Source organism: Bradysia coprophila (assembly GCF_014529535.1).
Source record: "Bradysia coprophila strain Holo2 chromosome IV unlocalized genomic scaffold, BU_Bcop_v1 contig_81, whole genome shotgun sequence".
NCBI lineage: Eukaryota > Metazoa > Arthropoda > Insecta > Diptera > Sciaridae > Bradysia > Bradysia coprophila.
Genome location: NW_023503375.1, coordinates 5,455,376 through 5,527,464, shown reverse-complemented (window position 1 = coordinate 5,527,464; position 72,089 = coordinate 5,455,376). Strand labels below are relative to the sequence as shown.

General features: G+C 37.4%; 4 protein-coding genes across 8 annotated transcripts in view; 3 read left to right on the top strand and 1 right to left on the bottom strand.

Annotated features, from left to right (window-relative positions):
• The window catches only part of LOC119072320 (EH domain-binding protein 1), a 34,277-nt gene extending 18,650 nt beyond the window's left edge, over nt 1–15,627 (top strand). The window contains exons 3-13 of one of the 2 annotated variants that reach the window (XM_037177506.1): nt 3,716–3,923; nt 8,607–8,788; nt 8,853–9,049; nt 9,113–9,794; nt 9,860–10,511; nt 12,825–12,932; nt 13,118–13,498; nt 13,667–13,790; nt 13,858–13,954; nt 14,914–15,102; nt 15,171–15,627. In XM_037177506.1, coding sequence (XP_037033401.1) covers nt 3,716–3,923; nt 8,607–8,788; nt 8,853–9,049; nt 9,113–9,794; nt 9,860–10,511; nt 12,825–12,932; nt 13,118–13,498; nt 13,667–13,790; nt 13,858–13,954; nt 14,914–15,102; nt 15,171–15,249 — 2,899 coding nt within the window. In that variant the 3' untranslated portion in view covers nt 15,250–15,627. The remainder of the gene's footprint in view (nt 1–3,715; nt 3,924–8,606; nt 8,789–8,852; nt 9,050–9,112; nt 9,795–9,859; nt 10,512–12,824; nt 12,933–13,117; nt 13,499–13,666; nt 13,791–13,857; nt 13,955–14,913; nt 15,103–15,170) is intronic. The other variant, XM_037177507.1, reaches the window with a different exon arrangement.
• An 8,172-nt stretch (nt 15,628–23,799) lies between these two features.
• Nucleotides 23,800–30,733, top strand: LOC119072321 (EH domain-binding protein 1-like). Of its 3 annotated transcripts, XM_037177510.1 has the most exons (10): nt 23,800–23,979; nt 24,044–24,240; nt 24,304–24,985; nt 25,051–25,702; nt 28,018–28,125; nt 28,312–28,692; nt 28,860–28,983; nt 29,051–29,147; nt 30,129–30,317; nt 30,386–30,733. In XM_037177510.1, the coding sequence occupies exons 1-10, from the start codon at nt 23,807–23,809 to the stop codon at nt 30,462–30,464; spliced, it is 2,682 nt and encodes an 893-aa protein (XP_037033405.1). In that variant the 5' UTR covers nt 23,800–23,806; the 3' UTR covers nt 30,465–30,733. The 3 variants fall into 3 exon arrangements, with proteins under 3 accessions (XP_037033405.1, XP_037033404.1, XP_037033406.1); XM_037177509.1 differs by having other exon boundaries at nt 28,018–28,692; XM_037177511.1 differs by lacking the exons at nt 28,018–28,125; nt 28,312–28,692.
• A 16,863-nt stretch (nt 30,734–47,596) lies between these two features.
• On the bottom strand, nt 47,597–69,225 carry LOC119072324 (ATP-dependent translocase ABCB1-like). 2 transcript variants are annotated; one of them, XM_037177513.1, is made up of 20 exons: nt 59,027–59,235; nt 57,079–57,160; nt 56,901–57,014; nt 56,649–56,837; nt 56,488–56,588; nt 51,970–52,141; nt 51,580–51,900; nt 51,161–51,511; nt 50,799–51,096; nt 50,689–50,729; nt 50,416–50,451; nt 50,096–50,356; nt 49,756–50,019; nt 49,535–49,696; nt 49,416–49,470; nt 48,960–49,350; nt 48,326–48,893; nt 48,197–48,266; nt 48,048–48,124; nt 47,597–47,980 (listed from the first exon to the last, which is right to left on the bottom strand). In XM_037177513.1, the coding sequence occupies exons 1-20, from the start codon at nt 59,125–59,127 to the stop codon at nt 47,780–47,782; spliced, it is 3,855 nt and encodes a 1,284-aa protein (XP_037033408.1). In that variant the 5' UTR covers nt 59,128–59,235; the 3' UTR covers nt 47,597–47,779. The 2 variants fall into 2 exon arrangements, with proteins under 2 accessions (XP_037033408.1, XP_037033409.1); XM_037177514.1 differs by lacking the exon at nt 59,027–59,235 and adding an exon at nt 69,089–69,225 and having other exon boundaries at nt 47,602–47,980.
• On the top strand, nt 61,396–64,888 carry LOC119072325 (bestrophin-3-like). The gene is made up of 9 exons (XM_037177515.1): nt 61,396–61,555; nt 62,166–62,279; nt 62,593–62,767; nt 62,825–62,963; nt 63,493–63,731; nt 63,797–63,925; nt 64,161–64,268; nt 64,422–64,637; nt 64,698–64,888. The coding sequence occupies exons 1-9, from the start codon at nt 61,485–61,487 to the stop codon at nt 64,737–64,739; spliced, it is 1,233 nt and encodes a 410-aa protein (XP_037033410.1). The 5' UTR covers nt 61,396–61,484; the 3' UTR covers nt 64,740–64,888.
• Nucleotides 69,226–72,089: the final 2,864 nt, after the last annotated feature.

The following is a 72,089-nucleotide window of genomic DNA, read 5'->3' as shown; positions in this document are numbered from 1 at the left end:
AGCAGTTCCAAAGTTCACGTACCTCATCCGATCCAGTCCAAGCTGGAAATTCGATTCGTTCATCGCCTCGATTGATGACATGCTCAAAGATGCATTAGAAGGCATTCTGAATGTTTCGCTCGTAGACAATGTATGGACTCAGTCATCTCTGCCCACTGCGTATGGAGGTCTCGGCGTTCGCCGTGTGAAAGACATCGCATTACCGGCTTTCCTCAGCTCAGTTCATGGTTCATTTGATATCGTCTCTCTAATTACAAATTCATCAGACGATTCATCAATTGCAAACATGAGAGACGCTGTTGATTCTTGGTACATTTTAAACGACGCAATTCCATCCGCACCAAACCATCAGAAGAATTGGGATTCGATCAATATATCTCGAATAATCGATCAGAATCTAAATTTCACACACATCCGTGACATCGCCAGATTCAAGGCCCTCCAATGTAACGAAGCAAATGCTTGGCTGAACGTGTATCCTTCCAAGAACATTGGCACTTTGTTAGACAATAACACCATAAGAATCTGTATGGCTTTACGCATTGGTGCACCCATTTGTCGTCCGCATATATGCCCATGTGGTTCGTACGTTGATGAGTTCGGCACTCATGGTTTAAGCTGCCAAAAAAGCGCCGGTCGCCTCGCAAGACATGCCGAGCTGAATCGAATTCTGTGTCAAGCTCTAAATGCCATCAACATTCCATCAACATTGGAACCTCCCGGATTATTTCGCAATGATGGCAAGAGGCCAGACGGGCTCACACTCGTTCCATGGTACCGAGGTCAACATCTAATTTGGGACGCCACCTGCTGGGACACCCTTGCGGACAGTCATGTAAGAATGTCTTCTATGAAAGCCAGACGCACAGCCGAATTAGCATCACAGTATAAGCACGCAAAATACAGCGAGTTGAAATCGAACAATTACATTTTCAACGCATTTGCCGTTGAGACCCTGGGTTGTTGGTCCGCCGATGCCCTCCAATTGATCAATAAAATTGGACCACTTCTAAACGTCGCAAGCGGTGACTCGCGCTCTCATAGCTATCTCGTTCAGAAGATTTCTCTAGCCATTCAACGCTCGAATGCCTCTTCAATGTTGGGGACTCTCCCACCATCAACGAAACTTGATCAAATATTTTACTTGTGATCCGGCTAAGGATCGCCTTAATCTTTGTTAAACCGATATGTAACCTTACATTTGAATAAAGTTCAAAGTAATGATACTTAATATAATACTCTAAGAATACTATATCAATTTGCTCATGATTAAGTCTAGCGAATCATAGTTGAAATGAAATTTCAACTCATCATCAAAGTTTCTCACTCGTGGCCAGTCTATGGTAAAGCTACCGCATTGCATCAAGTACCACTGTAGTCGTGGCCTGATGATAAATGGTATTTTTTGATATTAATGCGAAACGTCGAAAGACAGTCTTTCAAACAAGGCTATAGACTGTTGGGTAGGTCACTTAGACCGCAATTTTATTAGATACGCGGGAACATCCAAAACAGAATTCCTCTACTATGAAATTGTCAAATTTGAGAATCCATCTTCTATGAAAATGTCAAATTTTGAGTGTGTCAACCGCGTATCTGTATCCCCAAAGTTTACCACGCTGCTTTCAAATTCCTATCTAATTTTCTCTCAGATCGAAACAGTGGTCTCGAATGTCTTGCATGAAATTTCTAAATTGTCACTTGAAAGAATTTTACATGCTTTTGTTTTCCCTGGGGTCGAAAGTGGCTTATTACACACCTAGGGAAAACAAGAAATTTGGTTTAGGTTTCAAAACCATTGCATAACTCGGGATAAAAGTTGAAAAGTCTCTGAAAAATAACAAATAATAAATGACGAAAAAACTAAAATGTTGCTTTTAAAGGTCCATTCCCGCAGCTCCCCCAGTCTGGCTTATAATACGGTCTAAGAAAATATAATAACAAAAATTGATAGTTTACACTAAAAGATTTTTTTACCGAGAAAAAACATTTATCAATCAGTATCGAGGAAGTTTCGTAACTGTTGTTTCATACATGCACACGGAAAATGTAGTTCATCATGCATATAAATATACCCCAGCGTCATATTAATTAGGAATGAAATTCGGCCTGTTGCCAGGTGTAATGATATGTCATTTTTCACGTATGTCTGCTAGAAATATTGATTTTTTCCGACTTTAATTATTTAAACATTATTAGGACGAACTGACCAACATTCCGTTGAAATTACTTTGCCTCCTAATATTGATCGTTGTAACAGCATGAAAACAACTTTTTGATCAATCAGCGTCGATGATAATGATGACCTTGCTAATTTATTATTAATTTTCTAATGAAGCTTCAACTAACTATACACCAGTCTACGTACTCTTTCACTGTATTGTTCACAGTCTTCGTTTAATTTCAATGTTTATGTCGTCGTCTCCAATACTTTTTTCTCTGTTTTCTCAACTTACATGTTGACGCGAAGCTATATAGTGGTGTTGTTGGTTATTGATCGTTTTATAGCACAAATTATTAATTTATGGTAAAATGACACCGCTATTTCAGTTGAACGCTAATCAATTGTTTTTAATTTTGCGGCGGCACGCATTGAACACTCCATTTAAGTTATTGAATTCTTGAGTTGTTAAACTTCGAGAATTGATGTTGTTGACGGTGGAAACAATAGTTTACATTTTGTGCGGGTGTTTTTGGAAATATTTGATTGGTCTTGCACACTATATGTGTGAATCGAGGGGGAAACTATGCGAGCAAACCTAGTCCCACCTACTTCCATTGATGAATATTGTCGTCTATTGGTAGCTATTTGTGGCCATTGGTAGCTTTTAGTGTCTGTTGAAAGCTATTGGCTGTAGCACCTGTCCCAGTATTTTCCGACGTAGTCCTCGCTTCGAAACAGTTACCAATAGACGCCAATTGTAAACGATAGACGCCAATAGTCACCAATAGTCGCCAATCGGTTTCTGTGGGTATCATTGCATTGGCGTCTATTGGCATCTATTTTTACCAATAGTAAATAGCACCTGTCCCAACATCTTCTCGCGTAGTTTTCCTTTCGTTCTGAATGGATTTGTTAGGCTTTGTGTTCACTTTTACTTACATTTAAGCCATACAGTCATCATAAACATCATAATTTGTGGACTTTCTACTGAATTTTGCTTTAGAGAAAGGGGCCAATGTCCAACCCTTACGACCCTTACCAGAAAAACGTAGGCCTGTCGACACTACATGTCGGGGTATCATTGTAAAGCTTATGTCAGGGCATCTGCTGATCCAAACAAAAACATTGACCAGGTGATTTTCTAACAACGGTTAAGGACATAAACGATATCTGTCCTTGACGCATATTACGTGGACAGTACCTTGCAAATGAGCCTCCACACGTGAGTGTCCATCGTCTTCTTTCGACCTTCGAACCTTCAACTCTAACCAATAAGCGAATATGAAAATTTGGCGACAGCGGTTTTGGACTATTGAGGCACATGGCTGTTTGGACATATAACGAACTGCTCTCTAAAAAATAGCTCCGTCAGAACAAAATCCACTTTCAAAACAAATCCTTCCTGTAACACCACAATCTTACCGTTGTTGATCGGTAAGACATAGAAACAGTACCAAAGACCCACTACTGACTGATTGAAGGAAACCAAATTACTAGTTAAAACCACAGCACCCAAATGATCTCAACAAATTTCTACTTTTTCCATTCCAGGCGACCAACAAATTTATCGATTGTATGGACACGACGATCGCGCCGTGTAGCATCAACACCACAAGCATGGGAACCAGATATGATGAATCCATTAGTTGGACGAATCTCGTGGCCTGTGCCAGACAATCACACCATATCAGTAACTTTATTCAAAGATCCTCGAACATTTGAGTTGGAAGACAAAGATTGGACATTTCTGATAGAAGATGTAAGTACACACGGAACATAAACGTTTACATTAAATTGTGTGTTTCCCATCTAAGGTTACTACCGAATGCTCAGAGGTAATAAAAACAATTGTTTCCGTTTTGTGTGTTACGATGTGTTAGAAACACACCTAACAAGCCGTATATTCATTACACGAATTTTAATAATGAAATAGAGGGCAACTAACGTTTCATGAGGTCATAATTTCTTCGGTTGACCCATTGTTTTATTATTAAATTCACTGGGTTCCTATTTGGGTGGCCGAATTACAAATAATACCGTAAATGGTTAGACGTAAATTATGAAACGAAACGGTGGTGGACTTGAATTTGAATTAAACAAATTTTGAAGACCACCATTAATTGTTCCATACATTTTACCGATATAGGAATAGTGGGGAGCAGTCGACCTCGCTCCTCGCTTTTGTACAAATAAATAGCTGAGAGAAAAATGCAAGTAGCGAGAGAACCATCAAGCTACAAAATTCTACGCTAAAATTTCCTTACATTTGTTCTACTCGCAATGAAACTTCTGTTTTCAATTTGATGTAATTCTTGGTTTCTTAAACTTTCACTATGACATTACATGATTAGCTAACAGTTGGCTTAAATATCGACATTCTAGGAAACCTTACAGTTTTGAATGGGTTCCACTGAGGCAAAGGAGACTTCTTTAACACTACGAGAAAATAGAGCATCGTATACAGAAAGTACTTAGTACCGTAATTTATGAAACGTTACAGAACTTATCAACACGCCAAAACCGGGGTTTTTAAGGCCTAAAATTTTCTTTCAAACCCTCCACGGTGGGTATTTTACATCGGCTTCGCCTCGGATCAACAAAGTTCACACTACAACGAGACCTTTCATTTTTTATCCCTAGTTATGTGATGGATTTTACATGCTGAGAGCGTTGAATGAAGTGCTTGAAACATGAAAAGCACGGTTTTCGACGCATGATGCATGTAAAAACCATTTACATTCTGTTGTTTTCCCTGGAGTCGAAAGTGGCTTATTACGCACAAAGGGAAAACAAGAGAATCGAGATTAATAAAATGAAAGAGTTTCGTATAATTGCTTATCCGAGGCGAAATTCGCCTTTTCAACTTTTTACTCTTGTTATGTATAACTCGGGATGAAAATGAAAAGTCACGTTTTCGTGTGGTTATTTACCTCGGTCTCGCCTCGGATTAACTTAACACGAAAACTGGGCTTTTCAACTTTCTAATCCTTTGTCATGAAAATAACTACCACATGCTGTGAGTTCCTAAACCAATTCTCTTGCTTTCCCTAGTGATGTAATAGGCCACTTTCGACCCTAAGGATGTCCGGCCCTCTGCATGAAAACTTACATGTGTACCTGTTTGGGACGGTTGATTTAAGGCACTTTCGCTTGTAAGCCTCAGTACGTTCGGCCTACAATCCGCGAAATTGCCTAAAATCAATCGTCCAAAACAGGTACACAAATAACTATTTCATGCCCTAGAACAAAATTAGAGCAAAATTTCTCGTAATTTGGTCCCTTTGCAACAATAGTTAGATACGTATCTGTTCGTTCGGGCTACAACTCTCGAAATTGCCTATTAAATGCATTGTCAAACGTAGTGAATAGATTACGGGATACATTCAACGAAAAAATCAATATTTACGTTTAAAATCATTTTCAAACTATCCCAAGATCAACAAGACCAAAACATTTTCCGCAGAAATGCACTTGTGTTACAAAATATTGACTTTGTAGATAACAGCCACAATGTAATAGAATTCCTATTACATGCCAAACATAAATGCTTTTGTATTTTCGGCACAAAGAAATTGGTTTGTTTATCTAACCCTTGGTCTCGGAATGAACTGATAAGGATAAATTCTTAACTCAAACGACCACAACAACGATAAACACAACATTATACACAGCCAAGCCAAACCAATTCGACGAAGGAAAAAACCGTACGAAATGTTTTATATTTTGTTGATTAGCCATATCGCCACCGCTTTTCTATTATGTATCGTGCACATTTATAGTATTCGATTATGTGGTATGGTATGTGTGTACGATACGGAATGGATCGGATTTTTTACATGAAACTTATTTCGAACCACAAACTAATTCATTAATGCAATCAGATTGGTATGACAAATAAATGGATTGAGTTCAAGTATAACAAATAAAGAAAAGTTGAGAAGATTGGATTGGTTTTATGAACAACGGTTCAAACTAAGTCTTCTTTCATTTTGTTTTATTGAAATGGTTTCTTTTATCATCCAAAATGTAATCGGAGGAATCGGAAATATATGAGAAATGACGTTCAACAACAATCGTTGTTACTATTGGCAGACAAACATAGGTAGCAATCTAGGGCAGGGCCTATTTTAGCGGAACTAAATTCTCGAAAATGACCTTATTGTTTCGTCATGTTTTATCCTGTTTATCTAAAATAGCATAGATTGAAGTGCCGATTACATTTGGACGGTATACAAGAGAAAGAGAAATTTTAAGGAATTTACTTTGTGGACAAGGTCTATCAGGATATTTTTCGTGAATTTCGAGAATTATCAAGAATTTATAGAATCAATTTCACGAAAATAGGCCATAGACCCCAGCGAGGAAAGTAGTTTATCAACAAAATATTTTGAAAAGTTCGTAGCTGACCTTTTTAAAAAGTGTTGTGGAGGTAGAGTCAGTGACAATATTAGCCACCAATACTCTCTCTAGCAAACAATCTTCATTTTGACGCTGTCAAAATACGACCTTATTTCTTTATCATGCACTGTTGAGTAACTTTGTAATTTTACATTTAAGACGAATCTAAGCATGGCTAAATTGTTGCCTACTTTTCGGGGTAAAATTATTATTATTTTGATGATAATTTTGGACTCGCATTCTTTTTGTAAAAAGTAAAACCATCGTTTGGTGTTAAAACGTGTTAGCTTTCAGTAAAAATTTAAATGTTTGTGGCGATGTAACCTCAGTCTGGGAAAACTCAATATTTCGAGAAAATTGACACATATTTTGAGTTTTATCGGAGTTAGGTTACATCGCCACAAGCATTTATTTAATTTTTCCTGAAAGCTAACACATTTTAACACCAAACGATGGTCGTACTTTTTCCAAAAAGAATGCGAGTCCAAAATTATCATCAAAATAATAATAATTTTTTCCCGAAAAGTAGGCAACAATTTAACCATGTGTAGATTCGTCTTAAAATACAAAGGCTGCGTTGAATTTTTACCACCTTAATAAGGGTAGTTACAAGCTAGTTAGGATGCTAAAGAGTGTATTGCAGCCACTCATGAGACATTGGTTTGAAACTTACCACTTATTACAATACCCCATACGAAAGATGTATGTTCTGACGGAAAATTCGATAAAATGAAGAAAATCAAGAAAACAATTTCTCAAAAATAGGCTCTCGCAGACCTTGAATAAAATCCAAATTGAATGCTTTGTGATTTTACCATTTATTTAACGTACTAACTCAACCCCATATATTCGCTCGCCCGTAGGCGTATATGAATTTAAAGACGACGAATTACATTTTGTTCGCGATTAAATAGACAAAAACTAGTGCAAAATCGAGCTAATAGAGGCCAACAAATACCCTTTACAATGACATTCATTTCAGTTTACAAAAATTAGATTTGAAATGCCTAACGCAAAGCGGATTTTATGCAAATGCCTAACGCAAGGCGGATTTTATACAGACCTGATGTATACATCATGTCAGCCCGTTTACACTTAGTCAGCTCTATCGATAGTAATAGGTCTCTAAAAAAAGATCAAGATTCTCAAGTTCTCATACATAAGGCCAGGTGAAGGTATTTACTATCGACAATGTTCTCATTGCGATGTAGGCACCCTCACCTGGTCATAAGTCAAAATCGTATAATTCTAAAATATCAACTACTATCGACACCTATGTTCTAATAGATCAATCATATGATTTACAATTCATAATTGTAAAATCTCTCTGTAATGTGGATACGCTGACAGGCCCATTGGCGGCGTAGGTCCTTTCCTACCTTCCAATTCCTTTTGCGGCACCAATACCTTCATTTTGACGGTAGTTTGATGCCTATACGATAGGGACGACTGAGATGGACACTAGGCTTACCCTTGTTTCTCACAAACGAAAGTGCCAGTAAAACAAATCTTTTTCGTCTGAGGTAGCATACAATATGGCCCCATACCAAGGCCTTTTAAGAGATTGATTTGTACATGAACTGTTAGACCAGTGCCCCACGGTACTTATAAGGCCACAGTTTGAAACCTGAGAGATCCAAATTGGAGTAAAAATGAAGATATTGGAGCATGATAAAGAATGGAAATGAAAAAAAAAATTCTTTCGGGGGATGGATATGCCTGACAAGTTGAAAATTCGAAAATTTGATTTGTCAGGCACGACCAACCCACCAAAAAAAAAATTACTTTTCAATTCGATTCTTCATTTGGTTCCAACACGTTCATTTTGACTTCAATTCAAAGTTTTTAAGATGTGTGGTTAACAAGACATAAACTAGGGCTACTCTCACTGTTTGATACATGACTAGAACAGCGATAAATGTATTGCACGAAACACAGCATCAGTCTCTGCATCAATTGTTTTTATTATCCTGAGCCGGTGTTCAGAAGGTACCCCACAGGACGTTTGATAGATATTACCTTTTTCTCTTCTTATTGTTCACAGATTTCGACAATGGGAAAGAAACGAGTGATCGCATCAGCAAGCATAAACATGCGGAAATATGCTAGTGAATTACCTACCCAACAATCATTTACGCTTAGCCTGAAACCAGTAACCCGAAAAATTACGTCCGCAGACTTAGAACTTACCTTAAGTTGTGTATTTTTAAGAGAAGGAAAAGCCACGTAAGATTATAGCATTTTTACTAAAATTTTCCGTTTTTTCATCATTTTTGCCTCTCCGTTTCAGTGACGAGGACATGCAAAGTGTTGTGTCACTGATGTCAGTCAATAATAATTCAGACATTGCACCACTAGACGATCTGGAAGAATTTACAGATTTAGAAAGCACCGGAGATATATCGGAGCATGTGTTAGACTTCACGGCTCAACTGGAACAACTTACGAACAGCTTGACTGGATCAGAATTAGCTACACCGATGAGTGGTCAGTATAATTCAAGATTGAAAGATTGGAACAGCTACCTTGAAATTGAAACTTTCTTTACAGTTCCATCACTGACCGAAGACCCAACGCCAATCTGTGAAAACCCTTACTATCCCGAACTGGACAACGATCGGTTCGCACAAACAGTTTCGCCGAAAAGTGAAATGAAGACCTCCGCCATTCAATCAGCCGTAACAACGAACGAACCGACGGCCACTCCATTTGCTACCGTTCCCATTCGAAGTCAATTCCAACCAATAAAAATTGAAACGAAACCTACAGCCACAGAGGTCGTCATTGAAAAGGTCGAGGAGAAACCCATTTCAATTGTCGACCAACGTGAGCAACAAAGTCTGAAAAAGGAACCTACACTGGAGACACAGAAAAATTTCAAAAATTTGGAGAAATCACAGCTGCTACTGAACGACAAGAAAGAAATTAAAGAAACGAATGGTCGAGATGCACCGGCTGCAGTACTGACAAATGAAAATCGCGATAGGATACGAATGGAACTGCAGCCACTGAATTTGAAGAAGAATTACGACAATCAACCGGAGAATTTGAATGCAAATAAAGTTGTGGGGAAGACTGCCACGAAAGACCGGACACCAGGGCAAGATTTACTGGAATGGTGCAAGGATGTGACACGGGACTATCCCGGCGTCAAAGTAACTAATTTAACGACAAGTTGGAGAAATGGAATGGCTTTCTGTGCTGTGATACATTCGTTTCGACCTGATTTAATGTAAGTCCCTGCCGCTGGTTCCGCTTGAGCTGAGGTAATGACAAAAAAAAATTGTTTATTTCTAGTGACATGGATTCTCTTTCACCGCACGATGTCGTTTCGAATTGTCGAACGGCTTTCGATGCGGCCGAAACGTTAGGAATTCCTCGCGTAATTGAACCTCGTGATATGAGCCTATTAGCAGTTCCCGACAAACTTGCCGTCATGACATATCTCTATCAGTTGAGAGCTCACTTCACCGGCCATCAACTGCAAATCGAACAGATCGGCAGCACGTCTGACGAGTCGTCATACATTATCGGAAACTACAAAACGGATAACCTGCCCTCGCATAACGTAATGAAACTGGACCATCTGAAACTTCAACTGAATCACCAAATTTCTATCGACGACGATGACGGTGGCCAGAAATCACCGACGGAAAAACGGGACGTCAAAAATCTCATACTTTCCGGTTCGAAGCATTTGCTGGGCAAGGTTCTGTCACCGAGCAAAGAACGAAATACCGTTGTACCTACACCAGTCGGCAATGATGCCGTTCCGAAGGAGAAACCAATGCTGATGACACGGCGTGAATTGACCGACCCGTTCGGTTCCGATGACGATGAGGACGATAAACCGAATTTCTCGTCGGCGGTGCAAGACGAATCGAAGAACAGTTCCAATAGGGATGTTGTGGAATCGTCAACACCGACCATTGATCCAATAACAGCCAATGTAAGTTTGATTTGACTTGTTCAGTGGAGATTTTCGTTCGATTTTCGTTCTTATTTTGATTATTTTTGATCCTCCCCGTAATTGTTGTGTCATTATCACAAATTGTAAGAGAAATTGTTGGTCATTCCTTCATCAGTAGAAAAAAAAACGAATTATGCGGAGCGTAACCAACGTAGCGTGTAGTATTCCCCATTCAATCTTGATTTGTACAATTTCATGTCTTCGAATCATGTTGCACACAATGTCCCCACCGTGCGAATACCAACGTTAGTTGAAATTGCCGCTTAGTATACGTAATTAGGCACTAGGGTTTGGATTGCTTGATCGGGACGAACCCTGCACCTTGCCCTCAAATGGGCCTGTTGTGCGTACTCATTTATTCTAATGAAATCCATTCAATTCGACTTGAAATCTAGTATGAATGAGCTTCCATTTGTTGATCATAGATGGAGCAGTAAGTCGTGGCTATGACGTAATGATGTGTGTTGCCAGTGTGGCTACCTATTAGAACTACCTTGGATATTGTGGTAGTCCATAGACACTATTGATGAATAATTGCGGATGCGTAATCACCTCGAACTCGGTATCCTTGGCACTAACTATACTATTGATGTCTCAAAGAAAGACAAGCCTTGTCACACACATTCCGAATTGACTGTTTGCACACAGGTGCAAATAGTCTAAAAAATTGTCATTTGCATTCGGGTGCAAATAGCCTAAAACACACTATTTGTGCCAGTCTATGAAAGACTATTTGTACCCACACGGCAACACACTTTTCATTGTACCAACTGAGAAAACAATTGAGTGTTCCATCACATGCAACTTGAATCTACCATTTACTACCTTGTGTAACTAGTGTACTGTATGCTGTTTGTACACGGGTGCAAATAGCACCTGCATTCTTGTTTTGGACCAGATACCTTATAGTCCGAACTTGAGGCAATATTTCTTGTAAAAGGGGTCTTAAGGTACAAAAAACGTTGACCAAAACATTGACTCATATTGTCCCGGAGAGATTACATTTGGCGTTCTCGTCACTCGCCACGTAATTTTGGAAAAATCGTAATTTTCATTAGCCCCTTGACCGGCTGCAATGAAAATGTTTCGAGACATGGCGTGTATGGTAGGACAACCTAGTCTCTGTAGTATCATACTTGGAAACGTTGCACTGCACATGACGGGAATTTGAACTTCTAAAAGTGTCTCCACCTTGACAAAGCAACTCACCAAAAACCATGTATCCTGGTATTATGATGCGGTTATGATGCTACAGAGGCTAAGCTTTCCTACCATGCATTGTATGGTCAAGGAACATTGTCACTGCTGACCGGCACTCAATTAAAATGACGATTTTGTTTTGCCGGAGATATTGGCAATGCAATATGGACCTCATAGTGTGTATACTCAAACGTATTTTAAGGAACAACAGACCTAAAGAAAAAGAAACTTTTAAAATTGTTCTTCATTTCTTCGAGTTATGAGGCGAAAATGATTTTGGCCCCCTTCTTACAGATACAGATGTTAACTTCACGGCCTCTAGCTCCGAAAACGAAATGATTTTTCCAAGCCTATTAAGGGATCCAAGCGATCTACACAGGACAATATAGCTGTAACTCAATCCGCATCTTGAACCCTTGTCCCTAAATGTCTAATTTTGTTCGAAGTTGTCGTGGTATCAGTCCTATTAATTCATCTTTAACGAGACGAGTCTTTCCTAACCACGAACATGAAAAAGGGAAACGATAGAAAAATTACATGATCTCGACCTGAACTCGAATTCAAGCCGTTTATCACTTCCTGTTTGATGTGCCTTTCGTTCTCTCTTCGACTCAATGCATTTGTCGTTCAGGCGATCACATTCAGTGTCATAGAGCTATTAGAGCATCCGCTAGATATTGTAGTAGTGTTTATACGTAGAAATGTCTTCAGATAGATAGTTTATGCTGACTAGCGGACTGTGTCGATAAAACATATTCGACTGTTCCTAATGTAGCAAAATTCGTTTTTCGGACTTCCAATTTGTGCTCTTGTGCATTAGTCTGAGATTAATTCTATATTTTCTACATAACTTTTATAGCTCTGCAGCAGGTACTATTTTTGGGAAAACATTTTCCGACATTTTCTTGAATTTTCCTTAATTTTTCCAGATTTTTTTTCCTTTTCAAATTTCGGAAAAATGTAGAAAATTTTTAGAAAATGGAAGAAAATGTTTTCCCAAAGAGTAGTTCCTGCTCTCTGTCTAATCATGACATCAAAATTTTAGAATCGTTTTTGAGTTTGCTGTGTTTTTCTTTAAATTTTTTGTTTTAGAAATTGCTTTCACGTCACAAAGAAATGAGCGCAAAAGCCAAGGCTATGATGGAACGTCTTAATAATAAGAGCAATGCAGCGCTTGATAACGGCAAAGCAGATTTAGATGTAAATAACACAAGATTTTCAGTTGATTTTGTTTGGTTTTGTAACAAAAAAAACTTTTTTTTTGCATTTTATTTCCGCCCTCCTTTGTTTCATCATTCGTGTCATCTCGTCCATCAATTTCAACACTGTTTCTGTATTCTGTACATACATCCGACGAATCACACGAACAACAAAAAAAAATGCAGGAAGAGCGTCAGGCTCGTCTCCGTGAACATGCCCGACGCCTAATCGCCGAAACCCGTGCCAAATCACACAACATCGAATCGCCCACATCTCCGATCAAACTGATCACTCACAGGATAACATTGTCTCCCGAACGTACAATATCGCCGATTAACACGACCGATGGATTCTTCACCCGACCGACCAACAAAGACGGTTCGCCGGTGAAACAATCGAATTCGCCGCGAATAACACCGCCACGGGATATGATCAAAAATGGCCTGAACGAATCGGACAACAATAAACGAACCAGTCCGAGCAAACGGAATGAAAGGAACGGCAATTCGCCGTTGCAAAGTTTCAATTCGGTTTTAGACAGAATCTCACCGCAACGGGAAAAGAAGGTAGGAGATTTCATCTCATTCAATTCTGTACATAGATCAATATATATGTTGTTAGCATGCATAGCATTTAGAGTTATAAATGATCAGCCGCCTCGGAAAATGGGCTGACGCATCGGCGCGGATTTAAAACGAATTTTGAAAATTTTACGTTTCGATTTTCCCCTTTAGTTGGATCAAATGTCCTACATCGAAAGTGAATTGGAAGCGCTCGAGCGTGAACAAGAATCCATTGATTTGAAGGCCAGCGCACTGGAGAAGAAACTGCGCAGTGTTATGGGAGGCATAATCGATAGTAAATTTGGCAACCCGAACACGGATTGTTGATGGGACGATAATAATCGATTGTTTATTGTTTCCAGATCCAGATGAGACAGAAGAGCAACTACTGTCGCAATGGTTCACTCTAGTCAACAAGAAAAATGCATTGCTGCGGCGACAGATGCAGTTAAATATATTGTGAGTATTGAAAAGCCGAATCAAAAACTGAAACCCGCCCGAACCGAACCCAATCTGTATTTAACTTTTTAACCCCGATAGCCCGAAAGCCCGTTGATACCCCTATAACGTTCTTGAACGTCTAATTAGTGTTAGAAGTCAGCGAGTCGTATTCTTCAAAACCCCCAAGCTAATCGAACCGATATTACTTTACCTAATCCCGACGTGCACAGCCTTCCAATTCGGAAGTTCCAAAGGACACAGCATTGAACTACATTCTCGCCGTGAGGGCAGTCAATAATTGCGTACTCGATACAACTGATTTACCTATAAAACTAGACGTGAGTCCTGGTACGACTGATTCTTTCCATTTTTCTTGTGATCCCGACACCTTGCACTCTAAGCTGTCCGGAAAATGGACTTCCGGAGTTTCTTAAACCAGCAACCGGCAATCCGTATGCATCCGTTGGTCTCAATGACGTCTGTGGTTCCACTGCACCCGTTTTACAAAAAAAAAGTTGAGAAAACGCAACAGTTTTGAAAGTTATTGGTGTTGTAGTAGTAACGAGACCGATTCAACGTACTATGCGGTTATTTGTGTACAAAGACTGTGTTGCCTAGTGTCGAGTTAAGAATAAAACCAAAATTGGCGATTGAAGTGATGGCACCCCGTCAAATATGGCCCACCCTCTGTGTCGTTTCCAGTGAAGTCTGTGAAGTATACGTGGTTTGACTAGGGTTTTTTTCGACCATTTTCGGACAGCCTTCTCACTTCTATTTAGCACAGTTCATCCAAAAATCTATCCAAAAACGAGGCAATTTTGTCGTATCCAGACATTCCACAAAAATTACAGACAGTGGGTTGGAAGGGATTGTGAAAAATGTGCTCTAATCAAAGAAGCTCGCCATGGAACGCCACCAAATTTCGCTTCCTCTTTTTCACTAATGACTCATTCAAATCTTTTTAATAATTTCCGCAGGGAACAAGAAAACGATCTTGAACGCAAATACGCTCTTCTTAATCGCGAATTAAGAGCAGCTCTATCCGTTGAAGATTGGCGTAAGTCGGAAGCACAAAGAGAACGTGAAACGTTACTGCTGGCTGAACTAGTGGCTATCGTTGACAAGCGTAATGAATTGGTACAACATTTGCACAGTCAGGAACAAGCGTAAGTCTTTCGTTTTCAGTCACTTGTCTCTTTAGAAATACATTTTTGGTTTTATGCTTGCCGAATAGTATTGAAGATGACGACGAAATTGAACGTGAATTGGAGCACGTCGACATAACAGCCAAGGATAAATGTGTGATTCAGTAGAAACGAAGCTGTTCGGTCCGTCTATATCCACAGTAAGGACGATCAACAATTAGTTTTTCTGCACCATAGCCGACGAGACTATGAACCAATAAATGAAATTGTCTCGTCGGGATTAAGAGCAAGAAAAACTCCAAAACAGAAGGATGAACCGAAAATCAATTCCACAACCAAAAAAAATGAAAATCCAGAAAAGGAAACAAAACAAAAAAAATTATTTATCGCGTCCGTAGAGTAAGACTAAGAAACAAAACCCAACTGACTAAAGAAGTTACAAAAAAAATGTTTGTCCATCAACACTCTATAATGTCCTCGTTGTGTTACATCGACACACTTGTTTGCAATCAATTCTAAATTAATTAATTTTGATGTTGAATTTCACTTTTTGTTATCATTCTAAATTCACAGCAAGGAATTTTGGATCAGTTAAAACGGGATCAGTCCATTGGGGACGGGAAGGTTTTTTTTTTCGTCTTCGTTTGAATTGCATTGGAATCATTGGAATGAAATACATTTTTCACGCGACTTTGGCAGAAAGTTTTGGGATTTGAGAGGAGATTTGAAAAATCATTTTGAGGTTATGTTGGACGAATGGCGGTCACTAGGCTCGGACTGGGAAATCCAAATATTTTTAGGGAACACGTCACCCAACAAGCCTAACAACCACAATGTATTTTCAAGTAGTAATTCACTCGTTTGATACCAGTTTTCATTGTCAGTCTTCTTAAGATTTGGGACCGGTCAACCATAGACCTGAATCTGAAAATGACTTGCATCTGATTCATGTCAATCTCAAGTTCCTTGAAAAGCAAAAACCTGAACATGATTCTTGGAAGGTCTGCCCGGAGTGGTTTCATGTACATAACTGACTTTTTTCATAGACTTCATTACTGAACTGCTAACCGGTTTGGGTGTAAAAACGTTTGAGTAGCCCGGTAATAGACCAATGCCCAACGACAGTTGGAATCCCACATAATACCACGATAGCGTGTCCGATACGAATAACATTTGTTTTAGGACCTTTGTTTTTTAGCACCAGATGGGCTTAGACTATGGTAGGCCTAGCGGAAATATTTGGCAACTTCACATCTTAGAAATTGGTGCAAAAGTGAAGGTATTGGGAGCCAAATGAACAATGGAATTGACAATAAAAATGTTAACGGGTTGGGCGTGCATGGCAAGTTGAGAGACTCAAAATGACGTTGGGCACTTGACTATAAGTATGACTTAAAGTCGTAGCTGTTCACTTGTTCAACTTTAAATTCTTTTTCGGTCCGCACACCTATACTGTCGCCAAAGTCAGACGTTCTTTGAAATGAAAATATTTTCACATGCTGCTGCTTCGAAAACCGTAACTGTCATTCAATCAATCGTTAGTCGTATTTTTCGTCATTCATACACTCCTTTCGACACCCTCAGCATGTAATACGACTTTCACGTGACTAGGATATACGACGATGAAAACTTTCTTTACTTTCTTGTATATTTTGTGTCGATCTGAGGCGTAGCCGACAGACGAAATCGTGAGTTTTCATTTCGAGTTTGGATGCTACGAAAGGCTGCATAGGGCAGACAATAATAGTAGATTACTGTATCAGGGAAGTCGGCCTGAAACCTTCGGATACTTTTACTCATCTGGATACAAGATATGCAAGTGAGGTAAAGGATTTTCCCTAGGGATGGAATGGCCACATTACCTCCCTAGTACAGTAAAAGTCTGTTTCATTGTGCGTGAAAATCAATATTTTGCCAATTCGAGTCTATTTTTGTCCAGATATGTTTTAAATACAATTGTTCCCAATGTATTGATTCCTATACATTTCGTTACATTTTTTCCATTTATTTACGAGTCATTCGACGACATTTAGTTAAAGGAAATTTTGGTTGTTTGAAAATTTAAAGATTTTTTTTTAAAGTTTTTTCGTTTATGAAATGGAAATGTTTATTCAAGCAAATTATGTAAAACAACAACAAAATATTTGTCCAAGAAGAAAATTTGAATTTAGATTTTATAAAAATCACAAAAAAAAATTTAAGGAACAGAAAAGAGAATTTTTTTGTTTGTTTAAATTCCAAGAATTTAATGGAATCAGATTGTGTTTTAGAAGTTTTTCATAGTTTCTCGATTATTTTTGATAAAATAAGACAAAAAAAGAAAATTAATTTTTTCTTCTTTCAGAGCTATGGACCCTTTGCAAATTTGTAGCCTACATTTAGGCGAACAATTTTCGTTTTTTGAACCGTTAAACCACGCAAAAACATTTTACTTTTAACGGAAAAATTAGTTTGTTGTGATAACTTATCCCACTAGGAGAAACGTGAGGACAAATTTAAACAACCTGAAAAGGTTTCTCCAAGTGGGATAAAATATCACCCACAAACCAATTTTTCCTTCAAAAGTAACGCATTTTTGCTTTTCCTTTATCAAAAAATATTTTTGTTCAGAGAAATCATTAAAAAACGAATATTTTTCCGCCTAAATGTAGGCTAAAAATTTGCAAAGGGTCCATTACTCTTAAAGAAGAAGAAGATTAAAAGAAAAACAGGAAGAAAGAAAAACGAAATATGTTCATAGCAAAGCTTTTTTCAAAAATACAAAAAATTTTGGCTTTTGTTGTCCGCTGACCGTGTGATTTTATGTGGAATAAACGGAACGTTCAACGTATAAATGCATATACCATGCAAATTGGAAACAACTGCCAAAGAAAACTAATAAAATGAATTAAAGAAAAATAAAATAAAAACAAAACAAAGTGCGCGAACGTAAATGGTCGCTTTTCCAATCAGTTACAAACATACGTAAATGGCCTACATTTTCTGCAAATATTTTTTTTTTTGGAGATATGAAAACCAGTAAAACGAAGAATTTCATTTGCTCAGTTGAAGTGTATTTGATTTTGACGTAAAATAGTGAGAAATAGAAAACAAATATTTTAATTTCAGTTCCGTTGTTTGTGTTCATAATCAACTAAATTGTGCCATTTCACAAAAATATCAGAAAATCTCTAAATGCAACAGTGAGACTACTTTATTGCACATACTTGCCTTCAATTACTTACTATAGCACAAAGCCTAAAAATCTCGTCAGAGCTAGATTCGAGGGCAGATATTTTTTTGCCAGTCAAAAGAAAATCCTTTGAAACTTAAAAAATCCTCAAAATCGAAAAAAAAATCCTCAGAAAACTACAGAAAATCCTCAAAGCCTTGTAGGAAAATTCTAGGGGCAAATATAGATAGATTGTCAGTCAAATTAAAATTCTTCAAAATTTTACGATAGAAAATTCTCAAATTCATAAAGAAAGTACACAAATAAATCCACAAAATCAAAGAAAATCCCTTATAAAAGACTTCAGAAAATCAAATCAAACGTAGAAAATCCTTGAAAACTGAGAAGAAATCCTTTGGAAATCTGTTACTTCGTTTGTTAAAACTATTGTCTAATGTTGGAAGCAACATCCGTTTCACTTAATTGCTTCGTTTACATTGTTTTAGCATGAGCGTTTATCATCCGTTTCGTTTCGTCATATGTCAGATGATTAGCACCTCGTTCTCCACAAAATTATTGTAACTCCCCGTGTAGTCGACGTCCTACTTTGACCTATTTTAGGCTATTGCAATTTTTTTGGATTGAAATTCCAAAAATTCCAGGAAATTCCCAAGATTCTTTAAGAACATTCACTAAAATAGGCTATGCAATTGAGTCATAGTACATTGAGTTCCATTGCGTCTATAGAAATTCCAATAAGGGTGTCGCGAGTATAGTTTTAGATTTTAGATTTCGTCTGGACCGAAGCGCTTTCTTATGAAAACCAATTATTGCCAATAAGATTATTTGCAATCCTTTGGTCCATACAACAAGTTTTGAGGTTTCGGTGTTGCAACTCGTAATCTATTATATTGGGTGCAACAGGAACTACAAAATGAATATTTAGAGCGGGTGGACCCAATAAAAGTTTTACTGGACCTGACCTTATCGTCAGAATTTTTTGAGGGTGAGAGAGGGAAAGCCTAATTCTCATCTAAATGCTAGCCGTGCAGGCTGTGTGCAATTAAGTTTTTCGAATATGTTGTCGAAATTATTTTGTCGATGTGTCGTTACGTATTTGTCCGAGAATTTTTGTTATAATTTGCAAATTCAGAATCAGCACATAATCATTTCGCAGAGTTCAGAGTCTACACTGTAGTCGAATCGAAAAACTTAACGAAAAATGAAAAACAAATTTTTGTCCACAAAAAATTAAGGAAAATGAAAAATTCTGCTGAAGATTATTGTCCTTTGTTCCGACTTTGTTTTAGGAGAGGAAAACGTTTTTTTAGTCGGGGGAAGAGCGGAGGAAAAAAATATTTTTTAACTAGCGCGCATCTTATTCGTCTAGTTTGGATATTAGTGATATTTACAAGTGTAATTTTTGTCTTTAATTTTGTTTTTAAGAATATTGTTAGTGTGTAAGGATGTAATTTATGCTGTGTAGGAGTTTCTGTTCAGGTTGATGATTTTTCTTTTTTAAATTTTTTATTTATTTATTGCATGAACAACACACAGCATCGTTGAACAGATTATTGCTATAAAAATGGATGTTCCTTTAATTTGACACCCAAAAAAATATTTTTTCCTATTTTACATTCACCTGACAACTTGTCTCACGGCAAAATGGGATTTCAAAATTTGTATGCAAAGTGAACGAACGATAAAATCCTAAAAACCTAACTGGTTACATACCACATTATTACCGAAATCATCGCCCAAATAATGGTCTAGACTGTGTACTTTGGAGTGGTGAATATAGATTTTAAAACTCAACTCAGAGTTTTGTGTAGTAAAGCAACGCACTCCGAGAACAGGCATAGGAACATCCTTATTTTATATGGAACATCCGTAACGCAGTTGGTTTTATACCAAGATAAAAAACTGAATTTATATGAGAATGTTGGACGACTGCTTCGAGGAGGTTCCTTATTTAAATTCTCTTCGTTTGCCTGTTTTTGGAGTTCCTTGAATAAACTCATCTTTCTTCGCTTGGCTTTTGAGGCTTAAAGGTACAATATCAGAGCCAATGAACCATTCGATTTTTCTTTTAACGCCTTCATTATTCATGTCAAAATAATATGAAAATGAGTGCGTTTGAATCCGCTGTTATAGTCATTATGTCTTCCGCTGTGGCATAAGACCATACCTGGGAGTTTATCTTCATTGCTATTTAGGACATGTGGAATCAATTTCCTTTAAAGAATTGGATTAACAGTTCATTGGTTGCGTAGGATTTATTTCAGAGGCATCAGATGCGCAATAATAACCGATAGACGCAATGGAAGATATATCTATTGGCACAAATTTCATATTCTGAAGGCATTTCTCTTGCCATTTTGTAAGAGAAACATTCAATCCTTGCTGTTGGCGCATCTCGTTTATTAAAATTTATAGATCACTTAGTCTTTAACTATTTGACCATTAAACCCATTTGAAATTGTTAGTAGCTTCGTCCCGACTGAAGTTAGAATGCTGGTTAGTAGATTCTACTAATCTTTTTCGACAAATATTTATGATCGTGACGGAATGACTTATTTAGCACCAAAATGATCAGAGGTTCGCTATTTAGATTTTTGAAATTGCTACGTTTTGTCAACGAAATTGAAATTTTAATCTCCATACTCAGATACTATGTTTTATTGTGGTCGTTCAAGTTATGTAAAACAGTCAAATATGGTTTAGTCACCTCTTTTCTTGTGTAAAATTATTAAAAAATCACTCTCAGCAAACTTTGCCGCATTGGCACAGCCCCCAAAAATGTTCTTTTTTCAGAAATTTTCGTTATTCAGTATTAAAGCCTTACTTTAAGCCACTGACCGAATTTTTTGATTGACTATTTTGAGACTATTTTTGGGAATTTATTTAACTTTTCGCACATTTTCCCGAAAGTTTATAGATTTTTCCAAAAAAAAGTGTTTCTAGGAAAATTGAGAAAAATTTTCTATAATTTATGAAAATTAGGGAAATTGCTTCCCCAAAAATAGTCCCTGCTTCAGCCAACTTTTAAAATCGACATTTATAACTGAATAGTAATATAATATAATATATAAAATTTGGAAAAAATGCTCTTGCTACAGTGCTATAGTCTCACTAAAAAAAAAGTTTATACCATAAAGTGCTCAGACGGACTGCCCAAAATGGATCTGAGGTCACGTTTCACAATGTTAATGTGGCTGCGTCCTTTCTTGGTATAGCTTCGATTTAATTTTGTCGGTAACCAAAACATTTTACCCTGCTACTAGGTCGGTTTTTATAGGAAGATGTAATTTGAAAAGTGAGGCTCGTTGTGGGCATCAAAAGTTTGTTGAAAAAGGAAAAATCAAATTTTATGCAATTTCAACCAAGCTTGTGTGTATGTTCGTAACACTGTTGATGATACCTTGATACCATATTGTAATTTTTATAATTTTCTTTTCAACTAACCCGAGACTCAATCCAAAATATTGACAGTAAATATAAGTAAGGAAAATATTTATTTATTGCAAAATGAACGAAGAAAAATTCATTGAAAAAAAAATAGTAAAAAAAAACTGAAAACTTGATATTATTATATAAAAACCATCATCATCTTCATATTGTACGCTAAAAAATGTTTTAAGTTTATTTAATGCTTTGTACTTGCATCATATGCAGAAAACCATGATATGATTGATGATAACAAGGGGAAAACAAAATTATTTTTAAAGTAAACAAAAAATCTGTGTACGAAGCTTTGATTAAAAATGTCTTAACAAAAAACCATTTCCGGTGTATTTTGATGCAAGTGCGCTATCATGAAGAGAATCTCCTCCATGCCATATTTCTTCCCCGTATCAACGCCAGTTTTCTAAATATATTTCTCACATATTTTGAGTTTTATCGGAGTTAGGTTACATCGCCACAAGCATTTATTTAATTTTTCCTGAAAGCTAACACATTTTAACACCAAACGATGGTCGTACTTTTTCCAAAAAGAATGCGAGTCCAAAATTATCATCAAAATAATAATAATTTTTTCCCGAAAAGTAGGCAACAATTTAACCATGTGTAGATTCGTCTTAAAATACAAAGGCTGCGTTGAATTTTTACCACCTTAATAAGGGTAGTTACAAGCTAGTTAGGATGCTAAAGAGTGTATTGCAGCCACTCATGAGACATTGGTTTGAAACTTACCACTTATTACAATACCCCATACGAAAGATGTATGTTCTGACGGAAAATTCGATAAAATGAAGAAAATCAAGAAAACAATTTCTCAAAAATAGGCTCTCGCAGACCTTGAATAAAATCCAAATTGAATGCTTTGTGATTTTACCATTTATTTAACGTACTAACTCAACCCCATATATTCGCTCGCCCGTAGGCGTATATGAATTTAAAGACGACGAATTACATTTTGTTCGCGATTAAATAGACAAAAACTAGTGCAAAATCGAGCTAATAGAGGCCAACAAATACCCTTTACAATGACATTCATTTCAGTTTACAAAAATTAGATTTGAAATGCCTAACGCAAAGCGGATTTTATGCAAATGCCTAACGCAAGGCGGATTTTATACAGACCTGATGTATACATCATGTCAGCCCGTTTACACTTAGTCAGCTCTATCGATAGTAATAGGTCTCTAAAAAAAGATCAAGATTCTCAAGTTCTCATACATAAGGCCAGGTGAAGGTATTTACTATCGACAATGTTCTCATTGCGATGTAGGCACCCTCACCTGGTCATAAGTCAAAATCGTATAATTCTAAAATATCAACTACTATCGACACCTATGTTCTAATAGATCAATCATATGATTTACAATTCATAATTGTAAAATCTCTCTGTAATGTGGATACGCTGACAGGCCCATTGGCGGCGTAGGTCCTTTCCTACCTTCCAATTCCTTTTGCGGCACCAATACCTTCATTTTGACGGTAGTTTGATGCCTATACGATAGGGACGACTGAGATGGACACTAGGCTTACCCTTGTTTCTCACAAACGAAAGTGCCAGTAAAACAAATCTTTTTCGTCTGAGGTAGCATACAATATGGCCCCATACCAAGGCCTTTTAAGAGATTGATTTGTACATGAACTGTTAGACCAGTGCCCCACGGTACTTATAAGGCCACAGTTTGAAACCTGAGAGATCCAAATTGGAGTAAAAATGAAGATATTGGAGCATGATAAAGAATGGAAATGAAAAAAAAAATTCTTTCGGGGGATGGATATGCCTGACAAGTTGAAAATTCGAAAATTTGATTTGTCAGGCACGACCAACCCACCAAAAAAAAAATTACTTTTCAATTCGATTCTTCATTTGGTTCCAACACGTTCATTTTGACTTCAATTCAAAGTTTTTAAGATGTGTGGTTAACAAGACATAAACTAGGGCTACTCTCACTGTTTGATACATGACTAGAACAGCGATAAATGTATTGCACGAAACACAGCATCAGTCTCTGCATCAATTGTTTTTATTATCCTGAGCCGGTGTTCAGAAGGTACCCCACAGGACGTTTGATAGATATTACCTTTTTCTCTTCTTATTGTTCACAGATTTCGACAATGGGAAAGAAACGAGTGATCGCATCAGCAAGCATAAACATGCGGAAATATGCTAGTGAATTACCTACCCAACAATCATTTACGCTTAGCCTGAAACCAGTAACCCGAAAAATTACGTCCGCAGACTTAGAACTTACCTTAAGTTGTGTATTTTTAAGAGAAGGAAAAGCCACGTAAGATTATAGCATTTTTACTAAAATTTTCCGTTTTTTCATCATTTTTGCCTCTCCGTTTCAGTGACGAGGACATGCAAAGTGTTGTGTCACTGATGTCAGTCAATAATAATTCAGACATTGCACCACTAGACGATCTGGAAGAATTTACAGATTTAGAAAGCACCGGAGATATATCGGAGCATGTGTTAGACTTCACGGCTCAACTGGAACAACTTACGAACAGCTTGACTGGATCAGAATTAGCTACACCGATGAGTGGTCAGTATAATTCAAGATTGAAAGATTGGAACAGCTACCTTGAAATTGAAACTTTCTTTACAGTTCCATCACTGACCGAAGACCCAACGCCAATCTGTGAAAACCCTTACTATCCCGAACTGGACAACGATCGGTTCGCACAAACAGTTTCGCCGAAAAGTGAAATGAAGACCTCCGCCATTCAATCAGCCGTAACAACGAACGAACCGACGGCCACTCCATTTGCTACCGTTCCCATTCGAAGTCAATTCCAACCAATAAAAATTGAAACGAAACCTACAGCCACAGAGGTCGTCATTGAAAAGGTCGAGGAGAAACCCATTTCAATTGTCGACCAACGTGAGCAACAAAGTCTGAAAAAGGAACCTACACTGGAGACACAGAAAAATTTCAAAAATTTGGAGAAATCACAGCTGCTACTGAACGACAAGAAAGAAATTAAAGAAACGAATGGTCGAGATGCACCGGCTGCAGTACTGACAAATGAAAATCGCGATAGGATACGAATGGAACTGCAGCCACTGAATTTGAAGAAGAATTACGACAATCAACCGGAGAATTTGAATGCAAATAAAGTTGTGGGGAAGACTGCCACGAAAGACCGGACACCAGGGCAAGATTTACTGGAATGGTGCAAGGATGTGACACGGGACTATCCCGGCGTCAAAGTAACTAATTTAACGACAAGTTGGAGAAATGGAATGGCTTTCTGTGCTGTGATACATTCGTTTCGACCTGATTTAATGTAAGTCCCTGCCGCTGGTTCCGCTTGAGCTGAGGTAATGACAAAAAAAAATTGTTTATTTCTAGTGACATGGATTCTCTTTCACCGCACGATGTCGTTTCGAATTGTCGAACGGCTTTCGATGCGGCCGAAACGTTAGGAATTCCTCGCGTAATTGAACCTCGTGATATGAGCCTATTAGCAGTTCCCGACAAACTTGCCGTCATGACATATCTCTATCAGTTGAGAGCTCACTTCACCGGCCATCAACTGCAAATCGAACAGATCGGCAGCACGTCTGACGAGTCGTCATACATTATCGGAAACTACAAAACGGATAACCTGCCCTCGCATAACGTAATGAAACTGGACCATCTGAAACTTCAACTGAATCACCAAATTTCTATCGACGACGATGACGGTGGCCAGAAATCACCGACGGAAAAACGGGACGTCAAAAATCTCATACTTTCCGGTTCGAAGCATTTGCTGGGCAAGGTTCTGTCACCGAGCAAAGAACGAAATACCGTTGTACCTACACCAGTCGGCAATGATGCCGTTCCGAAGGAGAAACCAATGCTGATGACACGGCGTGAATTGACCGACCCGTTCGGTTCCGATGACGATGAGGACGATAAACCGAATTTCTCGTCGGCGGTGCAAGACGAATCGAAGAACAGTTCCAATAGGGATGTTGTGGAATCGTCAACACCGACCATTGATCCAATAACAGCCAATGTAAGTTTGATTTGACTTGTTCAGTGGAGATTTTCGTTCGATTTTCGTTCTTATTTTGATTATTTTTGATCCTCCCCGTAATTGTTGTGTCATTATCACAAATTGTAAGAGAAATTGTTGGTCATTCCTTCATCAGTAGAAAAAAAAACGAATTATGCGGAGCGTAACCAACGTAGCGTGTAGTATTCCCCATTCAATCTTGATTTGTACAATTTCATGTCTTCGAATCATGTTGCACACAATGTCCCCACCGTGCGAATACCAACGTTAGTTGAAATTGCCGCTTAGTATACGTAATTAGGCACTAGGGTTTGGATTGCTTGATCGGGACGAACCCTGCACCTTGCCCTCAAATGGGCCTGTTGTGCGTACTCATTTATTCTAATGAAATCCATTCAATTCGACTTGAAATCTAGTATGAATGAGCTTCCATTTGTTGATCATAGATGGAGCAGTAAGTCGTGGCTATGACGTAATGATGTGTGTTGCCAGTGTGGCTACCTATTAGAACTACCTTGGATATTGTGGTAGTCCATAGACACTATTGATGAATAATTGCGGATGCGTAATCACCTCGAACTCGGTATCCTTGGCACTAACTATACTATTGATGTCTCAAAGAAAGACAAGCCTTGTATCACACATTCCGAATTGACTATTTACACACAGGTGCAAATAGTCTAAAAAATTATCATTTGCACTCGGGTGCAAATAGCCTAAAACACACTATTTGTGCCAGTCTATGAAAGACTATTTGTACCCACACGGCAACACACTTTTCATTGTACCAACTGAGAAAACAATTGAGTGTTCCATCACATGCAACTTGAATCTACCATTTACTACCTTGTGTAACTAGTGTACTGTATGCTGTTTGTACACGGGTGCAAATAGCACCTGCATTCTTGTTTTGGACCAGATACCTTATAGTCCGAACTTGAGGCAATATTTCTTGTAAAAGGGGTCTTAAGGTACAAAAAACGTTGACCAAAACATTGACTCATATTGTCCCGGAGAGATTACATTTGGCGTTCTCGTCACTCGCCACGTAATTTTGGAAAAATCGTAATTTTCATGAGCCCCTTGACCGGCTGCAATGAAAATGTTTCGAGACATGGCGTGTATGGTAGGACAACCTAGTCTCTGTAGTATCATACTTGGAAACGTTGCACTGCACATGACGGGAATTTGAACTTCTAAAACTGTCTCCACCTTGACAAAGCAACTCACCAAAAACCATGTATCCTGGTATTATGATGCGGTTATGATGCTACAGAGGCTAAGCTTTCCTACCATGCATTGTATGGTCAAGGAACATTGTCACTGCTGACCGGCACTCAATTAAAATGACGATTTTGTTTTGCCGGAGATATTGGCAATGCAATATGGACCTCATAGTGTGTATACTCAAACGTATTTTAAGGAACAACAGACCTAAAGAAAAAGAAACTTTTAAAATTGTTCTTCATTTCTTCGAGTTATGAGGCGAAAATGATTTTGGCCCCCTTCTTACAGATACAGATGTTAACTTCACGGCCTCTAGCTCCGAAAACGAAATGATTTTTCCAAGCCTAATAAGGGATCCAAGCGATCTACACAGGACAATATAGCTGTAACTCAATCCGCATCTTGAACCCTTGTCCCTAAATGTCTAATTTTGTTCTAAGTTGTCGTGGTATCAGTCCTATTAATTCATCTTTAACGAGACGAGTCTTTCCTAACCACGAACATGAAAAAGGGAAACGATAGAAAAATTACATGATCTCGACCTGAACTCGAATTCAAGCCGTTTATCACTTCCTGTTTGATGTGCCTTTCGTTCTCTCTTCGATTCAATGCATTTGTCGTTCAGGCGATCACATTCAGTGTCATAGAGCTATTAGAGCATCCGCTAGATATTGTAGTAGTGTTTATACGTAGAAATGTCTTCAGATAGATAGTTTATGCTGACTAGCGGACTGTGTCGATAAAACATATTCGACTGTTCCTAATGTAGCAAAATTCGTTTTTCGGACTTCCAATTTGTGCTCTTGTGCATTAGTCTGAGATTAATTCTATATTTTCTTCATAACTTTTATAGCTCTGCAGCAGGGACTATTTTTGGGAAAACATTTTCCGACATTTTCTTGAATTTTCCTTAATTTTTCCAGATTTTTTTTCCTTTCCTCAAATTTCGGAAAAATGTAGAAAATTTTTAGAAAATGGAAGAAAATGTTTTCCCAAAGAGTAGTTCCTGCTCTCTGTCTAATCATGACATCAAAATTTTAGAATCGTTTTTGAGTTTGCTGTGTTTTTCTTTAAATTTTTTGTTTTAGAAATTGCTTTCACGTCACAAAGAAATGAGCGCAAAAGCCAAGGCTATGATGGAACGTCTTAATAATAAGAGCAATGCAGCGCTTGATAACGGCAAAGCAGATTTAGATGTAAATAACACAAGATTTTCAGTTGATTTTGTTTGGTTTTGTAACAAAAAAAAAATTTTTTTTTGCATTTTATTTCCGCCCTCCTTTGTTTCATCATTCGTGTCATCTCGTCCATCAATTTCAACACTGTTTCTGTATTCTGTACATACATCCGACGAATCACACGAACAACAAAAAAAAATACAGGAAGAGCGTCAGGCTCGTCTCCGTGAACATGCCCGACGCCTAATCGCCGAAACCCGTGCCAAATCACACAACATCGAATCGCCCACATCTCCGATCAAACTGATCACTCACAGGATAACATTGTCTCCCGAACGTACAATATCGCCGATTAACACGACCGATGGATTCTTCCCCCGGCCGACCAACAAAGACGGTTCGCCGGTGAAACAATCGAATTCGCCGCGAATAACACCGCCACGGGATATGATCAAAAATGGCCTGAACGAATCGGACAACAATAAACGAACCAGTCCGAGCAAACGGAATGAAAGGAACGGCAATTCGCCGTTGCAAAGTTTCAATTCGGTTTTAGACAGAATCTCACCGCAACGGGAAAAGAAGGTAGGAGATTTCATCTCATTCAATTCTGTACATAGATCAATACATATGTTGTTAGCATGCATAGCATTTAGAGTTATAAATATCAGCCGCCTCGGAAAATGGGCTGATGCATCGGCGCGGATTTAAAACGATTTTTGAAAATTGTACGTTTCGATTTTCCCTTTTAGTTGGATCAAATGTCCTACATCGAAAGTGAATTGGAAGCGCTCGAGCGTGAACAAGAATCCATTGATTTGAAGGCCAGCGCACTGGAGAAGAAGCTGCGCAGTGTTATGGGAGGCATAATCGATAGTAAATTTGGCAACCCGAACACGGATTGTTGATGGGACGATAATAATCGATTGTTTATTGTTTCCAGATCCAGATGAGACAGAAGAGCAACTACTGTCGCAATGGTTCACTCTAGTCAACAAGAAAAATGCATTGCTGCGGCGACAGATGCAGTTAAATATATTGTGAGTATTGAAAAGCCGAATCAAAAACTGAAACCCGCCCGAACCGAACCCAATCTGTATTTAACTACTTTTTAACCCCGATAGCCCGAAAGCCCGTTGATACCCCTATAACGTTCTTGAACGTCTAATTAGTGTTAGAAGTCAGCGAGTCGTATTCTTCAAAACCCCCAAGCTAATCGAACCGATATTACTTTACCTAATCCCGACGTGTACAGCCTTCCAATTCGGAAGTTCCAAAGGACACAGCATTGAACTACATTCTCGCCGTGAAAGCAGTCAATAATTGCGTACTCGATACAACTGATTTACCTATAAAACTAGACGTGAGTCCTGGTACGACTGATTCTTTCCATTTTTCTTGTGATCCCGACACCTTGCACTCTAAGCTGTCCGGAAAATGGACTTCCGGAGTTTCTTAAACCAGCAACCGGCAATCCGTATGCATCCGTTGGTCTCAATGACGTCTGTGGTTCCACTGCACCCGTTTTACAAAAAAAAAAGTTGAGAAAACGCAACAGTTTTGAAAGTTATTGGTGTTGTAGTAGTAACGAGACCGATTCAACGTACTATGCGGTTATTTGTGTACAAAGACTGTGTTGCCTAGTGTCGAGTTAAGAATAAAACCAAAATTGGCGATTGAAGTGAACTAGTGGCACCCCGTCAAATATGGCCCACCATACTGACTTTCCCTCTGTGTCGTTTCCAGTGAAGTCTGTGAAGTATACGTGGTTTGACTAGGGTTTTTTTCGACTATTTTCGGACAGCCTTCTCACTTCTATTTAGCACAGTTCATCCAAAAATCTATCCAAAAACGAGGCAATTTTGTCGTATCCAGACATTCCACAAAAATTACAGACAGTGGGTTGGAAGGGATTGTGAAAAATGTGCTCTAATCAAAGAAGATCGCCATGGAACGCCACCAAATTTCGCTTCCTCTTTTTCACTAATGACTCATTCAAATCTTTTTAATAATTTCCGCAGGGAACAAGAAAACGATCTTGAACGCAAATACGCTCTTCTTAATCGCGAATTAAGAGCAGCTCTATCCGTTGAAGATTGGCGTAAGTCGGAAGCACAAAGAGAACGTGAAACGTTACTGCTGGCTGAACTAGTGGCTATCGTTGACAAGCGTAATGAATTGGTACAACATTTGCACAGTCAGGAACAAGCGTAAGTCTTTCGTTTTCAGTCACTTGTCTCTTTAGAAATACATTTTTGGTTTTATGCTTGCCGAATAGTATTGAAGATGACGACGAAATTGAACGTGACTTGGAGCACGTCGACATAACAGCCAAGGATAAATGTGTGATTCAGTAGAAACGAAGCTGTTCGGTCCGTCTATATCCACAGCAAGGACGATCAACAATTAGTTTTTCTGCACCATAGCCGACGAGACTATGAACCAATAAATGAAATTGTCTCGTCGGGATTAAGAGCAAGAAAAACTCCAAAACAGAAGGATGAACCGAAAATCAATTCCACAACCAAAAAAAATGAAAATCCAGAAAAGGAAACAAAACAAAAAAAATTATTTATCGCGTCCGTAGAGTAAGACTAAGAAACAAAACCCAACTGACTAAAGAAGTTACAAAAAAATGTTTGTCCATCAACACTCTATAATGTCCTCGTTGTGTTACATCGACACACTTGTTTGCAATCAATTCTAAATTAATTAATTTTGATGTTGAATTTCACTTTTTGTTATCATTCTAAATTCACAGCAAGGAATTTTGGATCAGTTAAAACGGGATCAGTCCATTGGGGACGGGAAGGTTTTTTTTTCGTCTTCGTTTGAAATGCATTGGAATCATTGGAATGAAATACATTTTTCACGCGACTTTGGCAGAAAGTTTTGGGATTTGAGAGGAGATTTGAAAAATCATTTTGAGGTTATGTTGGACGAATGGTCACTAGGCTCGGACTGGGAAATCCAAATATTTTTAGGGAACACGTCACCCAACAAGCCTAACAACCACAATGTATTTTCAAGTAGTAATTCACTCGTTTGATACCAGTTTTCATTGTCAGTCTTCTTAAGTTTTGGGACCGGTCAACCATAGACCTGAATCTGAAAATGACTTGCATCTGATTCATGTCAATCTCAAGTTCCTTGAAAAGCAAAAACCTGAACATGATTCTTGGAAAGTCTGCCCGGAGTGGTTTCATGTACACAACTGACTTTTTTCATAGACTTCATTACTGAACTGCTAACCGGTTTGGGTGTAAAAACGTTTGAGTAGCCCGGTAATAGACAAATGCCCAACGACAGTTTGAATCCCACATAATACCACGATTGGAAACCTATGCCAAATTGTTCTAGTGTCCGATACGAAAAACATTTGTTTTAGGACCTTTGTTTTTTAGCACCAGATGGGCTTAGACGATGGTAGGCCTAGCGGAAATATTTGGCAACTTCACATCTTAGAAATTGGAATTGACAATAAAAATGTTAACGGGTTGGGCGTGCCTGGCAAGTTGAGAGACTCAAAATGACGTTGGGCACTTGACTATAAGTATGACTTAAAGTCGTAGCTGTTCACTTGTTCAACTTTAAATTCTTTTTCGGTCTGCACACCTCTACTGTCACCAAAGTCAGACGTTCTTTGAAATGAAAATATTTTCACATGCTGCTGCTTCGAAAACCGTAACTGTCATTCAATCAATCGTTAGTCGTATTTTTCGTCATTCATACACTCCTTTCGACACCCTCAGCATGTAATACGACTTTCACGTGACTAGGATATACGACGATGAAAAGTAGTACTTTCTTGTGTATTTTGTGTCGATCTGAGGCGTAGCCGACAGACGAAATCGTGAGTTTTCATTTCGAGTTTGGATGCTACGAAAGGCTGCATAGGGCAGACAATAATAGTAGATTACTGTATCAGGGAAGTCGGACTGAAACCTTCGGATACTTTTACTCATCTGGATACAAGATATGCAAGTGAGGTAAAGGATTTTCCCTAGGGATGGAACGGCCACATTACCTCCCTAGTACAGTAAAAGTCTGTTTCATTGTGCCACAATGTGTCATTCGCGTGAAAATCAATATTTTGCCAATTCGAGTCTATTTTTGTCCAGATATGTTTTAAATACAATTGTTCCCAATGTATTGATTCCTATACATTTCGTTACATTTTTTCCATTTATTTACGAGTCATTCGACGACATTTAGTTAAATTTAAATTTAAAGATTTTTTTTTTAAAGTTTTTTCGTTTATGAAATGGAAATGTTTATTCAAGCAAATTAGGTAAAACAACAACAAAATATTTGTCCAAGAAGAAAATTTGAATTTAGATTTTATAAAAATCACAAAAAAATGAATTGTATGTTTAAGGAACAGAAAAGAGAATTTTTTTGTTTGTTTAAATTCCAAGAATTTAATGGAATCAGATTGTGTTTTAGAAGTTTTTCATAGTTTCTCGATTATTTTTGATAAAATAAGACAAAAAAAAAGAAAATTAATTTTTTCTTCTTTCAGAGCTATGGACCCTTTGCAAATTTGTAGCCTACATTTAGGCGAAAAATTTTCGTTTTTTGAACCGTTAAACCACGCAAAAACATTTTACTTTTAACGGAAAAATTAGTTTGTTGTGATAACTTATCCCACTAGGAGAAACGTGAGGACAAATTTAAACAACCTGAAAAGGTTTCTCCAAGTGGGATAAAATATCACCCACAAACCAATTTTTCCTTCAAAAGTAACGCATTTTTGCTTTTCCTTTATCAAAAAATATTTTTGTTCAGAGAAATCATTAAAAAACGAATATTTTTCCGCCTAAATGTAGGCTAAAAATTTGCAAAGGGTCCATTGCTCTTAAAGAAGAAGAAGATTAAAAGAAAAACAGGAAGAAAGAAAAACGAAATATGTTCATAGCAAAGCTTTTTTCAAAAATACAAAAATTTTTGGCTTTTGTTGTGCGCTGACCGTGTGATTTTATGTGGAATAAACGGAACGTTCAACGTATAAATGCATATACCATGCAAATTGGAAACAACTGCCAAAGAAAACTAATAAAATGAATTAAAGAAAAATAAAATAAAAACAAAACAAAGTGCGCGAACGTAAATGGTCGCTTTTCCAATCAGTTACAAACATACGTAAATGGCCTACATTTTCTGCAAATATTTTTTTTTTGGAGATATGAAAACCAGTAAAACGAAGAATTTCATTTGCTCAGTTGAAGTGTATTTGATTTTGACGTAAAATAGTGAGAAATAGAAAACAAATATTTTAATTTCAGTTCCGTTGTTTGTGTTCATAATCAACTAAATTGTGCCATTTCACAAAAATATCAGAAAATCTCTAAATGCAACAGTGAGACTACTTTATTGCACATACTTGCCTGAGTTTCAATTCAAAATGATTTTTCTGCTAAACAGATTTCGCCTAAGATTATGCAAAATTCAATTACTTACTATAGCACAAAGCCTAAAAATCTCGTCAGAGCTAGATTCGAGGGCAGATATTTTTTTGCCAGTCAAAAGAAAATCCTTTGAAAATTAAAAAATCCTCAAAATCGAAAAAAAAAATCCTCAGAAAACTACAGAAAATCCTCAAAGCCTTGTAGGAAAATCCTAGGGGCAAATATAGATAGATTGTCAGTCAAATTAAAATTCTTCAAAATTTTACGATAGAAAATTCTCAAATTCATAGAAAATCTAAAGAAAGTACACAAATAAATCCACAAAATCAAAGAAAATCCCTTATAAAAGACTTCAGAAAATCAAATCAAACGTAGAAAATCCTTGAAAACTGAGAAGAAATCCTTTGGAAATCTGTTACTTCGTTTGTTAAAACTATTGTCTAATGTTGGAAGCAACATCCGTTTCGTTTCGTTATATGTCAGATGATTAGCACCTCGTCTCCACAAAATTATTGTAACTCCCCGTGTAGTCGACGTCCTACTTTGACCTATTTTAGGCTATTGCAATTTTTTTGGATTGAAATTCCAAAAATTCCAGGAAATTCCCAAGATTCTTTAAGAACATTCACTAAAATAGGCTATGCAATTGAGTCATAGTACATTGAGTTCGATTGCGTCTATAGAAATTCCAATAAGGGTGTCGCGAGTATAGTTTTAGATTTTGGTAAGAATCGTCTGGACCGAAGCGCTTTCTTATGAAAACCAATTATTGCCAATAAGATTATTTGCAATCCTTTGGTCCATACAACTTTATAAGAAGTTTTGAGGTTTCGGTATTGCAACTCGTAATCTATTATATTGGGTGCAACAGGAACTACAAAATGAATATTTAGAGCGGGTGGACCCAATAAAAGTTTTACTGGACCTGACCTTATCGTCAGAATTTTTTGAGGGTGAGAGAGGGAAAGCCTAATTCTCATCTAAATGCTAGCCGTGCAGGCTGTGTGCAATTAAGTTTTTCGAATATGTTGTCGAAATTATTTTGTCGATGTGTCGTTACGTATTTGTCCGAGAATTTTTGTTATAATTTGCAAATTCAGAATCAGCACATAATCATTTCGCAGAGTTCAGAGTCTACACTGTAGTCGAATCGAAAAACTTAACGAAAAATGAAAAACAAATTTTTGTCCACAAAAAATTAAGGAAAATGAAAAATTCTGCTGAAGATTATTGTCCTTTGTTCCGACTTTGTTTTAGGAGAGGAAAACGTTTTTTTAGTCGGGGGAAGAGCGGAGGAAAAAAATATTTTTTAACTAGCGCGCATCTTATTCGTCTAGTTTGGATATTAGTGATATTTACAAGTGTAATTTTTGTCTTTAATTTTGTTTTTAAGAATATTGTTAGTGTGTAAGGATGTAATTTATGCTGTGTAGGAGTTTCTGTTCAGGTTGATGATTTTTCTTTTTTAAATTTTTTATTTATTTATTGCATGAACAACACACAGCATCGTTGAACAGATTATTGCTATAAAAATGGATGTTCCTTTAATTTGACACCCAAAAAAATATTTTTTCCTATTTTACATTCACCTGACAACTTGTCTCACGGCAAAATGGGATTTCAAAATTTGTATGCAAAGTGAACGAACGATAAAATCCTAAAAACCTAACTGGTTACATACCACATTATTACCGAAATCATCGCCCAAATAATGGTCTAGACTGTGTACTTTGGAGTGGTGAATATAGATTTTAAAACTCAACTCAGAGTTTTGTGTAGTAAAGCAACGCACTCCGAGAACAGGCATAGGAACATCCTTATTTTATATGGAACATCCGTAACGCAGTTGGTTTTATACCAAGATAAAAAACTGAATTTATATGAGAATGTTGGACGACTGCTTCGAGGAGGTTCCTTATTTAAATTCTCTTCGTTTGCCTGTTTTTGGAGTTCCTTGAATAAACTCATCTTTCTTCGCTTGGCTTTTGAGGCTTAAAGGTACAATATCAGAGCCAATGAACCATTCGATTTTTCTTTTAACGCCTTCATTATTCATGTCAAAATAATATGAAAATGAGTGCGTTTGAATCCGCTGTTATAGTCATTATGTCTTCCGCTGTGGCATAAGACCATACCTGGGAGTTTATCTTCATTGCTATTTAGAACATGTGGAATCAATTTCCTTTAAAGAATTGGATTAACAGTTCATTGGTTGCGTAGGATTTATTTCAGAGGCATCAGATGCTCAATAATAACCGATAGACGCAATGGAAGATATATCTATTGGCACAAATTGCATATTCTGAAGGCATTTCTCTTGCCATTTTGTAAGAGAAACATTCAATCCTTGCTGTTGGCGCATCTCGTTTATTAAAATTTATAGATCACTTAGTCTTTAACTATTTGACCATTAAACCCATTTGAAATTGTTAGTAGCTTCGTCCCGACTGAAGTTAGAATGCTGGTTAGTAGATTCTACTAATCTTTTTCGACAAATATTTATGATCGTGACGGAATGACTTATTTAGCACCAAAATGATCAGAGGTTCGCTATTTAGATTTTTGAAATTGCTACGTTTTGTCAACGAAATTGAAATTTTAATCTCCATACTCAGATACTATGTTTTATTGTGGTCGTTCAAGTAATGTAAAACAGTCAAATATGGTTTAGTCACCTCTTTTCTTGAGTAAAATTATTAAAAAATCACTCTCAGCAAACTTTGCCGCATTGGCACAGCCCCCAAAAATGTTTTTTTTCAGAAATTTTCGTTATTCAGTATTAAAGCCTTACTTTAAGCCACTGACCGAATTTTTTGATTGACTATTTTGAGACTATTTTTGGGAATTTATTTAACTTTTCGCACATTTTCCCGAAAGTTTATAGATTTTTCCAAAAAAAAGTGTTTCTAGGAAAATTGAGAAAAATTTTCTATAATTTATGAAAATTAGGGAAATTGCTTCCCCAAAAATAGTCCCTGCTTCAGCCAACTTTTAAAATCGACATTTATAACTGAATAGTAATATAATATAATATATAATATTTGGAAAAAATGCTCTTGCTACAGTGCTATAGTCTCACTAAAAAAAAAGTTTCTACCATAAAGTGCTCAGCCGGACTGCCCGAAATGGATCTGAGGTCACGTTTCACAATGTTAATGTGGCTGCGTCCTTTCTTGGTATAGCTTCGATTTAATTTTGTCGGTAACCAGAACATTTTACCCTGCTACTAGGTCGGTTTTTATAGGAAGATGTAATTTGAAAAGTGAGGCTCGTTGTGGGCATCAAAAGTTTGTTGAAAAAGGAAAAATCAAATTTTATGCAATTTCAACCAAGCTTGTGTGTATGTTCGTAACACTGTTGATGATACCTTGATACCATATTGTAATTTTTATAATTTTCTTTTCAACTAACCCGAGACTCAATCCAAAATATTGACAGTAAATATAAGTAAGGAAAATATTTATTTATTGCAAAATGAACGAAGAAAAATTCATTGAAAAAAAAATAGTAAAAAAAAACTGAAAACTTGATATTATTATATAAAAACCATCATCATCTTCATATTGTACGCTAAAAAATGTTTTAAGTTTATTTAATGCTTTGTACTTGCATCATATGCAGAAAACCATGATATGATTGATGATAACAAGGGGAAAACAAAATTATTTTTAAAGTAAACAAAAAATCTGTGTACGAAGCTTTGATTAAAAATGTCTTAACAAAAAACCATTTCCGGTGTATTTTGATGCAAGTGCGCTATCATGAAGAGAATCTCCTCCATGCCATATTTCTTCCCCGTATCAACGCCAGTTTTCTAAACTAACTAACTGTAAGTTAGCAATACATATAGCGATTCAAATTTTTCTTTTGTTGTACTATCAATCTGACAGAAGAGCAAAGAGAAATTTGGATTAGGTCTCCTTCGCGTCGCTATAAATCGCTACAGTATGGGATCATTACGTAACGCTTTCTCAGTGCTGTCGTCACAATTGAATCGTAAATAGCTCGAGAAATACGCGCTCTGTGTAGTTATAACTCGAGTGACCTCGGTGCAAAATTCCTTACACGGAAAAAAAAAATTAATATTCATTACCAATTTAGTGTAAAAAATTGGTATCGAATATATTTATATTTGTGGCGAATATATTAGAATATACATTTATAGCGAATAATTAAATATATTCGCTACAAATATATAAATATTTCTCAAAATTATGTTTAATTATTTGCCACAAATATATTTAGCAAAAATTCGCCACAAATAATTAAATATATTTGTTACAAATATTTATATATTTGTCACTAATATATTTCGAAATAATTTGTCATAAATAATTATAAATAATTGTGACAATTAAATTACCTGAAAAATTTGTGGCAAATATAAATTTATTTGTCACAAATATAAATATATTTGCAGCAAACAATTCTTTCCAAAACTTTTTTTTCCGTGTAGATAAAAAGATGAAAGATGACACTTGCTACTGATGACTGGCATGTTTAATATCATTGTAATGCTTACGCTTCAAACGTACCTGCAAATATAGTTCCCTTGCCAGTGGAGTCAAGGGTCTTACGTATAAAAATAGGTCTTGAAGTTCACTATGATTGGTTTTATAAAATGTATGAAATGTTGGCAAAACGGAAAATACAAAACTGTGTGTAACGCTCGATGGCACTCAATAACCTATGTAACTCTGGACAGATCTTCAAAAAGTTGGCTTCAACCCACAAGAAATAAAATTTCTGAGATCAGAACAATATCGACTTAATGAAACATTTCGATTAATCCTGTTTCCTGACTAATGTTGGTAGAGTTTTTGGGAGGCTTGTTCAAATGTGAAGCAGTAACCCAGATCAAAGATCCTTTGTTCCCTACTTCCTGACCTTACTACTTCTATCAGGAAAATTTCCCTGTTTTCGATAAGAAGTCGTCAGGTCAGGTCACTTGACTGAAGCAGTCAAACAGCAGAGACAAAAATGTTAAATTTTTTTTTGGATGTCTGTCTATCCACGTCCTGTGGTATTATCTCCTCACCTTTACACTTGATTGTTTTGTTTCTTCTTGCAGTCGTTTCTAAAACATTCTGTGATAACTTCAACAGTCGAGGGACCTGTCACATTTTTTTTTATTTTGTAAAATTGTATGCGTTCGAAATGGCTTGTCGAATCTGTTAAGCATAGCTTCTTAAGATCACTTCATCTTGGTGGAAATTTGAAAATGTTTTTTTTTTACTGTCGAAAGCCACATAACTGCAACTAGTTAGGCTAGAGTAATAAGCTTTATACGATCGATCTTGCAAGACATTAGGCATGGGCGATAATGAAAATGATTATTGATAATTATCGATTATCGATAACCAATAATTATCGACTTTTTTATCGAAAATTATCAAAAAAATATCGATAATCGATAATTATTGATAATTATCAAGATATCGATATATCGATATTTCGGTCCGAAAATCCAATATTTATCGATATATTCCGATATATCGGTATATTATCATGAATTTTCAGATAAATATCGATATTTTGATAATTATCGAATTTCGATATTTTGATAATTATTATTAAATTATCGATAACGATATGATTAATCGATTATCGATAATTTCTTTCAATTGATATTATCGATAATTTTGAACGTGTCCCATCCCTACAAGACATTGACGCTTTTTCAATTTTTATCTTGGTTACCGCGCTATCAATTTTTGGTTAAATGGAGCATAATTGTTGATCCCATCAACGAACGCAAAATCGCTCGTGTTTCGGCCTGGTGAAGTGTGACTTCTCCAAATTTAAGAATTTTGACGAAAATGGAAAAATAGGTCCTGATTGATACAACACTAATCAAATGACAGATAGTACAGAAGGCGGTGATGATCGTCCCTACCTGGCTCCAGGTGCGACGCTCTAGACGTTAGCAAAACATACACTCTTGAAGGGCAATGTGCTACTTAAACTCCTACAAATCATCTTTACAAATCTACGTGGAATTGCCTTACAAGTCAGACCGCGAGTCTAGTTACTTGAAGTTTTAAGTTTCGGCCCAGCCACACCCGACAGCAGAAAGGTTTCCTACATGTTAAATTGGTAATTCCAGCAGCGGCGACATCGGGGAGAGGAATTTATTTAGTGTTCAGTCTGAAAAGATCTGTAGAGTAGAAAATTCTTCGGGCGGTCGTCAAAGCGTCTTCGGACATTTTTTAGCAAACTAATTTCATGCCGCCCGCACAAATCTAGTGTTAACCGACAACGAGTCTTTGGTCTTCGAGTTCTCCACATCATTCAGTTCCGAAGCTTAACATTGAACGATTTCATTTCGAGGAAACTGTAGAAAAAGTTCAATAATTCTGCGAAAGTCTGGCCCTAAATAGATCTCTCAGATCACTGACCATCGTTCTCCAATTAATTTTTTGTTTTTTAATTTATTCTGCCGAGCGGAAAAATTCAATTTTTTTGCTGAGATTAGTTCAAAACACTTTTAATGTAAAACGCAAGAATTCTTGAAACTTTATTAAAGTAGAAAATTTTTGTAAAATAATCATGTCAAATCATCAATTCCAAGGAATGATCAACACAGTGGACAAATTACGTTTCTCTAGTCAATTATGCATCGTCCAACTTATTCATACAATTTATCACCTCAAAAATTTAACAATTCTCATCGAATTCTCATCCTTATATCTATTCACTGTTCAATAATTCACTTGTAATGGTTCGGCCAATTTTTTCTCTGAAGCTGCAAATTCTCGTTTGTCCTGTTGATCGTATAATGTTTCCAGCGAAATATTCAATTTAGTGCGCTTCTTTTGACAACCACATCCATCATGCGGTAATGATGATGCTGGTACTGAGCGCTTGACTGGTTTTCTCTCATGTCGATGGGGAATACGGGGAGTACTGACAGCCAGATACGGTAGACTTGAACATATTTCGGCCAATAAACTTAACGCATCGTTGTTGTTGGGATCCATTGTGGCAAGTGATAATAGAAGAGATCCGACCAACTCTGCTTATGAAACGATACTGAAGCGGTCACTTACAATCATTCGAACCACTTGTTGCAATAAAGGTTACTGTGTAGGTAATGATCTCCGGGGTTGCATTGTTTTACCAATAGAAAGAAAAGGATTTACTTCATTGTATACGATACAGTGTGGTGGTGGTATGGTGTTGATGTTTGTGTATATTAGGGATCATTCATAAAGTATGTCACGCGTGTCGAATTTTGCATCTCTTTCTATAACATTTTATCTTGCGTCTTTTTCGAACGCGCGATATACTTTATGAATTTAACCTTTTAGAAACGGCAAATGTATCGCGCATATTGATCCATTAATATACTTGCGCTTGTTCTTTCTTCAATTAATTTCTCCAAATCGTCAATGAAACAAAGAGCTTACGAACACCAACAAGTACCCAACGTTTCTATTGCGAATGGAATAATTTCGTTCAATTAGGTCTTTGTACCCGTTAACTTTGATATTGGCTGCCTGTTCTGCGATTTGAACAGATGCGAGGAATATACATAAGATGGAGACAGAGTATCGGAACACGATGCGTCCCATACCATTGACTGGCCATTTTTCCATGGGATCAATGTGACACCATCATCGTACTCTTTTCTTGTCATAATGAAATTAAACAGTGTGAACCAATTCGCTTACGTTATCGCTACTCGCTCATTATTACGATGTTCGCATATCTTGGTTGCAATGCGTAACGCGATCGCAATTCAAATGTGTTATTGTCTAACAATGTTCCGACGAATTTCTATAGAGGTTACGTACTAGCTTTCCACCAAAATGATCAAAATTTGGGTAACTTAACCCACTTGGAGAGAACCTGTCAGGTTACATAAATTTACACAATCTCCAAAGGCTTTGCCAAGCGTTTTAATTAAAAAAAAAGATTTTGGTTCAGAACATCAAAAAACGAATATTTTTCCGCTTCAAATTTGCAAAGGGTCATTTGCTCTTAAGCCTGTTTGTAACACTACAATAGTTATTGGCCGTAGAAGGCTGTTACTGAGGTCTCTAAGCAAATCAAATCAAAATGGCTTCCAGTCAAGAACTGGATTCATGGCTGCTTGATGCTAAATTACTAGCTTTTACTGTACGTGACTCGAAAGCCAATAGTTCAATTGTCGCAACTTTTCTGACTTGACTTATCAACAGCACCTCGGGCAAATCGTAACCGATTTTGGACGTATCATAAATCGTAGAACTCGTACAGATGCCCAGATTACGAATAAAGAGTACGAAAAAAAATTGAGGGTAGTAGGAGGCAAAGAGAGAAAATTTGTGTATGTCGTCATGGACCCTCCAGATATTCGGTGTAGAGTGTCGGACTTCTTTTTTTGTTGGACCCATGGAAAACCTTAGAAAACCTTGGAAAACTCGATTTTTTTAAAGCACTGTGTTTCAGGTGATATATATACCAGTATACGGTTCGTGTTGCATCACAGTGTTTTATGCATGGAAGAAAATCGAATAAATTCAGAAGATGATCGTCGTGTGACGTCAATAACTTGTCACTTTTATCGCACTAGTGACCTAGCTAATCCTTTATCGCACTCGTGCCATAAAATACGTTCATACGACATTGCACACAGGCAGCGTAAGTATCGAATTCGCTCCCTGAATTGCATAAATAGCCATTGAGTCTCTATTTCATGGTCTGAGGATTGTTGGCTTACATTCAAGACCACAAAATTTTAATTTTTTTGACACAAATATGTGCTGAAAAAAAAAACAAAACTAGGGGCTCGTAGCTAAAATAAAGGTACGTAACCGACTTGTTTACACTTAATGACTCAACTAAAAATTTGGAGTCTTGAATTCAGTGCTAATTATTGGGAATAGATTGTTATATTGTGTGCCTCACCTCGAAATTTTGCACTTGTTCGAACAAAAATATCTTTGAGCAGCTGTGATCGGACGCATACCTTAAAGGCAATAAATAATCAATTATGCTGTTGGTCAGCATGGTCTATTCAACCCTTAAATGCTTTTATTGTATTGTCGCCACATTGTAAGAATTCGAATTTGGTTTGTGATTTGCATAAAATTTAAGGTAATATATCCTAAATCTACATTTTACCATTTTACCCATGGAGTTTCGGATTTATACCTACAGCACGCTAAACGAATATTTCTTTGTGAGTTAATGAATATTTAGAAAATTTTTGCAATTGAATTGTCAAGGAAATATTGGATAACAAAACAGAAATTGTACCTGCAAAAATGTAGAAGAAAATTAAAAGGTTGACTGTCAAAGTTCTGCTAATTAGATGAAGACAAAGACTGAAAACTGCACTGTTAATATATTCGGTGATCAGATCAATGCGGTTAGTTTCTCATGATATTTCATAAACATTTTTTCCCCTTTACTCGCGATCTCAATGCGTGTAGTTAACGGGATGCGGATACGTTAATACCAGTAGTACTAAGTACTCTTTAGCGAATCTATTACTTCTTCTTTCGAGCTAATCATTTTCAATGTATTAGTAGATAGTAGGTTACGTCCTTGTTTGGAACTTTTTATTCTTCCTCCGGCTCGTGCTTGAAGCCTCTCGTTCGCTAAAAAGCGTTAGCAAAAATAATATTGAATACTCATACATCAATGAAGTAATGACGCATTTCCTTCAATTGCTGTATAGGCATGGGCGATAATGATAATGATTATCGAAAATTATCAAAAAAATATCGATAATCGATAATTATTGATATTCTGATAATTATCATGATATCGATAATTTGATATATCGATATTTCGGTCCGAAAATCCGATATTTATCGATATATTCCGATATATCGGTATATTATCATGAATTTTCAGATAAATATCAAAAAAATCGATATTTTGTTAATTATCGAATTTCGATATTTTGTTAATTATCGAATTTCGATATTTTGATAATTATCGATAATTATTAAATTATCGATAACGATATGATTAATCGATTATTGATAATTTCTTTCGATTGATATTATCGATAATTTTGAACGTCTTCCATCCTTATTGCTGTAACATACGTTTACATGCTTATGCACGGTAAAGTGCACTTTACATCACTGTTTGTGACGGGGAAAATGCACTTACCGTCCACAAACATGTAATAAATATTATGCACGTATGACAAGGCGGTCGAGGCTTGCCGAGACGGCTTGTCATACGTGCATATTCTTTTTTATCGCATAAGCGAAAACGAGACAACAAGATATGCGAATGACACTTTGACAATTTACAGAAGTATAATGTTTGTTTATATATCCTAGGTGAATAATTTTTTCGGGAAATCACACCGCGTATGCGATAAAATGTGTTACGTCACTGCTTGTAAATGCTTGTTTAGGCACGTGTGAATACACCACTCGCCTTCGGCTCGTTCCGCAAACCTCACACTTGCCTGAACAAATATTTACAAACAGTGAAGTATAGAGGTGTGCGCCGACCGGTAAGGGATCGACGGCGGCGCGCCGGGAGAAATTTATAGTCGGCGGCGGTGCGCCGATAAATTTACAAAAAATCTAAACTTTCGAAAATAATGCAAAAACATTTGAAAAAGCGTGCGCAATCCTTTTTCCGAAAACTTAATTCTTACTATCTTGCGATCTGAAGTATCAACCACTTAGAGATCGTACAGTAACTCTTCGTTAACTTTCACTGGTGACGATTTTGACACTTTTTTCATATAAAATATGTCAAAATCTTCACTTTGGGTAACGAATTTTTAGTTCCTGAACGAGCTCTTATACACCTTTTATATTTTGAATGTACAATCACTGACCTATTATTTTAAAAACATCTAATTTAATGAATCCAAGAATGATTAGTGAGTTTGCGTAAATGACATATAAGCTATAAGTCAACTTATAAATTGGAAATTTTAAGTCTCATCTTCATACTAGATGTTCTGCAGGTTTCTTATTTCCAACTGATAATTTATGTCATTTACGCAAACTCACTACTATTATCTTTTGATTTATGCAATAACCGTTCCCGTTGCCTTTAGTCCATCTTCGATGTAGGAGTGAGATCGTAGTAGAAGGTTTTCACAAATAAGAGATTTAGATAAACTTAAATTTATAAGTAATAAGTGTATAGACTACGCCAAAATGATTTCTTTTCCCAAATTTTTTACATAAAGCAGCTAAAAATTGAAAATAAAAATACCCGTGTGTCGTCTTTTGACGAAAAAACTTGAAACCGGAAAGATTTTCCACTTTATAAATTCCTGAAACATGTGATTTGCGCCATTTTCCACCCAAATTCCACATAAGGTCTTAAGTTTGCCACTTTACAATTACAGTAGTATTCACCCAGTTTTGACTGATTCACTGAATTTTGTTCTCTTTCTTCTTCCTCTTATCTGCATCAACAGACAATAAGAGAAACGTCGTCTGCCGTCTGCCGCGCTCCGTTCCATTGCACAGAAAATAGAGTAACGTACCCAAGGGTTCACATTAAGTGAGGATACAGAAAAGACAAATGCTGTTTCGACCTCGGGTATCGATGGCGGTCCCAGGTCAGCGTGATCTGACCATCCTCAATTGTATCCATCGATACCCTTCCCAAGACAGCAGCAAACTTTTTCTTTGGACTAGTATTTAAAAATTTGCATAAAACACTTGCCATCTACTGTTGGAAATAGGATACGTTATAGAAAGCAGAAAGCTACTTCGAAGATAACCCTATCGTAGCATCAGAAACAAAATCACCGTCGTACAGTGCAAGTAAGAAGAAAAACCCAAAGTTCCAACAAAAAAAAATTAACAAAAAACTCCTTTCTACGCATATAGAAACATAGCAGCATATAGAAACCTGACTTATAAATTAAGAGAGATAAACATTTGCTAAAACCTTGTACTCAATCACACACTTTTGTATAGATTTTTCAATTTAAGTTTATATTGCCGCCCATTGAAATGGCTGAAAGCCCTAAACGTATAAAATTTCGGCGCGACGAAAATACAATCGGCGGCGGCGGCGGCGGCGTGAGCTATTATTTTTCGGCGGCGGCGCGCCGAAATTTAGCAAAAAATCGGCGGCGCGCCGGCGTGAAATCGGCGGTGCACACTTCTAGTGATGTAACATAATATTATAGCTATATAAGCAAAACCATATTTATACAGTCCGCTCGCTTTAAGTTTTTCGAATTCTTTCTTTATTGAACATAAAAAACTTTTGTTTTCTGAAAAATGGATGCATTGGTTTATTTGAAAATAAAATAAAAAAAATGACGCGACGACTTTTTTCGAAATTCGTTTTTTCCTTGAATCGTGAAGTATTACCAACATTTGCTGACACTTAAACTGATGATTAAACGCCAGTAGTGTTTTAAATGGTGATAACGAACTGCACAATATACATTCCTTTAGTGGTAAAAGTACCTTCCTAATGTTCCATCGTTTTCCCTGCCTCTATCACGCATTTTTATTGTTTTTTTTTCTCTCGTATTTTTATAAATTTCTGTCATACTTGAGCTAATTAGAGGTCAGTTCCTAACAAGTGATCATTCTTTACTGTTGGAAAATATCAGATCTACGAACGGTAAAAAACGCTGACTCAAGCTTTCCGAAAAGCATTCATCTAATAAAATCGGTTTCGAATTGACGGTGTGGGTCAAAGTTCGACGTTATTTTGTTTAACATGAGCAAGACTTGTTCCAGAAAATCTTTGTAATAATTCAGACTTTCAAGGAAAAACAGAAATTTCGAAGAAGGTCGTCACGTTCGTTCGGTAGATATTTAACTTTTAATTTTTTTTCATTTAAACCGCTTTTCCGGCTGGAAAAGCGATTTTCAGTTTTCCAGAAAAGAAATTAGTTGTCACATGAGATAAAGAAAAACTCGAAAAACTTAAAGCGAGGGGATTGACACAAGTGACTGGACTAAAACAAAACATTGGTGACACGTGTATTCAGAACAAACGCAATGTGTGTGACCGCAAGGATGTTTTGAACGTGGAAATGAACGAATGTTTTCAGATAAAATTCCGCCAACTTCTTCCGAGACCATAACATTTCTTTTGTACAGATATGTTAATCTATCAAGTCTTATCATCATCGAGTCCTGAACGAGGGGGTAAAAACAATTTTTTTGATTTTTTTCTGATTTTGCTTCGGATTATTGGATTTTTTTAAATGATCGCCTGCAAGACGAAGACTATTTTGGATTAGTATTTAAACTAGGCTCTACCTTCCGGGTGGATTAGGTCACTTGACTGACGAATTTTTCAGAAGAATTAATTGATTTCACTCGTAGTTTTAATACAATTTGTGATAAATGCCCAAACACACCGTCCTGCAACAATTAATAATTCAAATTTAGCTGCACTCTGTAATTTCCGAGATACGGTGGTGATCCACATTAAAAACCCGTTACATATTGACCGATCTTACTCCAACAACGTTTTTGTTATGTCCGAAACACCCTAAAATTCCTTTCGATTCACTCAATGATCAATTAGTCAAATACCAATCTTCAAACTAAACTAGTAGAAAGCATTTACGATTTGTTCGATTTCAACTTGAAAACATCATCTAACATTAACACAAGCACTTTTCCCAACATTACTGCATTTTAAGATCATTTCTACTTAACAACTGAACTAATTACTCCATGCTCCTATTTCTTGATTTTGTGCGACTATAATTTCAGACAAACCCGTTTCTTTTTATGAGAGATATCAATCAAAAACGATCTACCTGAGTGCAGAGTGTAGACCAAGTTTTGACTGGTTCTAGCATGCAACCGAAATTATTTCAAGACAAAATTAGTCCGGTAATTTATTTAGAAAAGTCCCCTGAATCATTTAACGCCTAGTTTTTAAAAATCACCGATGCATCGTTTTCGAAGTTGTTCGAAGTTTTCGCAAATGGACTCTTAAGGCGCACGGAATAAGCCAATGACCTGCACTAAAAGAAACATTACTCAGCCGCAGCAGGACACTAGTCTACACACTAGAAATTTCTGAATAAAATTTGGAGCCTCGAAGTTGTCGCTTAGAGCTGTCGATGATGACTCTTTCTCGCCATTTAAGTGGAAAAACTTTGTAACCAAAAATTCAAATCATTTCAATATTTATTGGAAAACAACTGAAACCTTAAGTACACACTTCTTCAAATCACATGCAACAACGCTTCCAGTTTAAAACTAAAATCTCTTAGACAATTAAGACGACATTTTCACTTGTATATCATGTTGAGGTATAAAGGTTTACGGAAACAACATATATGGCGCTATTGGTTGCGCCTATTTAACGCCAGTCTGTAACGTGTACAAACTGTGATAGAATCCTCGCAAATTCAATAGCTCTTTGTGCGTTCCCCTCTCAACAACTCTGCCCATATTGATGACGAATATGATGTCCGCATCGACGATTGTACTCAATCGATGCGCAATTGTGATACACGTTCTACCCTCGGAAGCGGCATCCAGTGCTGCTTGCACGACCTGTGTAATGTGAGCAAAAAGGAAAATGTTAGAAAGGAAATCGGAGGGATGAAAAGCGATCCCATACCTTTTCACTTTCCATATCCAGAGCCGAAGTAGCTTCGTCCAGTAGAAGAATTTTCGGTTTTCGAATGAGAGCACGAGCTGAAAGGAACAAAACGAAACAAATATTTTAATTCTGAATCTGGTCTCCGTGCAACATTCGATTCCACTAACCGATTGCAATTCGTTGTTTTTGTCCGCCGGAGAGTTGAGTTCCTTTGTTGCCCAGCCTAGTGTCGTAGCCCTGAAAAGTGTCGATAAATCAAACGAATTCCGATCTCCAATTGTTCAGCAACAACTTACCAAAGGCAGCGACACAACGAAATTGTGGATGTTGGCCTGTTTTGCCGCGTCGATGACTTCCTCTTTTGAAATTTCACGCGAATTATCACCGTACGCAACATTTTCGGCGATGGTCCGATCGAACAGGGACGGCTCTTGTGAGACGGTGCCCAGTTGCGAACGCAGACTACTCAACGGAACCGACGTAACATCCTTTTGGTCAATCGACACGAAACCGTCAGTAGCGTCGTAGTAGCGCAGAAGTAACTGAATGCAAGTGGATTTACCGCAACCAGATGCCCCAACCAAGGCCACCGTCTGTCCGGCTCTAACGTCCAAATTCAACCCTTGCAAAATTTGACTCGATGGACGCGATGGATAGAAAAATTGCGTCTTGTCGAATGCAACGTCACCCGAAACGTCCCATTGCTTGTTACTACCCATGATCGGTTGAGGATCTTGGATCTTCGGTTGCCGTTCCAACAATTGTTTCACTTTACCAGCGGCGACCATTCCTTTCTGGAAATTCGGCGCATACGCTAATGAATTGGCTATGGACACACTGCCCATGATGAGTGCCTGGGTGACACTGCAAGCGAAAAAAAAATGAATTCGGTTGCGGCACCGTCCTATCATATTGATCAATTCAACATACACGAAAACTGTTGCGATATTGATTTCCCCCCAGACGACCAACTGAGCACCATACACCATACAAGCAGCATACGCGAAAAACCATATCGAACGAGCGATGCCGTAGACTAGGCCACGCATGTGTGTGTTCCGTTTGGCACTTTTGACCGACGGTTCCAACAGATCCATATACATGTTGAAGAACATCTTTTCGCGACCCAACGACACCACCGTCCGAATATTACTAACGACTTCGACGGCAATTTTAGTGGATTTTTCTAGCGCCTTTCCGTTGCCCAAATTTTGCTGACCCATTAGCTTAATGTCCATGTAGGAAGCAACTAAAATGATGGGAGCAAAGGCCAATGCCACAAAGCCGAGTCGCCACTCGTAGTACATGGCAATTCCGATACCTTGAAGTCAAATTCGAATTTTTTAGTAGGAAGACAAAAATGATCTCTGGATTGAACTTTCATACCAAGAATTAAGGTCGAAACTGACGAGAGAACAGTACCTATACGTTGACCGGTTGCCTAGTGAAAACGATCAGATTTACTGAACGAACGTTCAGGAGAAGGAAGTTAAAACTCTATTTACCCCTTGCACAGCAGACGCATCTGTAGACAGCCTGGCACACAATGTTCCCGTTCCGTTGGTTTTGTCGTCGAACCAGGCCATTTCTTGTTTCAGCATGTGTTTGAACGCCTTGTCGCGGACTCTTTCAGTCAAGTACTCACCAGCTATGCCGTACGTCCAGATCTAGGTTAACAAAAAAATTGAATTCCGCGCCCCCAAAGATTTTTTTTCTCATCACTCACTTGGAAGAATGTCGCTCCACCGACCAATATTCCCACCAGCACGAAATACAAACTGTACATGTTGGCCTCATCGCGAACTTGATCTGAGTCGGGTAACGATAAAACCTGTACAATTTCACCGAAAAGAATTGCAAACAGTGGCATAGCAGCACCCATCAGCACCGAACACACCGAACCAATGGTAATATATGGCCATTCTTGCTTATTCCATTGTACCACTTCCCACATCGATATCGAGGGACCAGCCGATTTCAAGGTTTCATCCTGCGAACCGAGATCATTTCGTTGTTCTCGTCAGTGATTCATTGCAGTCACTTGGCTAGAACAGAACAGAACTCACCTCTTGAGCGATGACATCGGCTTCCTTTGCGTCCTCATCATAATCCTGAACGACAAATTTACTTTCGGTCATTTCCCCATCTCGTTCGACATTGCCCATTTGGGCTGTCACCAGGGCATGATAGTGTCCTCCCAATTTCATCAGATCAGCATGTGCGCCTTCTTCCACCACAAAACCATCTTTCAGCACCACAATTTTGTCCGCATTTCGGATAGTCGACAGACGATGCGCAACAATGACAGTGGTTCGACCTTTGCTGGCCTGGAAGTGATTGATTTGTTGACTCATTTGTTATTCATGAAAAGCATTCGGACACTCACCGTTTCCAAGGCTGCTTGTACTTTAGCTTCGCTAGCCTGCAAAAATTGTCGAAAGGAAATGGTCAAACTCTCAGTCCTTCTTTGGTTGGTCGAGGTCGTTCATAAAGTATGTCACGCTAAAATCGACATTTTTCAGGTCAAACCTTCCCGGGGATTCTCCCATGTCACACAGAAATGAAATGAAATTTTATGGACTGCACGCTAGTACAGAATACCTCTAGCAGCATGATATATTCTATGAACGAACAACCCCTACAAAGAAATTGAACTTACCGTGTCCAATGCGGATGTAGCTTCGTCCAATAATAAAATATCTGAAACGATCGACACCGTTAACCGTTAGAAAATATACTTCCATGCTGCCTCGGTAGGCATGTATTCACCTGGATTTCTAACCAAAGCTCTTGCAATCGCTACTCTTTGCTTCTGACCACCAGAGAGCTGAGCTCCACGCTCACCGACCAATGTATGATAGCCTTCGGGGAGTCTTTGAATGAAGTTATGAGCATTGGCTGCCTTCGCAGCATCTTCAATTTCTTGCGCAGTAGCATTTTCATGTCCATAGCGAATATTCTCTAAAATAGTCGTGCCGAACAGTACGGGCTCTTGTCCAACGACACCAATTTTTTGACGAAGCCAACTCACGTTCAGATCTCTCATGTTTCGATTGTCTAGTAGAACCTGAAGACAACAAACATAGTAAAGTTTGCACCCGATCCGATATCCTCAAGTGCCATCATCATACCTCTCCCTGAGCGGGATCGTAAAACCGTTGAATCAGTTGAATGCAAGTGGATTTGCCACAACCGGATGATCCGACCAGAGCGACAGTCTCGCCTTTATTGATCGACAAATTGACACCTTGCAAAATCTTCACATCCGGTCGACCGGGATAGTTGAAGAACACATTGCGCAAAGTGAGATTTCCGTCACATTTTTGCGGTACCTCACCGGTGTTAGCTAGTGGATCAATGATTGGCTTCGTTTCAATAATTTGAAAAACTTTGGCGGCTGCTCCTTTAGCAATGCCGAAGCTCTCGATGAATGGTGATGATGCTCCCAAACTCATGGCACCCATCATGACCGAAAAGAAAACCTGGCAACGAATGACAAAAATTTGTAACGAAACTCGGGCCAGTTCTCGGAACAAACAAGAAATCTTACAGTGAACATTGTACCAGCGTCATATACCGCTTCCTCGGGTGGCAAATATCTATGATCGATAACTAGACCTACACCATACCAGAAGGCTAACGCGTAGGTGGCATAAATGAAAAACCACAACAGTCCGAAGCCAAGACCAGCAAAGAAACCCTTTTTGATGTTGATTTTCCGAGCATCAATCAAATTATTGGCATAACGTTCACCCTCTTTTTCCTGTCCACCGAATCCAACAACCGTTCTAATTGCACCGAATACCTCTTCAGCTACTGCACCGGCCTTTGCGTACGCAGACATTTCTTTCTTCGCCAATTTACCGGTGATCTTAAAATGGGCATGGGAATTTAGGGAAGACGTTCATGTGGTGTGATAGAATAAGGTGAAAATCAGTACCATAGCAACAATACCGACAACGATAAATGTGACTGGAAGTGATGCCATGCAAACTAGAGCCAATTGCCAGCCTCTCACAAGAGCCAATATTATCGAGCCAATAAAGGCGACCATGAAGTGAGCGAACATGACCACCTTTTCGCCCAGACCATCTTCCAATTTTGTAAGATCTCTGGAATTAAAATATGAAAATGGGACTTGAGAAGTAGTGAAATTGACTCGGAACGGGTGGCGGGACATTTCTACACGATAATATGGTTTTCTGAACGATGGTATCGTTCTGGACGATAAGATCGATTCGGACGATAATATCATCCTTGGTGAAAATATAGTTTTAAATTACCGAAGATAACATACTTGGTACGAACCTCTGCCTATTGCAGACGTACATGTCCTAAATAATATAGTTGAAGATAAAAAGAAAGCACTTCATTCAATCTGTACTCTCAAGTTCAATGTTCAGAAATGGTCTATAATATCGCCACCGGTTAGAAGTGCTGGTCTTGGCATCAGGAAAACATCAGAAATATGTCTGACTATATTACCTACTTTAGTGTCTTCAGTCATTACTTCCCTCTATGTATTCAGATGAGATAATGGTGTCTGACTGCAATTGCGCTTTAGAGAAATGGTCATCTACTGATCGTAGAAAATAAAAGTAGACGGCGTGACTTTAATGCGTGACGGTTATTTAATGGTTTGGAATGCAACATGCTTAGATACTCTGGCCTCATCTACATTATTTGTCAAGCTCCCGGTCAAGGTGCAAATAAGGCGGCAAACATTTAATTAGGAAAATATAAGAAACTAATAGAAGAGACTCTAGGTTCATGGTCTACTGAAGCAGTTCAGTTCATTGACACCTTGGGAAAGTTGTAAGTAAACGTTACGAATGAAAATAAATGCAAAGAATTTCCATTGCACTTTCACAAAGTTCCCAAAGTTCTAACGGCGCTAGTATAATGGGAACATTCGAAGGAGATTTGAAGAAGTATGAAATCTATTTTGTAATTTCGGCGAGTTTAAGTTTAATTTTTCTAGTATCTTGCTCCTGTTTCTTCTGAATCAAGCCACTTTCTGTGGTTCTCGACAAATAGTTTAGGGCTGCTTTTGTTCAAAAATGATAATATCGTCCAAAAACGCTATTATGGCTTTTTAACGATCGTCCAGATAAATATCGTTTTTTGAACCAGTATAGCGTCCCTAACAATATTGGCCTTGTAGAAATGTCGCCTCTCCTCGGAACGACTTCGGGTTTCAATTCAGGCTGATCCGAACTAGATTTCAACCCGATCCGAATTAAGATTTCAGGTTCGACCCGAACTTGACCTGAACCTGAAATTTTAGATTTCCAGTTCACACCTGTCTCGTCACAAAAATTGTATTTCAGATCGAACCATAGTTATATTGTGTGACCACATCGCCTCTCCTCGAAATTTTGCACTTGTTGAAACAATAATATCTTTGAGCAGGTGCGATCAGACGCACACATTAAAGGTCATAAATAAGCAATTATGCTGTTGGTGAGCATGGTCTATTTTATTCAACCCTTGAATGCTGACGGCCATGTTGTAAGTATTCGAATTTGGTTTGTGATTTGCATAAATTTAAGGCAATAAATCCTAAATGACCATTTTACCAATGCAGATCTTCTCTGAAATTCATGAAGGTTCGGATTTATACCTGCTATACAGCAGGGCCTATTTTTCAGATTTTCTAATGAATTTAAAGAATTTTGATGAATTTGATGAATTTTCAAGAATTGTGATCACAGTGCTGTATATGAAAGTATTTCCAGGATTTCTCATTAATTACAAAATAAAATAAATAACTAAATTCTACGTTAGTTACAACTCGTTTATGACCCGTAAATAAAGATTCAATCTGTTTCCGAGCATCATCGGATCTCTAGACGTTCACACTAAACAGCCTCGATGAAGCCACTTCACACATTTGCTTAAATATTTTCTAGCCTTTAAAATCGGCATCAGGGAATCTGACACACAGTGCAAAAAGGACGCACTTTTGAACTACGTGAAAGGTGAACTCACACGCGTAAGTTTAATGCTGCAAATGCTTTTTAACCCTGTCATCGACTTGATGACTCCTTTTACAAAATGTTGGTATTGAAAAATTGTGTGCGAGTTCACATTTTACGTAGTAGAAAAATGCGTTGTTTTAGCACCGTGTGCCAGATTACCCCACGCCTTAAAATCTAAATGTAACTTTTCATCACCATGCTACCAAAAAAATTTGTACTTAGAGCTTTGTTTGATTAATCGGTTAGTTGAAATCGTGAGTCGTATACAGTGCTAGTAACAGTGCCGGAATGCTTACCAAAAGGTGCATCGGGCGGATTGGCTGAAAAAGGCTCAGAGGCGCCTATATAAACTTTATTGGTCTGAGGAGCGCCAAAAAAGCAAAAGGCGCATCAGGCATCGCCCAGTATGGCCAGTACAGGCCTGGTCGTATAGTTCAGATGAGGCTATTGTATACGTTTTAAGCGGGAACTACTTTATGCGGAAATGGTTGACGTGCTTTATGTCTGTATTCAAAAACCGCGTAAATACAATTTCATTATGTTATATTTTACAGAAATCTCGATTTCCACTTATAATAGACAGTTTGCGCGAATGACGTATAATTTATAAGTAAACTTATAATTTGGAAATTACAAGTGAACTTCCAGAACTTCTCGTATGAAGATGTGACTTATAATTTCTAACTTTGCGCAAACTGTCTAATGGGAGATTAAAGATTTGATAAGTTTTTTAAATTAAAGACGTAAAACTCAATTTTGAAATAATAAAAACTGTAAAAATATAAAAACTGTTCATTTTAGAGGCGTTCCGTAGAACAATTTTTTGTTTAGAATAATGTTCTGCTTCGAATTTTTCATAATTCCTCATTACACTTTGACGTAAAAAGTAGAAATTAAAGCCCTGCGTGGTAAATTTTTGCTAAACTTTTTATTTTCCAACAAATTTGAAACGGAAACGAATTTTAATGAAGCTTAAAGGAATTTAATGAATTTTAATGAAAATCAATGAATTTCATGAATTTTCATGAATTTTCATGAATTTTCAAGATTTTTAATGAATTTTATAAATTTTCAAGAATAAAAAATAGGCCCTGCTATACAGGATATACACTAAAGTATATATATATACGCTAAACGAATATTTATTTTAGAAAATTGTTGCAATTGAATTGTAAAGGAAAAATGTTGAATCACAAAACATAAATTCTACCTGCAAAAATGCAGAAGAAAATTAACAGATGTTCACACTGTCAAAGTGCTGCTAATTAGGTGAAGACAAAGACTACACACACTGCACTGTTAATGTATTCGATTAGTTTCTCATGATACTTCATTCAGAATTCTTTTTCCATTTTGCTCACAATTCCAATGCATGGTGTTAATGGGCCACCAATTACATTCACACCAGCACTCTTCATCGAATCTATTACTTCTTCCGATTTAATTATTTTCAATGGATTGAATCAAAACCTTCTTCTTCAAGTGCTGGAACATACGTTTTCCAGCTATAGCAAGGCCATCATATTAGTTAGAAGTGATATGACTTTTTCGTATCAAACCACCGATCATTGAGTAAAAATAAAATTATAAGTCTGAGTTCTAACCATCTGAGCTACCACGGTGTCGAATTAAGGCGACTTCGAAAACAACACATTGGTCCCATGTTTATTCAGAACAAACGCAATTAGTATGTGTACCGGTAGTACTATTTATAGAGCGAATTTTCAAAAAGATGAATCCTCTAATTAATATCTAATTATTTGTTGAAGACAATTAAGCTCTGCAACGTCATCTACACCCTAAGCCGAGGCTTTAGCCGAACAAAAAAAAATCGCTAGTCTCTCCGGTCAAATCGAACCCGACCGGTTCCGAGCATAAAATTCGATTCGAGCACAAAATTGCGAATTAGATAAAAATCTGACCGACTATTCACAACGGGCTCTACTGACGCTCAAAACAATGACAAGTGTTTTATGGTTCAACGTTTTTAGTGGTCATGTGGAAAATGACACTCAAAAAGTACAGTCGTCGCTTCGAAATCGTCGAAAATAACGCAAAATTTTTCATTGATTTCTGCAAAGTCATTGTGCCCAATAATGCTTTGCAATAAATAACCGAGAATAAAGGAACGATAAGAAATCAAATTCCGAAAGCTCCTAAATATTTTTCGAGTACAGTCAAATGTCGCAGATAAGCTGAAAACAAAACAGATAGCGCAAAAGTACGTGAAGATAACGCGAAACATCGAATATAATATCGATTTTGTTTGATGGACGCACGTTTTACTATTGTGCTGGTTCGATTTCCTTGTTTGTTGCTAATTTAAAGTTTTCGTTTTTTTCTCGATAATAAAAGTTTTGCGTTTTTATTGCCAGCGACACACCATAATTGTAAATTAGCCAGAGCATAGTCGATAATTGTGTAATTAAGCCTAATCCGTTGATTACCTGATAGAGCAATAAATCCATCATACTTACTCATTCATTCGGCTAGCAAATTCTCCACTTTGATTTACGTCATACCATGCAATGTCCTGATTGAGAACCGAACGCAAGAAATTTCCTCTGATTCGGAAAATCTGGCGAAAAACATATCTTTGATGCAATACGTTTACAAAATGATTGCCCGAAAAACCTACCTGACTGTGAGCGGCAAAATTGAATAACATAATCGAAACGTAAGTTCCGGCCAACATAACCACCCCAAGAATGCAACTGTAGATTGCAAACCAAGTTACTTGGTCCAAAAAGATTTCTGTGAATGCATCGTCAAGTTGCCGATTCGAATAGTATCGCTGTGCCAAATTAGACGCTTGCGATACCATGGACTAAATAAACGCGGAACGTAAGCAACAGATGTGAAAGCACGAAAGGTTCAATTCCATACTGACCTCGATAAGATTACCGAAAATCAACGTATTCACTGGTGTCGTACATCCGGTTACACAGGCACCCACCAAACCGAACGCTATACAAATTTTGTCTCGTGTCGATGCATACGCATACTGTGTGGATGGAAAAGTTTAGTCGATTTTCAACTATTATTGTAAAATATGTCCGTCAGCTTACAAGCTTTAGGAAGGACACTGGCGGCGCATCATCTTTCTTATCTTCCTTTTCCTTGTCCTCGTCTGTATTCGGAACGAAAGTCCTGTGAAAAAAAGGAACGAAAATTATTTTCCATCGATTGATTAAACAATTCGGTCATCAGGGACACTCCCTCAGAGTGGCCGTGCGCAATTTAAAAAAAAGAAGTGCCACGGGATTAATGTCATTGAGATTCCAAAATTTATCAGTCGGAGATCGAGCTTGTAAACTAAGGTAAGCAGCCCGGCAGTTGACTGGCGATACTGGGAATTCGGGCGATTCCTGAAAGGTCTTTTGCATTTTTATATGGAAAAAGAGCCTTTTTTAATCTTATGAGCCTTTTCCCAATTTCTCCGAAGGGCTTTTTAGTAGCCAGCTCGGCACTGATAAAACTGCTCCGACTCTGGAATGATTGCCAAGTTTTCCTAAGTTCTCTTCGTAAGATGGACTACCGAAAAAACTTTCAGAATATGGAACCACTACAACCGCGACAAAAGCGCTGCTGGCCATTTCAATACCCTCTTATTCATAAGAAATATTTCATTTATCTGAGCTAAAATTCCGGTTTTATCGGCATTAATGCGTTCCGATAATTAAATCAAAATGAATGTGAACTAAGACAGCACCCAATTCATTATTTTTGCAATTGTGAGTTATAGCTCAAGTAATACCTTCCCCTCTAGCCACGTAAATATGTATTATGCAATTCTGCGACGGAATTGAACTGTTTCTGGCCTCTTTCTAATGTCGTAATTAGGAAAACTAGAGATTAGAGACAGAATGAATTGTAATGTAAATGTGAACAACGACAATAACGTCTTTAACAGCAAAAATAATCACAATTTAAGGAGATATTGATAGAAAATCCGTTGTCAGTAAAGAATAAATGCTTAGACAATCCCCCGAAATTTTCAGAAATAACAAAAATTCACGGAAAATCGATAGAAAATTCTCAAGAAATCAATGAAAAGTCAATCCTAAAAATTGGGAAAATCATTCAAAATTTCATAAAATTCTTTGAAAACCATTCTTGAATCCGTAGAAAATCCTTGAAAATCCTTTATCAACGAAATTTACAAACATCTTCCCCTTGGCTGGTAATATCGCACACGATGTCTTGACAACCTTGGCTTCGCCTCAATACGATTCTTGTTAATCAAACTTTTATACGCTGCATATTTCGGTTCTGAGTAACAAAATAAACTGTTTACAATACTAACTATAATACTCAGTGTTTGCTATACCTGTAGTGATGATATCACTCCAAAGTCTTTGATAATTTCTTTGTTATGAAATGAAATAAAGTGTCATAGACATTTGAGAAAAAAATGTACAGTACCGCGCCTAAGTGAATGCGAAAAGTCCTGAAGTTTATTTTCAACTCAGCCAACAATACCGCCGTAACAACACAAAGCCTTTCCAATCATGTTATACAGCGATTGAATCTGTTACTTCTTTTGTTCTTTATAAAATGGAACAGTTTTTGATACAAAATCTTTTACTTCATTTGTTTTATCAGAAATTTTCTATTTAATAGCTCATTTAAGGACTAATCGCTTATTTTCGTCGTTATCGATAACAGATGATTAGCCATTTCCGAGGCCATTTTTTCGAGCGCGTAATTAAACTCTTTTCGTCGCCTGTAAAACTGTTTCACCTTTCACTCCAATCATTATACGTATCCGAGTGCAAATACGCAACAAATTAAATTTCTCTCAACAACTACCACAAGTTTTCGTGTTGTACCTTTTTGCAGGTGATTGGGCAATATTAAAACAAAAAGGAAACGAAAGTAATTTAAGGGAACACCTTTTAGTTTGATCAATCAATGATTTTCACTTCATTTTTCTCAAAATTATTTCCGCCTTAAAATTTCTCTATGACAACGAAATATAAACGACTCGCACAAAATGTTCAAGGTGAAACTTACGCATCAAGTGGATTTTCCTTCGATTTCGCCGAGTAATCCAATCCGTTTCTCACCCCATTCGTCCCATTCACATCATAATCATCGTTTTTTTCCAAACTCATTTTAACCACTTTGTCTTATCTACACTGCATTGAACGGAAACTGGGCTTTCGTCGATGTATTTTCATGAAATCCGCCCTATCCTAACGGCACTCTAACAGCAACTGTCCAAAAAATACAACGTCGTGTCGGGACAATATTATCGCGATTTTCTCTGACTGTAATTATTGATCCCATTGTATAAATCATGCGAATTTCTAATCTATAAACCGAAGGTAGATATCAGCGCTTGAATTGAACGATAAAGTTGTATAAATGTCGTCAGAGGTTTTGTCAATTACAACTAACACAATGTAGACAATTGGTGGATAATATTGTGAATGATCAAGTGTTTATGAAGATTGAATGAGTTTCATTAACCGAAAAAAACTCAGTTTCATTGTGTAAGGTTAAAAGTTTATGATTAGGCGGTACGGAGATGTTGAATCGATTAAATAGACTGTCTAACGTAACAATCAACATTATATATGAAATAATTAAATGCAGAAACGGGACGTGTCATATTAGCGAATTATAAGAAAAATATAATTTAATGATATTTTCAATAAATGAAAACAAAAAACATCGAAAGCCTTTTTGAAACGGGGGGTTAAATGACATTTCATTTTCATTATAATTCGCTAATGTAACACTTCCCGTTTCTGTATTTAACTAATCATTTTCGAGGCTCTTAACCGATTTAATTTGGCATACATGAGTTCAAATTAATCTAATATTGATTCAACTGAATCGTAAAGACTCAAAGCTTGAAAAGATCTGATTTCTTGATTTTCACTGAAGTCGGTTTGGGACAGGTCAGGTAATCCATAAGGTAGGTCAGGTTTAGCAAAGTCAGGTAATTTTTTGTCTCAACCTTAGGCTAAAGGTAAGGTATCCCTACACCCCTTTCCTTATCATTTCTAACTCATTTTTGTATTGTTCAGACAACAGTTACACCGGTACTCCCGATGGTTCGTCAAAGACACACTACACTTTCAATGTTATTGTAAACACACCAAAATACCGAATGAATTATCTACTGAATCTAATAACAAAAATGGAATCAAACACAAACGTAATGTCATCGTTCACATGTTCTCAGTCATTCATTTACCCAAAAAGAATTTATCAAATGCGACATCAATGAAAATTTTGAATTTTGTTGATATGAAATGCGAATGTGATAAGATTGTATTTTCATACGATGATTCAACGTGTTGAAACAAGTCTGGAGCTATCTGTAGATTATATTACACTGAACATCAATAAATCGACTATAAAACATTGGATCGATAAAAAAGGGCACTGTAGGTGGATTTAAGCGATCGAATTTAGTGTGCATGCTTTTGATAACGACACGGCAACGTTCATTCAGTAGGCGCAAAATGTTCAGTTCTGTATGAAAATGCTTAACATGCCCCCACTCCTCCAGATAAACCTGTCACATACGGCTATTCATTTGTTATCGATAACGTCGACAAAAATAATGACAAGCTCTGGTTAATATGGTCACTTATACAGTAAAATACATGTTAAAGAAATTGAAGTACGAGATTTCAAATCAACAGATTAAAACTACTTTGATCGATGGAAGTACATACTAGATCCGATAATAACACTAGTCATATGCTTGCCGTCTGCAACAGCTCAAAACTCTCGAAGCTAAAATTGTACACCTCCTGATCTAGTCCTTCGAAACGAAAAATTATGCCAGAACGCTCATACAGGTTATGTTAATTCTACGCTTGGCTGCAAGGTATGTACTAGGCTCTACCTTTTAATGGAGAGTATTTTCTAAAGATAGTTAAGCTAACAACAATGCATAATTACGGATCGTAGCCAATGAAAGTATAAACCAGGTTCATACAAACCGGAGGACTCGCTATGTCCTTCGCTACATACAAAGTTTGACATTCGACTATACCTTGTGTTGACGTTCATTGATCGTAACGTCTCTGGGAAATGTTATACAGTGTGTCGTCTGTATAATATAGGCTGAAAACACACAATTTTTCGTTGATGGTATTGACCACAGAACTGACATGAACATAGAAAATGTTCGGAGGCTGATAGGCACTGTGTTTCGTTTCTACAGATTTTCGCAAGGCTGTAAACTTTGTGGAGGGATCAGATCCACAGGTGACGCACCACCAGAAGAAGTGTGTTCCCGAGTATCTAATAAAATGGCGAACTGCGTTACCTCCACAAAGTTACAGCCTTGGGCCTTGAGTTCGGGTCTGATAAAGTAAACCTTCTTCTGCAACGAAGTGGGCTATGAAAATGTATTCGTCATCGTACCAGTCGATTGTTATTATTATTAGCAAAATCAGTTTAAACACATCTATTTGAAAAACAAAAATTGGAGTTAAAAGAACATTTAATGACAGTGTCGTATACAAACCGTCTTGCAAACGCAAGTCTTTTCGGAAGTTTTTGGAATATTTTGTTCAGGTTTCAATATTTTCTTTATATTTTGATGCTTCACCCTTATTCAATAGACGCAAATATAGTTTCATTGGCTTATGGCGGCCTAATTAAATTTATCTAATTATGCGCTGTCTATATTAACAATGGTATACACCTCGTGAATCACGCATATTTACGATACAGTCGAGGCAGTGAAATTTCAGCATGAATTTGCTGCAGGTGTTTATCAGCTGATCCGCACATACAATCAAAACGGTTCATATTTGTTTATACGGTTGAAACTGCTACACGTATAAGGACGTTTTGATTTTTTGTTTGAATCAGCTGAAAAACAGCTGTAGTAAATTCATGCTGAAATTTTACTGCCTCTGACTGTAACATTGATTTCGCGAAATTTATCGAAATTTTATTAGCCGTTTCATCTTGCTCTAAAGGCCTCCGAGCACTTGCGCCGTTTACGAGACAGTTTAAACAATGAAAACTCCGCCTCTTTTCTATTGTTGTAAAAACGCGGACACCTTGATGTGCATTGCTTGAAACCGTTTACAGCATTGCTTGAAATTAAACGAATTACGCCTCTTCGAAATGCATACTTCGGATATTATTAACTAATTTTCCTAATCATATTGTGTAGATGGCGTGGCAGTGTGTACAAACTAGTTTGGATTGAACTTGTTGCATTTTTATTGTTGTACTATGCCGTGAATTTAACATGCAGATTTACATTGACCACTAAACACACAAAAGAGTAAGTCGATTTTGTTTCCTTTTATTCATCTTCAGCGATATCAATTCCCCATCTTGACAAATAGTTAGCAGTGATAAGTCATATCACCGTATCACGGTTGTGTCTTTGCTTTTAAAGGGCTTTCGAGAGCTTTAAGCTTCTTTTGTATTCCACTGAAATATTCCTGTTTTCCAATTAGAATTCGAGACAAGCTCAGACCTTTAGAACACTCTCCAAAGCGCACAAAAAATGCGATACGGTGTTTCGGCTTAACACGGCATTAGAGTACTTAGTAGACTACACTAGTTCTCACCGTATTATTTGATCAAAACAGGAGGTTTTACGAATGGCAAAAATATCTAAGTAGCACAAGTGAAAGCATACCAATTTCCTTTGTTTTGGGATTCTATGTTTCATTAGTGGTGGATCGTTGGTGGAAACAATTCCAATTACTACCATTTCCCGACACCATGGCGCTTTACATTAGTGCGGCAATATCAGCGTCACGGGTACCTTTACCTTTGGGTCTTAACAATGGTTCCATTATCTTTTGATGGATGTTTCAGGCTGATCAAAAGGAACAGGCAAGACTGACGAGAAGGACAATAATGCGATACATTGTCTTGGCCTATGTTGTCACACTGATGAGAATATCGTTGCGAGCAAAGAGACGATTTCCATCGTATCAGCATGTAGTTGATGCCGGTGAATAGAAAATAAATTCTCGGACCGATATCAGTCCTGATATGGGTTGAGACCTATACCATCTTGCAACACTACCCGAGACGAATAGCGTTTGTTCTGCTGACACTTTCAGTCAGCCTTCATCGGTAAATTGGTGTCAATGAGAGAGTCTGATGAACGAAAGTCCAAGAACAAACATTTTTCGTCGTAAGTAGGGTATGCTGTGCAAGGATATGGCATAAGTGGATGACTAACAAAACGCATTCGAGTTACGTTCGAAATTTTCGATCGGCCTAACAAAAATTGTCTTGATTCGGAATCAACATTTTACTCACTAAGGCCCCTGGAAATGAGTCATTACTTCGATGACATGAGCGGTATAACTCATATCCCGGGTGCTTAGTAAGTACAATAACTTACGTAATTGTTTGGAACTTCTTACTTTCCCTCGTATGGTTGTATCCCTCGCCTTCGGCTGCAAACGCCACACGTGGCAAAATATAAATTTCCAAACAAGGACGTAATCTACTAATACTTTTCCGTTCCAAAGGTTTGATGCTGGAAAGTGAAAAAAATATTTTCGAAGACATGGACAACAGGGATCCAATGGCTAAACACTGGATGCCATTGGTGTGGGCCAACAATATAATAAGCACCGCCCGAAAACAGCAATTAATCATTTCTAATCACTTGGTACAAAACATTATGTGCGAATTGGCTGACATTCGGCAACGTTTAAATGCATTAATCGGTTATGATACTATATCCGTGCCGCTCGTCTACACTCAGGTGACCAGAGAACATCAATTTCGTTTTTTTTTGGATTCCGTTTTGATTTGGCTGTTTTAAACTAGGTTGTTACATTAGCCGTGTATTCGTACTTCATAACGACACTGGTTGGCCGCCAGATGCTACCGGATCCTCCGGAGAATATAGAAAACGCTCCACCGAATTTTTATTTTCCGTCATTCGTAGTGCTAGAGGTACAGTGTTTTGCATGATCTTTGGGCTTGTAGGCCAGTGAAACGGTGTAAATCATGTCCTGCTAAGGGCAATGTGTTTTTCATATTATTGAGATGATTAATAGTGTCGTTAGGATGGGACATCTTATTTGTTGTCCCAATTTTCGTCCATATTTTACTGCCAGAATGCCCATACGATCAGTTCGCACCTGGTTCTCGTTCAGACGCATTCACATTTATTTTTGCCTTTACTTAGTTCGTGTTCTACGTTGGATGGTTAAAAGTGGCTGAAATACTCCTTAATCCGTTTGGAGAGGACGAGGACGATATCGAAGTGAACTGGTTGATCGACAGACATATCAAGGTAAATATAATGTTCACTACACGGCCGAATATCACACCGCAAATCTCGACTCGAAGCGTCCTTGTCAGTAAATTTGCAAAAAAGACAGAGCCTGTGGCTTTATTTAATAAGTCTCTGAGTACACTCCAGAACGACTACAATGTATTTACTTAGGTATCGTACATGATTGTCGACGAAATGCACGAGGAGTATCCAGAATTGGAACGTGATCAACATTATGATGAGGTTGTGCCAAAAAAACTTCCGTACACCGTTGGTGCCGGGCACTATCGCCGTCACCAGCCGAAAGGATCTGCCGAATCTTTAAGAGTGAGAAATATCGATGCAAGTTATTTGTCAACGGATCAAGGCGGTGACGATCGTAAACGCGTAAGTGTAGCATGTCAATCATATTTTAAGAGATTAATAGCCGAGCCATGATTTCGTCAGAAAAAGGACGTGAAGCCGCAAACGAAAACTGAGGATGTTTAGTTCAGCTATGCATCGACTCGTTAATTTGCAGGGGAAAAGAGAAAATGACTGGTGTCAGTGATCTATTCAATTTATTCCTTAAAGCTGCATCAAAATTGTATCAGTTAAGTAAACGGAAAATAGAAACGTAGATTTGGTCGGTAACATTACCGAGTATTTTAGTTTTATGACGACAATGCATATCCTACACGACTTTGAGACTATGCAGGTACCTCTAGGCACAAGAATGATCCGTTGTGTAGTGGATAAACACTTGTATCTTAAAACTGGCTGTACAAAAGATCGGAACTAGCGCAGGACGACATTTTAATTTAAGAGTTTGAGTAGTTGGCGGGGATGTTTCAAACGGAAGTAACATATTTTTGTGGAGTGTTTTTCGTTCCACAAATGTATATCGAACTTCCGATGAAATTTCTTTAAGAAAAGTCGGTGCATTTGGGAAAAATGGCAAAATGGCACTAACAGTTGCTGCGTGTTGAGAACAGTTGCTGAGTATTCAGAATTTTCTTTGCAATCAGTAACTTCTGGCCAAACGATCCCCATCTCGAGTAATGTATAAAGCTCCAAAGATGAACACTGTGCACATGAATGCACTTTAATTGAACATGTGGAGGCAGATTTGATATTTTTGGATCAGGTTCCACATTTTTTTTATTTTCATCCTTACCATGCGGTGCAGTGGAACCCAAAGCACTTAAGCAAATCCTGTGGAACTTGGCTCAGTACTCTTGGTTAATGAACAAAAATATCAAATCTGTTTTCAGGATCGGCTTATCGATTTCAGCGTCCTAGCCCATTGAAAGTTATGGATGAGAAACATAATCACGAGCGGAGCCAGCGAGAAAATTTTACACTTTTTGCGGAAAATAGCTACTTGCCAGCGCTCGTTATTCTATTTGGTTAGATTCCAGCACTGTGGGCCTAGCCCATTTAGACCTTAGGTTAAACTGGTCCTGATTCAAGCACACCATTAAGAAATCATAAATTTTCTATGTTCGACGGAAATGAAACCCAACATAGCCCCATCTTCAATTTTTTTAATGAAAATGCTATTCGCGAATTGTGCGAATGGCCACTTTACAATACTTCGGCTACTCGATCATTGTGTAACTCTGAAACATCAGACCTAGGGAATTTATTCAGACTTTAGAAGGTTTTGGTTGGGTCCTACTGAATTCATCCTTTTTAAAATTGTCCTAGGAAAGGTGTTTCGCTTAATCCTATTGAATACACTTAACTTCATAAAGATGCATTGTTCTCGAGTTATCACTGCTTAAGTATTTTTTCGACCTTGAGAAAATGCCATTTTCTTCAGAATGTGCGAATAGCGAAGAAGACAAACATTGTTCGAATAGCGTCTTTAAAATACTTTGGCTAATAGTCAAAGTATAAAGTGATTATTCGCAAAATCTGCCAATAGCACTTACATCTTGCTAATTATTTAATTTGGTGATTACCCTCAGTAACTGGCATTGATCAATAATTATCCCTAACACTTACCGCGAACTAACACATAAACCAAGATTAATGTATACATTAGGGTGGTCCAAAAACCTATGACTTTTACTTTAACTTTGTTTTTACTTCTCAATTTTCTATTACAACACAAAACGTTATTTATTACCACATCTAATAACAAAATTGAGAATCAAAAACCATCGTTTTGTGTTAGAAAATTTTCGAGTAGAGAGACACAGAGGGAAAATGGTGATTTGAAAGCCCTTGGCATACAGAATTCGATAAAAATCAATTCCACACAAAACGGACAGTCACGTGCAGGGCAAAGTTAGCAGATCCAGTTGTCAACCTAAACGAAGCGATGCACTATAACCTCACTCTCGAAGAGGAAGATGCGATGCTGAAAGGTGACGATCATTTGGATCCTAAACCGATTTTGTTGGGGAAGGAAGCTGAAAATCCAGAGGTAAACGTTAAGACTCGTAACGAGTGTTCAAATAGAGAAATGAAAAATTCCTTGAAGGACGGTAGCAATAGTCAATCGGAGATGCCGCTTGTGCGCGCACCAAGACCTATTTGCTTTGGTCCACCGAAAAATAACAATCGCTGGAGTCGAGGCTCACGCAGGGGTAAAACCCAAGCTAATCCTGGCGACACGGATTTAACTAATACGTCTGGCATATCATCGACTGCATCGACTAATGACGCTACATGACTGGCGAGTCAAGTGAGTCCATTGCACAGTCTAACACGAAGGCCAGTCAAAATGGCAAATGGCAAACTTGACAAATTCTTCAAATTACTCAGATTCTAGAACTGATAGCATGGTATACCATGTAAAGTGGTGGAATTTTAGGAACTAACATAATATTACCTCAACAATCCCAAAAGTTGAGAAGGGAACCCAATAAAACCTCAGAAATCCTTCATAATATTTACGTTCTTGAGCTGGGAACATATTGTGCATGTGCAGTGACATAATTTTAGGAACTCACCCACTACCACCTCAACAGTTCAATAAATCCTGAAGAGAATAAAAAAAAAAAAATCAGACATCCTTCAAAATCCTTAAATTCTAGAACAGAAAGCATGTTTCCGTGTAAATATGAAACTCGGTTACGCCTTACTAAAATTAACAGAAAATACAACTTTAGGTCGATTGTGATGGAAATACGTGAATTATTTATTCTAAATAAACAATAATTTCGATGTATTTTTACATGAAGAACATGTGGTGACTTCACTGTTAAGGACATACCTCCGGAATGAGCTGAGTATTTAAATAAATAAATAAGAAAAACGTAGCTCTTTAAATTCTCTACAAACCTTACGAAGAACATTTTTGCGAAATTACAGTCCTTCTATCGGTTTCAGAGATTTTCCTTTAAGAAAAAAATATTTTTCGACTTTGACCAATTTTTTCCACCATTTTGGATTCAAATGCCAAAAAATAAATTCCGCCAAAAAAATTTAGACTTTTCTCTATAACTTATCCTTTGAAAGTGGATTGATATATCTTCTCCCTTTCGAATGAAAAATCATAGAAAAAAATGTGACATAACAGCCGCTCACCAGAGAACCATTGAGCTGCCGACTTGGCCCCACATCAATTTAGAATAAGGAATCGGTACGGAACAACCTACAATCATCGTTATAACGATTTTGTAAGATGCACGATTTTTTGCCTAAGCAGGTCCAGTCCACTAGCACAGCAATTTTACTCTGAAAAAATTATTGAATTATGAGCCAGAGTGGTTCATATCGACAAGTGGACTCATGATACTTATTCTATTCGTTGGACTGTTGTGCATCATTTGTCATCATTTGAGATTGTAACAAAAACAACTAAGTTCGATTTTGAAGCCGATTTCGCGAGGGCTGCATCTGGGGTCGATTTAGTTCTCTGATTTTTGCATTACCCTAACAAACGACTCATACCTGATTTTCTTATGCCGATCTTAGTTTCTCACCATTACCTTTCATAAACTGAGGGACCCGAATCAGTAAGCCATTAAAACAAAAAATTTCGTACAAATTTGGACCACCCTAATAGACATTGATAGGGTCTCGTATCACTTAATGAAATTAGTTTAAAATCGAAACGGAAAAATGATACAAAGCAAATATTGACGGTGGAAACGTTTACTGCGATGAATCGAAATTCAATCAACCGAACCTAAATGCTCAGAAAATCTATTTCCGTTTGGTGTTACAATGTCGAATAGAAATGATGTTATTGTATAATCACGGATATAAATATGAGATAACGAATTCAGTCTGTATGTTTTCAACTTAATCGAGTAAAAGTTGAAATCGGACATCGTTGGAACGAAGACTATGCACGATACCAACGCCCTTCAAGCAATAGTGTGATCATAGTCGACAGCTGCCACATAGAGTACTATTTTGTATGAAATGGTTTTTTACAGTTACTCGACACACTGTCAAATTTCAGCGCTCTATTTAGAGTACCACTCATGCTTGAAGTGCGTTGATGATATATTTAACTAGGATAACGGTTAGCATAAATATGACGCAATGGCAGTTAAAGGATTGTTTGCATGACTCGAAACCGATTAAATATCGATATTTCAACAGCATGACCTAAATAAATGTTTGAAAAGGCTGTTTCGGGTGGAGAATATCGATAAACGGAAACAGATTTACCAACAAAAATTTAAACTTTAAAACCGAACGTGCAACAGGTAGCCTCATGTGAAATTTAAATTGTTCGCTGTTCGCGGCAAGCCGAAACAGTTTAAAGTTTTAATAAGTTTGAGTGGAAGCAATCGTTTAGCAAGCAAGGAACTTTTACGCGAAGGCAAGGAGAACTTTTCATTTAAAACTGAAGAAATAAAATATCAGAACTTCCAATCTAACCAGACACTTACCATCCTTTGGTGTTATTCACAGATGGTTTTCCTGGCTCTGACGGTTTTGTTTTATTTTTTCTTGACATTGTTCCACACTTCACTACACTTCACTTGGACGAGAGAAAAAGTTATTTCCACCAAATCGATGCAAGTTTTCCCGTATAAAAAACCAACTGAACATAAACAACTTTTCCGTGACCGTGGTAACGAGCATGCTTCCTATTTCACAACTAAAAATGTTCTTTCGGCGTATATTACCGAGAACATGTGCTGACTTGTTCTATTAGACACATTTTAGGTGATGTGGTTGTTCATTGAAATGAGTTTCGTTCCGCAACAAAATTTGATTTTTTACTCGCGTTATACGCGAATATTAAGTCAACGCGATCAACGCTATCCTCTTTATTTACATGAGAGAAAATAAAACATCGTTTTGATGTAATAATTATGTGTATAATGTGTTGTATATGGCTGTATTGGGTGCTCGTTCTCCAATAGCAGAAACACATTGCTTCGTATTATTCATTGATTTTCTGTTCTCCGGTTGGGATTTCGTTTAGTTGAGGCAAACTAAATATATTCTCAAGTCGTCATAATTCACGAAGCGCACAGGTAAAAAAATCCATTTTTTATTGTGTTTGATTTGTAGGTCGCGTATGGTAAACATAGACATAATATCTCTAGATGTTCAGATCTTTCATAAATATTTGTGAACTGAACGATATGGGACACTTCCTCTATACGTTCACAGTGGTTCTGAATAAATTGTTTTCGTGAACCAACTAACAGTACGATCATAGTCAATTAACAAATAACAATTGCAAACATTTAAGTTATTAGTTCCCAGAAGTACACGTTTTAGTGATTATGTTAACCCATTGCTACATGGCTATTATACAAAGAATATTTCGTCGATTTTGACACCGTTCATATAAGTTTAGATACACACCAATCATATTTGAATAAGTGGTGACGGGACATAACTGCACGATCATCATCGACTCGGATGATAATATCGTCTTGAGGACAATATTGTCGGGAAAGCGATAATATTGTCTTCTGGTCCATAATAATATCTTCTGGTTAATATTATCATATTCTGATCGATATTATAATCTTTAGGACAATAATAGAGTCTTTTGGTCAATATCAATGTCTTGAAGTTGACACAACAATATTTCCTTGGGCAGTAATATCATCCTGGGCGTTATTCTCACAACAAAAATTGTTATCAAATCTTCAAAAATATTTTCTGTGACATTTTTTGCAAAGTCAATAATATACCCGGGACGATATATTGGCTATTGGCTTCAAACCGATATTATTGTCCAGGCCGATAATTGATACTATTCGTCCTGGATGATAACATCGGCCTGAAGAAAATAATATCGGCCTGACTGGGTGTTAATAATACATTACTTAGAGGCTGTTCACATATGACATCATACTCTCACAGACCCTCCGTCTCTCACAAAAATACTCATTTTTGGACTGTTTTTTTGGTCATTTTCAAGTTATTCTTGTTCCTTTCTGCGCTATTTTTTTACCATCACTAAAAGCGAGTAGCATAACTTTAGGGTAATTTTTGATCACATTCAGAAGTTTACGTCGTTCGTTGAACTCGAAATTATGAAAAAGATTTGGTCCATTTGGTGAACTTTTTACGTCGTGCAACTTCCTGGCTTGCAACAGAATTTATCTGAGGTTTTTTTTTTACATAGGATGATAGTGAGTGAGTCCAGCTACAACACCCCATAGTCGGTTTCACGGAAAAATTGTGTTGCAGACCAGCAGTTCTGTGCGAAAGTTGACCATACTTTGATTGTTTACTCCCGAACGTGCAGTGGTACCGACCCGTGTCTATACTCTAATGATAGGTCTTTTAGAGGTGCACACTCGCACAACATTTCAACTTTTGAAAATTCGTCTATCTCGAGTTAATTCTATTAAAGAGTTTTCCCTACCCTATGACATGTCCTTGCGTTTTACCTAGTTACACCGAAGGTGCACAATTAATAGAAAAAATAAAAGATCCCTATTTCTTAGAATTGAAAGACGAATCCAACGCGCTATAGATCGCTCGGATCACCGAACCCTTGTTTTCAAATTGGTTCAAGTTTTGGCGATATCACTCTTAAACACTTACGCCATGCCATACAAGAAACAATCATAATTTCACCTTTTATACATTGTAAATCTATTAAGGGGCCGTTCATAAATTACGTAACGCAAAAGAGGGGGGGAGGGGGTATCAGTCTAGCGTTACAGAGCGTTACAGGGGGGAAGGGGGGGGGTCTGACAGTAACGTTACGTCACGCAACATATTTCGTACTAAAAAGTCTGTGCAGCTAATCGAGTTTCAAATACATGGTTTGTAACATAAAAAAATCAAATTACAACATTTAAAATAAATTAAAATGTGCTTAAAAACTTGCACATTGCAACATTATTTTTTAGTAGGTGACCCCCGAAACTTATCAACATGGACATGTCTAAATTGTAAAAAAAATCCGAAGCAATCGTATCCATACAATCGTGTAGTTTTTTGTAATTACTGTAAGAAAAATATCAATTTTTTCATGAGTTGCGTTACGTAACAAACCGGGGGAGGGGGGGTATGACCTTGCGTTACACTAGCGTTACAGGAGGGGGGGAGGGGGTCTTGAAAATGTCAATTTTGGCGTTACGTAATTTATGGACGGCCCCTAAATTAAAAGTTTTTGTAGATCCGAAAAAAACATAAAATTAAACGGCATATCAATAATTTCAATTTGGATGACGGTGCAGCTGTCAGTGTTCGGATTTACAGTTACTCGGACTTGATCTATTAATGCCCAAAATGTTTTATTGACATTAAAAGCCAAGATGATAATATTGTCTCGGTGGCTCGGTTGATATTTCATGACAATGTTATCGTCTTCTGGACGATATTATCGAGTTTTGGGACGATATTATCATCCGAGTCGATAATGATCGTGTAGAAAAGTCATATTTTCGAATAAGAAAATAAAAAATTATT

Bases quoted from the DNA above. Each gene is read 5' to 3' on its own strand.
- LOC119072321 (XM_037177509.1), top strand. From the start codon at position 23,807: ATGGGAAAGAAACGAGTGATCGCATCAGCAAGCATAAACATGCGGAAA. The intron at 23,980-24,043 runs GTAAGATTATAG...TCTCCGTTTCAG, and splicing joins TTAAGAGAAGGAAAAGCCAC to TGACGAGGACATGCAAAGTG. The intron at 24,241-24,303 runs GTCAGTATAATT...CTTTCTTTACAG, and splicing joins ATTAGCTACACCGATGAGTG to TTCCATCACTGACCGAAGAC.
- LOC119072324 (XM_037177513.1), bottom strand. From the start codon at position 59,127: ATGAGTTTGGAAAAAAACGATGATTATGATGTGAATGGGACGAATGGG. The intron at 57,161-59,026 runs GTAAGTTTCACC...TTTTTTTCACAG, and splicing joins AAGGAAAATCCACTTGATGC to GACTTTCGTTCCGAATACAG. The intron at 49,471-49,534 runs GTAAATAGAGTT...CGTTTTCACTAG, and splicing joins ATGCGTCTGCTGTGCAAGGG to GCAACCGGTCAACGTATAGG.
- LOC119072325 (XM_037177515.1), top strand. From the start codon at position 61,485: ATGACAGTGTCGTATACAAACCGTCTTGCAAACGCAAGTCTTTTCGGA. The intron at 61,556-62,165 runs GTTTCAATATTT...CATATTGTGTAG, and splicing joins TTTTGGAATATTTTGTTCAG to ATGGCGTGGCAGTGTGTACA. The intron at 62,964-63,492 runs GTGAATAGAAAA...TCCGTTCCAAAG, and splicing joins TCAGCATGTAGTTGATGCCG to GTTTGATGCTGGAAAGTGAA.